The sequence below is a fragment of the Panthera tigris genome, chromosome B4 (genome assembly GCF_018350195.1).
Source record: "Panthera tigris isolate Pti1 chromosome B4, P.tigris_Pti1_mat1.1, whole genome shotgun sequence".
In the NCBI taxonomy this organism is placed as follows: domain Eukaryota; kingdom Metazoa; phylum Chordata; class Mammalia; order Carnivora; family Felidae; genus Panthera; species Panthera tigris.
Window position 1 is genome coordinate 139,988,237 of NC_056666.1, and position 68,021 is coordinate 140,056,257.

At 57.8% G+C, this 68,021-nt stretch overlaps 3 protein-coding genes across 7 annotated transcripts; 2 read left to right on the forward strand and 1 right to left on the reverse strand.

The window, feature by feature from the left end:
- Positions 1-604: 604 nt before the first annotated feature.
- On the forward strand, positions 605-30,575 carry ZBED4 (zinc finger BED-type containing 4). 2 transcript variants are annotated; one of them, XM_042993566.1, is made up of 2 exons: positions 605-626; positions 26,670-30,575. In XM_042993566.1, the coding sequence occupies exon 2, from the start codon at positions 27,017-27,019 to the stop codon at positions 30,497-30,499; it is 3,483 nt and encodes a 1,160-aa protein (XP_042849500.1). In that variant the 5' UTR covers positions 605-626; positions 26,670-27,016; the 3' UTR covers positions 30,500-30,575. The 2 variants fall into 2 exon arrangements, with proteins under 2 accessions (XP_042849500.1, XP_042849499.1); XM_042993565.1 differs by lacking the exon at positions 605-626 and adding an exon at positions 1,317-1,428.
- Positions 30,576-44,039: 13,464 nt separating this feature from the next.
- ALG12 (ALG12 alpha-1,6-mannosyltransferase) lies at positions 44,040-55,023 on the reverse strand. 2 transcript variants are annotated; one of them, XM_042993567.1, is made up of 10 exons: positions 54,862-55,023; positions 49,572-49,796; positions 49,368-49,500; positions 47,920-48,093; positions 47,117-47,311; positions 46,683-46,786; positions 46,075-46,298; positions 44,911-45,080; positions 44,733-44,808; positions 44,040-44,607 (listed from the first exon to the last, which is right to left on the reverse strand). In XM_042993567.1, exons 2-10 carry the CDS (start codon positions 49,737-49,739, stop codon positions 44,370-44,372), a joined length of 1,482 nt encoding a protein of 493 aa, XP_042849501.1. In that variant the 5' UTR covers positions 49,740-49,796; positions 54,862-55,023; the 3' UTR covers positions 44,040-44,369. The 2 variants fall into 2 exon arrangements, with proteins under 2 accessions (XP_042849501.1, XP_042849502.1); XM_042993568.1 differs by lacking the exon at positions 54,862-55,023 and adding an exon at positions 53,212-53,296.
- CRELD2 (cysteine rich with EGF like domains 2) lies at positions 53,573-63,496 on the forward strand. Of its 3 annotated transcripts, XM_042993569.1 has the most exons (10): positions 53,578-53,862; positions 54,385-54,467; positions 55,004-55,114; positions 55,614-55,705; positions 56,621-56,797; positions 57,602-57,697; positions 59,894-59,977; positions 61,285-61,380; positions 61,974-62,120; positions 63,208-63,496. In XM_042993569.1, the coding sequence occupies exons 1-10, from the start codon at positions 53,725-53,727 to the stop codon at positions 63,252-63,254; spliced, it is 1,071 nt and encodes a 356-aa protein (XP_042849503.1). In that variant the 5' UTR covers positions 53,578-53,724; the 3' UTR covers positions 63,255-63,496. The 3 variants fall into 3 exon arrangements, with proteins under 3 accessions (XP_042849505.1, XP_042849504.1, XP_042849503.1); XM_042993571.1 differs by lacking the exons at positions 61,974-62,120; positions 63,208-63,496 and adding an exon at positions 61,675-61,966 and having other exon boundaries at positions 53,573-53,862; XM_042993570.1 differs by lacking the exon at positions 57,602-57,697 and having other exon boundaries at positions 53,577-53,862.
- The last annotated feature ends 4,525 nt before the right edge of the window (positions 63,497-68,021 follow it).

Consider the following 68,021-nt stretch of genomic DNA (forward strand, 5'->3'; position numbering starts at 1 on the left):
GCCATTGGGGTTTGGTAGCAGACAAGCGCGTTACAGCGGGTCTGTGAAGGTCCTAAGGCCAGTCGGCCTCGCTCAGTCACGGAAGTCAAGCCCCCACCCGCCGAGGCTGGAGAGGAAGGAACGGCCCAAGAGGGCGCAGCCCGGGAGGAGAGGGTCGTGGAGGCGTGCCGGGCGCTGGGCGGGAGCGGGCACAGCCTACTCACCTAATCGTTCAGACTTTGTAAAGTGCACGCTTGTCTCACGTTCGCACAACACAAGGTAAATTCAGTGTGCACCATCTGTGCGGCCCGCACACAAGTCTGTATTCGGCAACTGCACATTACACGTCCAGAGGCGTACACACCCCGAAGCCCGCCCGCGTTCCCGCGCGCTCAGCACCTGCTGGCGCCGGGCCTTCCCCCGAGGGGCTGCTCAGGACGAGGTCGCCGGGGCGCCGGGCGCTGCACAGAGGGTCTTTCCCCGGCCCCCCGCAGGGCTTAAGTTTTAATCCCCGTGCTGCAGTGAGCGAGGCCGCGCATGGAAGCACCTTATCGTCTTAGAATTAAGGGCTTAGACGCACGGCGCACGAAGCCGCGGCAGCCCTCGCAGCACCATGCACGAAGGAGGACACTCGGCGCGGCTTCAGGGTAAGCCGGGCTCCCGGCGCGGCCGTCCCGCGACCGTGGGCCCCGCGGGAAGGTCGGCCCCGCGCCCGCCGCAGGTGGGGGGGGGGGGTCCCCGCCCCGAGGCTCCGCGGCTCTGCTGCAGGACGGGCCGGGCGCCGGGCCACCGCGAGCGGGCCGCCGCCAACAGGCGACCCAGGAATGCGGCGCAGGCCGCCAGACCCGCCACCGCCCGCAGACGTTCCAGCCGCCCACCCGCCAGCCGACCCGGGGGCGGGGCCGGGACGCCCAAACTGCGCCTGCGCCGTCGCCCAGTCGGGCCCGGGGACCGGGCCGGCGCGAGAGGACTGCGCCTGCGCCGTTGGCTCAGCCGGGCCCGGGCACAAGGCCGGCGTGCGGAATCGGCGCCTCAGAGGCCGGTCCGCAGCAGCCCGGGGGCGGGGCCGGCGCGCGGGGACTGCGCCTGCGTGGCAAGCCCGCTCCGGCCTGGGGGCGGGGCCGCGCCTGCGTGGTCGTTCCGGCCGGGCGCGGGGGCGGAGACCGCGCCTGCGCGCTCGGCTCGGGCTCGCCCCGACAGTCGCGCCTGGGTTCCCTGGTGCCGCCCGCCCGCCCGGCCCCGCCCCCGGCCCCGCCCCGCGCCGCGCGGGGCTCTGGGAGGGGCGCAGCGTCCGGCGGCGTCGCGGGCGGCGGGCGGGCGGCGGCGGCGGCGGCGGGAGGGGCCGGCGGGGGCAGACAAAGCCGCGGCTAATGAATGGGAGCGTCCGCCCGCGCCGGCCGTCGTCCGCAGCCGGGCGGGAGCCGCGCCGCCCCGAGCCCAGCGCCCGCGGTGAGTGCGCGGCGGGCGGCCGAAGCGGGCTGTGCCTCGGCCGCGAGCTCGCGCCCCGGGCCCGACCGTCCCGGTGCGCCGTCGGAGGTCGGGGTCCGGGACGGGGACGGGGGCAGGGGACGGGGGTCGAAGTGGGGTCGGGGTCGGGCTGCGGGGCTGGGGGGCTGGGGGCGCCGCGACATTGTCTGCGCCGGGCCGGGGGCGGCTTTGGGGGCGCGGCCTGCGGTGGCCTGGACCCCGCCCGCGCCCCCGACTCGGCCGCGGTGCCCGGAGGGCTGGGGTCGACGCCGACCCCGCCCCCCGCCCCCGGGACCCCCGGCCCCGGCCCCGCGACCCCGGCCCGCGCCCTGCGCCCCCCGGCCCCCCGGCTGACAGCTGGCGTGTGGCGGGCCGCGCCGGTTGCGCCCGAGACGCGTCTTCCGGACGGCAGGATTTTGTTGACAAAACATCTCAAGTGGTAGAAAGTTGGTGCGGCCGGGACGGGGTGCGGAGCCCCGAGGTGCGGGGCCGGGGGCCGGGGGTCCTGGGCACGCCTTCTCCCAGCGCTTGGCCCCCATCACCACAGCGAGTTGCCCTACAAATCGCATTTGGGGTTTTTTCTCGGTGTAGCTCGTCTTCAGGGGTATTTCCAGGAAGAGACGGCCGGTCGTCCTAGTGTCTTAGGAGGCACATGCTTGCGGGGCCCTCGGTCGTAGTGTCTCTGGGCACCGCCGTTCAGATTTAATCAGTAAGGTAGGAATCAAATGGCAAAGCGTAATTTCACACGGGTTTCAATTGTGGTTGTTGGTCTGGACCCGGACCCGGGCATTTGTGTCTCTGTCCCGCAGCGCCTGCAGCGCGGGGGCTCCCCCAGCCCAGCCCTGGCGACCCCCCCCCCCCCCCCGGCTCCCTCCGCGGGTGGCGGGTTTGGGGTGACATTCGGGGACCCCGCGCGCCTCTCTGGAAGAGGTCTCCGCCAGGCATCAGGACCAGCTTCTGTTGGCATTCTTCTTTTTGTAAAAAAGGGAAGTTATTTGTTTTGAAGTCAACTCTGAGTAAATCGAGTGCATGGTTTAAAAAAAAAAAATGCTTTTCAGGCTTGAACGAGGCCAGTTCGTTAGGGCAAGGGCATCCTGGTGACTTTTTATTAGAAATATTAATGTTTGTTTTGTCTGTATTGTGGTGATAAAATTGGGAGGCTTGGAAGGAGTTAGTTGGAGTTTTTAAAAAAGTGCTTTGACTAAGTCAGATTTCACTTAGGAGTTAATTTTGGTCACTCAACAAAGTTTTCTTTTGAGAGGAAAGTGCTCACAGGAGCTGAACTCGATCTCCTTGGAGGGCTTCCTGTGGGGTGTTGGCGCCCGTCCCTGTGCTCACCTCCCTGACCCTTGCTCGGGGCATATCTGCTTAATGTTTTCTCGCTGAAAGACCTAGCACGGGGTAAGAGAAGTTCTGGGCGTCCTCAGAAGTTCCATGGGACCCGGTCAGCCTCCTGTGTCAGAAGGGAGCTTGGACTCAGTCTACCTGACAGGTAGTCTCCTTGACAGCTACCCCTTCCTGATACCGTTCTGGCGCTTCCTGGTATTTTGGGTGTGAAAACACTGTTCTCTAATGTCCCTGCGTGCAAGTAAGGAGGTTGGCGCAAAACACAGGCTGCGGAAAGAACGTCCTAACAGCTCGGAGGGAGATTTAAAGTAAGTTATTGGAGCAGTTGATTGAATCCCATTCCGCTGTGGTGCAGCGGCACGCAGGGTTCACGGAGCAGAGGCAGCGCGAGGACCTGCCATCCGGACCCCGTCCCCACGGTGCAGAGTCTGGAGACTGAGCGGCAGGGGAGGCCTCTCTGCACCTCGTGTCGTGGTTTTCCTTGCCTGGCGCCAGCTCCTGTGGTCTCCAGACTTGCGGTCTGACTCCCTCGCGGCGATGATCGCGTGGTGAGGGGAGGGAAGCAGGTGCGTGACGCCGGGCGTGGCGCGGACCTGGTGCGGGGGGCCTCGGACGGGTGGCGAGCGGCCCCTTGGACTCCTCCTCACCAGCATTCTCTGCACACGACACACCGTTTTGAGGCCGGACTGCCTTTTTTCTAATTACTGTTTGGCGTTGAAGACACTACTTGAATCTCGGGGCTTGAGAACAGAAGCAGCCGGAGTCCGTGGCTCTCACTTACCTTCTGCGTTTTACTGAATTTAGCTGCGCGGAAATGTCACAGTGCGCCGCCGGCCCCGACCGTCCTGCGGCCTCGGGGTCTGGACTCCACAGGGTTCCGGTCCTCTCCCCTTCCAGGGGCTCACCCTTGGTACAGCCCTGTCTTTCCTGCCCTTCTCCCTCACCCCGCTTTCCATCGCCCGGATTTTTCTTCATTCTGAAATAGCTCACACCACTTCCTTGCCGGTTATTTGACAACGAGCTGTGGGTAGTTCAAATTCTGGAAGCGTTGCTGGGAGAAAAATAAAGCCTTTCCTTCTCGTGCTCCGTGTTTCTGAGGCAGGGGTTCCTGAGAGGGACAGGTGCTTGACTGTGAGGTGTGCCGGCCTCTCACGCGGTACCTAGCAGGGTTCTACCTGCGGGGGGCAGTAGTGGTTTTGAAAAGGAGACCTGAGCGGTGACGCTGGGCATAGACTTACACCAGAGAAGAAGGCCCGGCCAAGAAAATACAGGCAGGTGCAGGCAGAGGTGAGGGCAGTTTCTGCTTGAGAAGTACGTTCCGGGAAGACCCCTTCTTGGACGGAGTCCGAGCCCAGGGGTCTGGGGGCTACAGACGGAGACCCCGAGGAAGAAGGGGCAGCGTGGCGGAGAGGCTGACCCGTCTGCTTGAGCCCAAGTCCCGCGGGTCCCGCCCGGTGTGCGGTAGGCTGCGCCCCTCGTGGGCACCTGCCGCGTGAAGGCCCGTCCGCGGCCGCACCCGGCCCTTCCCCAGCGGTCCGAGTGCCCTGGAGACCGCTGCTCCTGGGCTGGGGAGTGGGGTGAGGGGGCTGTGCCCTGCTGGCCCACCCGAGTGCCCTCCGTGCGATGGCTCTTCCGTCTGGGTGGCCCCGCACGTGCTCTGTCCTGCTTCAGCGCCCCCACAGAGGTGAAGCGTGAGGGGCTGCGTTTTACCCACGGCCGCCGCAAACTGACCGTCCCCTCGGGGTCTGCTCGCTTGCTCTCCACTCGCGGGAGCGGCGTCGGGAGCAGGGAGCTCTTCCCGGACGCCTCCGGTCTCCCTGTCACAGAGGCCGTGTTCCACATCCTGTAGGTAAAAGGACGCTTTCAGGACTCTTAGCAGCTTCAGCCTGTGCCTCGCGGGACCGCCCTGGACCGCACGGGAAGGGGGAGGCAGCGAGCGAGGGTGCTGGTGTTGGGTAAAGGGGACCCACGAGACGAGTGAGCGGAACCGACCAAGGAGCCCTGGTCTGCCACCCAGAACGTTTCAGGGACAGCACGGGGACCGGCTGACCTTAGCACAGTCTGTTTGCTTGCTTTGGAATGTGCTTTGTTTCCAAGGTAGCCTTATCGCCGTGTCCGACCGCGTCTCACGGGAAGGGCTCTGGTTCTGGGTTTCTGAGGTTAACCCTTAGCAGCTGTCTGTGCTCTCGGATCTGTCCCCCACATCCGTGGAGCTGGTACTGGATGATCCTTTTCCTTTGTGTGAGCGCAGCGGCCCTGGTGGAACTTCCGGCTTTGAGGCGCGTGGTGCTGTGTCCAGCCCTAGAACGTGTCGGTTACGGTTACTCCCGCTCGGGGTGTGTAAAGTGACTCGCCCACGTGCACCTGGTCCCGGTTTATGACCTTGTGGGAAGACGGTCGTGTCCAGGTGTGAACCGGGCGGGCTGTCCCTGTGGCTCATTGATTCCCTGGGCGCTGGACGGCTCACGGAGGGCTGGATGCAAATACGCTTCAGTGTTTTCAAGGTTACGTGTGGAGTTTCTGACAGCGCTTGGCGGCGTGTCGCCATCACCGCCACCTTCGGCCCTTCTGGCGCTGGCCGCACTTCTGCAAAGGCAATTGCGTGTTTTCCAGCGCTTCACCCCTAAATGCCCTTTTCTCCCAAGAAAAGGCAAAAGGAGACTCTTCTGTGTGACCAGCAGCACCATCGCTGATCACGTCTAGAACGTGGAACAGTGGTCTCTTCGCACCCGTGGGCCGGCCGCTCTGAAACCAGTAGCTGATTTCTCCAAACCAGAGCCTACTGTGTGTCATTGCATTGGCTGTCATATCTCTTTAGTGTCTGTTGTTCTGGAATAATACCCCCCACACCCCAGTTGTTTTCCGCGACATTGACTCTTTGAAGAGGCTAGGACGGTCGTCTTGTGAGTGCCTCGTGTTCGGGATCTGTTTTGCACTGTGTCATTTAACTTGGCTCCCCGTGTGCTGTGATCTGGCGGGAAGAGGGTGGGAGTCGGGCTGCACGTTCTCCCAAGGGGGATGCCGCCTGCCGCGCCGTTCTCGGAGGCCGTCCTGCCACCGAGGCCGGCTTCCTTATGTTGTGTATTTTATCCGTGTCCCTCTCACCCGGGCATCCTGGGAAGAGGGGACAGACGCCGGGCCCTCTCCCTTTATCACCGCTCGTCAGGGGGGCAGACGGTCATACCTTCACCGTGGCAAACACTTTTGTTTTTCCTTTTTCTGTTTTGAGTATCAGTGCAGACTGATGGATTTTTATTTACTCATTGCATTAGAGTCTATTAATGTCTTCTGTGTTTCGGCGTTCACGCGGTGATAGCTGAGCAGCTGTGAGCCCCCGCGATGTGGCCCCTGCCCCTCACTCGGCATCTTTGTGAGAGCACCTCTCTGGCCCTTTCCTTCCCTCTCCCGACCTGCCATCAGCCACTGCTCCAAAGTGCTTTGCTCCCTGTTAGTGCAGAAAAGTGTTTAGAAGCCGAGACCTGGGTGTTGGATGTGTTCACTGTGTTTGCGCATGATTGCTGCTCTAAGCACCTGTCTCGTGGACAGAACTATGAAACATTTTTTTAAAACATTGTAAGATCATCCTGAGTTTTTCAGTACAGATTTGAAATTATTTTAAAGTTTTACTTAATTTCTTTGATTTGTATACATACATTTTTTAAATTAGAGCGTGCGTGCACAGGCTTGTGGGGTGGGGAGGGGCAGATGGAGAGAGAGAGAGAGAGAATGAGAATCCCAAGCAGACTCCATGCGCAGCCTGGGGCCCAGTGCGAGGCTCAGTCCCACAACCTGGGATCGTGACCTGAGGCGAAATTAAGAGTTGGACACTCAACCGACTGAGCTACCCAGGCGCCCCAAAAATCTTGATTCTTAATATCATTGGCATAATTACTTGTTTTATGGACAAGTATACATGAAATAGGGTGTGATGTTACAATACTGGGTTACGGGGCGCCTGGGTGGCGCAGTCGGTTAAGCGCCCGACTTCAGCCAGGTCACGATCTCGCGGTCCGTGGGTTCGGGCCCCGCGTCAGGCTCTGGGCTGATGGCTCGGAACCTGGAGCCTGTTTCCGATTCTGTGTCTCCTTCTCTCTCTGCCCCTCCCCCGTTCATGCTCTGTCTCTCTCTGTCCCAAAAATAAATTAAAAAAAAAAAAAAAAAAACGTTGAAAAAAAAAATTAAAAAAAACAAAACAAAACAAAAAAAACCAATACTGGGTTACTACTAACGACACTACTTAGCCGAGTTTAAGGTGCTTTCGCGTTTGTTTGTTTTTAAGATTTTATTTTTAAGTAATCTCTATACCCAATGTGGGGCTCGAACTCACAACCCTGAGATCAAGAGTCCCGTGTTCTTCCAGCTGAGCCAGCCAGGCCCCCATAAGGTGCTTTTGTTTTTGAGGGTTTTCCTTTTGTTCTTAGTACGTATTAGTAATAAAACAGTGCGTTTTAAAACAAGCCTCTTGATGGATATTCTTTTGTCTGTCATTATGTTGCTCGTTTGATACAAAAAATTCGGTTTGTTTGTTTCAGATGAGGAAGTTTTAGATTTTATTTTTACGTTCAAAATAATTACCCGGCTCAAAAGTCAAAATCCTATGGAAGACGTCAGAAATTCCACCCCGTCCCTGTTTCCTCTACTGTTTACAGGCGGTCATCTTTGTGTCTGCTTTGTCCCGCAAAGCCAAGTATTTACACGTCTGTGTGTAGCTCCCGGCTGGTCTTTCATAAAAGGTAGCAGGTACTCTTACGCTGCGTGTGTGCCTCGCTGTTCTCTTCGGCACCTATGAATGTGTCCGTCCTTCCCGACGGGTGTTGGAGTGGTGGTCCGGCCTCGGTAGGACGCTGCAGTCACCAGCCTTGGCAGGTGTTATTTTATATTGCATGAGGGCTGTCTTTGGGGTCTGGTCCTCGCGGTGGGATTGCTGCGTCCAAGGATGTCACTGTAGCAGGGGTTCCCAGATTCCCCTCCAAGCGTGTGGTCCCCTGAAGGCTTGTCACAGCCTCGCAGACGGAGGGTGTGTCCGGCACCCAGTCTTTGCCGGCCCGACCCAGTGAGACCTGGTATCTCGGAGTGGTGTTCGTTTCATATGTTTCGATGTGGCTGTGAGAAATGAAAAATACTAAAATGGCTGTTTGGCGCCCAGAGTGTCTGAGATCAGTAAACAGATGGCTGTGTTAGCAAGCGGCCCGGGGTGACAGCCGGGCAGCTCTGCCCCCCGGACGCTGACTCTGCTCTGGACTTCAGCGCCGTGGAGTTGGAAGGTGGTTTCTTTCGTCCCGTTGGTAAAAGAACAGCAACTTCTCTGAGTCCGAGCACGTCCATACGTCTTACTTTGTCTAGCCTATGGAAAGGAACCTCTGAAGCTACCGTTTACTTTTTGGTATTTTTGTCTTTGAAGCTAAGAAACGTACCGTAAGTTGAAGGAACTTTGGTTTTGGGGTGCCTTCTTTCTGTCTCCCCCCACCCTTCCATCGCTCTGGAAGTTGAGATTGCTGTCGCACCTTCCGAGGGGGCCATCGCTTCCTTAATCGCTCAATGTTCAGTCAGCATCAGGGAGCCCCAGGGGCTGCAGAGACCTGGGACGGCCTCCTATCTCGGGGGCCCGGGGGCCCTGGGCTGCAAGCAGCGGCAGCCAGCCGTGGACAGGGTGATGAAGTTTGTTCTAGAAGGATTCTGGGTTTGACACGTTGTCATTGGTCACCCTGTTTCTGTTTGCTGGAGAGTAGGGTCAGAACCATCCAGAGAAATCCTCTCCAGGGGTAGGTGGCAAAAACCTACTGGTCCTTTTTATCTATGCAGACTGATCAAAACTGCCACAGTAGCATAATCCTTTTGTGGTTTGAAAACCAAAGATAACACGCTTCTTTTTTTCCCCTTTAATTTGTACCAAAATAGTAGGACAAGCTGATTTTCTTTAGTAGTAAGCTGCTAGATCAGATGACAGTGGTTTTCTTAAATTAGCAATATCATTGCTACTTATGATTATGAAATAATATGCACAAAATTAGTCAAGCAACAGAGGACTGTATAAAATAGAAAGTGAAAGCCTTTCACGATGACTGCAGTTAAGTTGCGCATCCCCTTGTAGACGTGTGTCTGTGTGGGCGGCCACCTGCACCGGGCACGGTCCTGGCCGACCTCCCGTGCGCCAGGAAGGCAGCCGTGGTGGGCACTGGGGGGCAGCTGCCGGGGCTGTGTGGGTGATTTCCAGAGTGTAAGTCTTGTGTCGTGAAGCATAAGACACGCGGACAAGTGCTCATCTCTGTGAATCGTCACCAGCTCGAGGGATGGACGCCACCCCCGTGCTCCCCAGTGCCAAAGTCCCTTGTTTTCCGGGCCTGTGCCACTGTCGTTCATAAACGGGGGTCATGCAGTGCGTGTTCTGCTCACTGTCGTGGTTGCTGGATATTATGACAGTTTCTTCGTTGTCGTGGCTCTGGGCTATCCCACGCACGGATCTATCGCAACATGTTATCTGCGGTCGGGAGCCACTCACACCTCTGTGATTACTGCCACAAACGTTTTTGGATTTGTCCTTTGTTGCAGGTCTCCAGGCATCTTGTGGGCGTGACCCTGTGACTGGTCACACGATAGCGTGGGGGGCTGCAGTGTGTTCCAGGGTGGCTGGGCTTGCGTGTCCTAGTCCGGCCCCTGGCGCTGTCGGCTCAGTGTGTGTGTGTGTGTGTGTGTGTGTGTGTGTGTGGCCGCTTTACAGGGTGTATGGTGTTCTGGATTTCATTTGTATTTCCTTGATTTTTAAGTTTCTTAATTTTAATGTGGCCTGGTTTGTCCATCTTCCCTTGGTAGTTCTGTTTTGCTCTAAGTCAAGGTCGTAAGAATGTTTTTCCATCTTCCGTTCTTTATCGTTTTGCCTTTAGCGTGACCGTCGATTTGGGGGATGGCGTGAACTAGGGTCAGGTGTCATTTTTTCCACACGGACATCTAATTGTCGTGGCCCCATGTATTTAAAAGATCCTCCTTGCTCGCTGCTCTCCAGCGTCTCCAGCGTCAAAAGTCTGCCGTGTGCAGACCTCGTGCGTGGGCCTGTCCCCGGGCTCTCCAGTCTCTGCCAGTCTGTTGGCCCCTGGAACCAACACCACAGCACCCTCGTCAACATGGTTTCATACGGTTTGGGTTTTTAAACCTTTTTAAAGTATAGCGCAGACGCAGAAACCAGGAAGTAAGCGTGTGGTTTGATGGGTTGTTATAAGGTGGACACTTTTGTGACCATCACTTGGGTCAAGAAACGGACTTCTGCTGGCTCCCCAGACCCCTCATCCGTGTCTCCCCCACCGCCCCCCGCCGTCCTGACTGAAGTAACTGCCAGCCTGGCTTTTGTGGCAAGTCCGTCCTTGCTTTTCTTCGTAGTTTTGTGACCGAATCACGTACCTCCAAGTCCTAGTTAAGTTCTGCCTGTTGACTTAGATGGCATTTCAGTATTATCTGTAGCTCGCCCCCCACCTCCCGCGGAAGTTTTTTGTGGTTGGGCTTGTGGTTCTCACAGTCTGGATTTTGCTGATGGCGGTCCTCCCGTGTAGTGTCATCTCTCCCTGGTTTCCTGGAAAGGGGTAGTTGGATATAGAGGTTTGATCGGATTCGGGTTTGACTCGGCAAGGCTCCTTCACGGGGGTGTTGTGGTCCATCAGGAGACGCCTAACGCGCAATGTCTTTCTTTTTCGATGTTGGCAGCCAACGACGCACGGACGACGTGCGTTAATTCCAGACAGGTGACAAAACGGTGATGCTCCTGCCGTTACTGCAGCTGCGTGTATGAGCTGGACTTCCAGTAAGAGAACCCTGTCATCGTCGTTTGCTTATCTAGGGCTCGGGTTCACATAGGACACCCGAGATAAATGCTTGGCTCTTCTCTCTGCCAGGTTTCAAAATAATCCATCTTCTATCTTCCTCCAAAGGTGACCAGTTGAAGATTTTATTGTTGACGTATTTATTTTTTATTTTTGAGAGAGAGAGAGACAGAGCATGCAAATTGGGTAGGTAGAGAGAGAGAGAGAGAGAGAGAGAGAGAGAATCCCAAGCAGGCTCTGTACTGTCATTACAGAGCCCGATGTGGGGCTTGAACTCATAAACCATGAGATCATGACCTGAGCTGAAGTCAGATGCTTAACTGACTGAGCCACCCAGGCGTCCCATATTAAATTTAATATTAATTTTAAGCATAATATTAAATTTAAGCATATTAAATGCGTTTTAAAGATTTTATTTTTGGGGCGCCTGGGTGGCTCAGTCGGTTAAGCGTCCGACTTCAGCTCAGGTCACGATCTCGCGGTCCGTGAGTTCGAGCCCCGCATCGGGCTCTGGGCTGATGGCTCAGAGCCTGGAGCCTCCTTCCGATTCTGTGTCTCCCTCTCTCTCTGCCCCTCCCCCGTTCATGCTGTCTCTCTCTGTCTTAAAAATAAATAAACGTTAAAAATAAATAAATAAATAAATAAATAAATAAATAAATAAATAAAAATAAAGATTTTATTTTTAAGTAATCTCTACACCCAACATGGGGCTTGAACCCAGGTGCCCCAATAACAGTTTTTACGTGTCCTTTGCAATTGAAAGTCAGTTTGACTGGGGCACCTGGGTGGCTCAGTCGGTTGAGCGTCCGACTTCGGCTCAGGTCATGATCTCACGGTTCATGAGTTTGAGCCCCACGTTGGGCTCTGTGCTGACAGCTCGGAGCCTGGAGCCTGCTTCGGATTCTGTGTCTCCCTCTCTCTCTGCCCCTCCCCCCCCCACACACATTCTCTCTCTCTCTCTCTCTCTCAAAAATAAATATAAACATTAAAAGATTTTTTTAAAAAGTCAGTTTGACTGGATATAAAGTCCTCGGCTCACATTTTCTTCCTTTGAATATCTTAAATATGTTACTCTCTTCTAGCATAAAACATTGTTGTCAAATGCATGATAATTTTACTTTCCAATATAAGTGACTCTGTTTTTGGCCAGAATGGCATTCTCTTTTAGTGTTAATTGTTGGGCATGGATTCTCATCCACACGGCTTGCTCTGTCAATATGTAGGTTCACAAGTTTTACTTCAGGAAAGGTTTTTAAGTTTTCAGCGTTCTGTTCCCTTGCTTTGTCCCCTCCGACTTTGCAGGGAGGAGAGGGGCTCTCATTACGTGTGTGTTGTTGGATCTTCTCATCAGCCTTTCAGTCCATTTCTCTAGTCTTTTTTAGTCCTTCTTTTTTTTTTCCGTTAAAAAAAAATTATTTTTCTTTGCTGTTTGTCTTAAGTGATCATTTGTGGAGTTTACTTGTTCTGATGGTGCTTCTAGCTTAGTTTTTATTCTTTTTTTCTTTTTAATGTTTGTTTGTTTATTTTTGAGAGAGAAAGTATGTAGGCAAGTGGGGAGGAGCAGAGAGAGAGAGGGAGAGGGAATCCCAAGCAGGTTCCATGCTGTCAGCATAGCTCGAACCCACGAGCCGTGGGATCGTGGCCTGAGCTGGAGTCAAGAGTGGGACACTCAACCGACTGAGCTACCCAGGCGCCCTGTAATATTTTCTTAGGACCCATAATCTCATCTCTGTATTCTCCTATCCTGACTTAGGTGGTTCATTGTTTTATTTTTAAATACCTTTAGTTTCTTTTGAAATACATTACAGTTTTCATATAGTTTGATTTGAGGTTATGTTTTTCTGATGGGCTTTCATGATCTGTAGAGATGCTTGCTGCCTTTTTTTTTTTTCCCCCAGAGAGGAAGAGAGAGAATGAGCAGGGAAGGGGCAGAGAGGAAGAGATTCCCAGGCAGGCTCCGTGCTGTCAGCATGGAGCTCGATCTCATGACCCTGGGATCATGACCTGAGCTGAAATCAAGAGTCAGAGGTGAACCACCTGAGCCTCCTAGGGGCTGCTTTCTGCTCTTTGTTATTTTTTCTCTCATCCTTTTGTGAGATTTGGCCATAATTCTCTCTGTCGCTTATCGTATTAGTTTTCTGGTGCTGCTTTAACAGACTATCACAAACTTGGCTGAAATCAGTTTGGAGGTCACATCTGAGACGGGTGTCACTGGGCTTGAAATCAAGGTGTTGTCGGCAAGCTGCCTTTCTTTCTGGAGGTGCTAGTGGTGAGTCTGTTTCCTCACCTTTTACGCTGTCTGGAGGACGCCCATTTTCCGCGGCCGATGGGCACCCGTCGTCAGAGGCGACGGGGCCACGTCACGCGGCCCTCCTTCTGAAGGCGTCACTCCCTGTCTCTCTCCTGCCCCTTTCGCTGTAAAGACCCTTGCGATCACACCGGGTCCATCCAAACAATCCAGGATGGTCTTACTGAACTCCACGTGCAGCCTGGTTAAGAATTCCTCCTTGCCGTGTAACTCAGCAGACCCTGTCATTCTGTCTGCCACGTTTGTTTTTATATAATACTGGCTTTTCTGAAACGTAAGGAGATACGACTCACATGACGTTTTCTAGCTTCATGGTGCCCCCTCCTCTGCAGTCCTGTTGTACTGTGGGAAAAAATGTGGGGCTTCCTTTGCGTATGTAGTGAGCTGTTCTTTCTTGCTGTTTTTGCCTGACTTTGGTATGGAGGTGGTGTGGCCTCTTCCTGCTCATTCTGCTGAAAAGTCTTCCATCCTCTTCTGTTTTCAAAGAATTCATGGAGTGTCGGTAGTGTTTTTTCTGTAAGTGTTTGATAAAATTCACCAGTAAAGCTATTAATCGGGCCTATGATTTTCTTTATGGGAAGATTAAAAAAAAATTTTTTTTTAATGTTTATTTATTTTTGAGAGAGAGAGTGTGAGCGGGAGAGGGACAGAGAGAGAGGGAGACACAGAATCCAAAGCAGGCTCCAGGCTCTGAGCTGTCCCCACAGAGCTCAACGCGAGGCTCGAACCCATGGACCGTGAGATCATGACCTGAGCTGCAGTCGGACACTTAACCGACTGAGCCACCCAGGCACCCCTCTTCTTTTCTAATACAGGTATTTAAAGCTATAAATTTCTCTCTGAGCCCTTCAACATCTAAATTTTGGTGTGTTACTTTCATTTGGATGAAAATACTTTCTAATTTCCCTTGTAATTTCTTTCTGACACTCGGATCATTTAGAAATGTGCTTTTATTTCCAAACATTTATTGATTTCTCAAATTCCCTTCTGTTATTGTTTTATAACCTAACCGCATTGTGGGTGAAGGACACTTGTATAGTTTTAGCCCTTTGAAGTGTAACCCGTGTTTTCTGGCCACGTGGGCCATGTTGGGCAGGTGTGTCGAGGGCCGTGCTCCCCTGCTGGCTTTCCACGTGGCTGTTCTCGCTGACTTGCCTTCAAGTGTGCTGGTTCCTCTAGTGAATGTGTCCATTGTCCTGCAGTTCAACATCCCGTAATTCCTGCTTAGTTCTCTTTTATGATTTTTCTCTGTATGTTGATGTTTATTTGATGAGATGTTATATGTTTTATACATCGTCTGTGTACATTGTTTCCTTTAATTCAGCTCACACATTTATAATGCCCGATTTAAGGTCTTTGTCTAGTAAGTCTAACATCTGGGTCCTCTCAGGGACAGTTTCTTTTGACTGTTTTCCTCTGTGTATGGCCCATGCTTTCCTGCTTCTTTGCATGTTTTGTAATACTTTTGATTTTGTTGAAAACGACATCAGATCCTCCTCCCTCTCGTGTTTGTTTTTGTGGCTGGAGTTTTGTTTTGTTTTAGTCTATTTCTTCCATGGCTTTCCCGAACTAATTCTAGAAAGTCTGTGTTCTTTGTAGCGTTTGGCCACTGCTGTCTCTGCTTGGTGAGCCTCATGGTCAGTTGGTCCGAGACTTCCTCCCCCCGACCCCCCACCCCTGGTCCGAGACCTCCTTAAACGCCTCGAATCGGTGTGTCTGCCGTCCCTGCCGGGGGCTGTGTGTGTGCGTCTGTCCCGGAGCACTCTGTCGTCACCTTCACCCTCTGCTTGCGGCCAGAGGGCAGGGGTTGGGGTGGCCGCTCACATCTTTCCTGGGCTCATGCGCCGTTCTGCACATGCGTGTCCTCTGCATCCCTGGGAGTTGGCCGGAGTTTTTCAAAGCTCCCTGTAGACCTCTTGTTCCCCGGATCTTCCCTTTACACCTGTGACCAGGCGCTTGCTGGCCCCAGCCGGCCCTGCGGCCTTGGCAGCTGTTTTCAACAGACTCCCCGGGGAAAGGGTTTTTGTCACAAAGCGAGCTCTGAATCGGCTCAGGTGACAGCCGTGCCCTGTGAACGGGGCTTTTCGAGGGACCCGTGACGGAGGTCAGGTAGCGGTCAAGCTGCCGAGTGGGACTCTGCAGGGCCGGTGCTTCCATGGCTCCCGCGGGGAAGGGGGATGGCAGTTCCGACACCACAAGTTGTGTCCTGAACCTCCGGTCACGCCCTGGAGCGCTGGCTGGTCTGACGCGGACGACGCGGATTCCAGAGGCCCTCGTCCTGACGCTCTGGAGCAGCGGCTGGCTTTCGGAGGCCCCTTCTCGACCCTTTGCTGCTTTTCTCCCCAAGCTGCTCCGTTTAGTCTGTTCCCAGCAGTTCCACGCAGCTCTCTGCCCCGGAAGGAAGTTTCTGGCCGCTTGTTCCGCTCCAGCCTCTTTGGACCTCACCTCGGACCGCCGACACACATCAGCTTTATCGTGGGGCGGGAAACGCCGTCCTCCGGACGTCCAGTGAATACCTGCGGCTGCTTTGCGGTTGCCATCGTGTCAGACCCCGGGCGGCTCCGTCCCGTGCAGGGCTGCTACCTCGTACACGTAGGCCTTGGACACGTTTTTGGTTTGTTCTCTGTGCTTCTGTTTTGGAATGAAGGAAATTGCTTGTTGGTTTTGCCTCGTTGGTGATGTCCTCCTCGAGATCTTGGTTTTGCTGTTCTAGTTCTGTGCTGTGTTATCGACAGAAACAAGTGAACCTAATTGTGTTTCAAAGGAATAAAATAACTACGTTTAAGAGGGAAGACCGACCCAAGAAACTCTTGGACCCAGTGCTAAACCCACAAGCCCGGACACAAACGTTTATAAATCACCGTCTCGACTTCAAACGCTTGTTTTTCCTCGGTGGTCCGCGTTAGTATTCTGAAACTACTTTCTGGATGTTGTAGGATTGAGCAAATGGGCAAATCTTTAAGGATAGCGGGAGCCAGAAAAAGAAGCCACAGATGCAGAAAGGGGGAGACTAGAAGGATCTGTGGTGTTGGGTTGAGGTGGGAGCTATCAGGGTGAACTACGGTTTTTATTCACGATGCACATGCGCGTAGGTTTGCGGGTGTCTTGATGGCTTTAGTTGATTCCACTGATCAGTTTCGAGAAGCACGGGTCCCCAGGTGTGAGGGGCGTACCGAGCACCCACCACTATTTTTATTATTCTTGTCGTCGTCTCCGCGTCACTGAGCTTCCCTGTGGGGCTGCGTTATTCCCGCCTGAAGGAACCCCGTCCGCCTTTCCTTCAGTACAGGCACATCCGGCGTTTGCCTTGCCTGACGGGGTTTCTATTTTAGATCAGTTTTTGCAGGAATATTTTTGCTGAGTGTTGAATTCTGGTTTGGCCTTTTTTCAGAACTTTGAAGGTACCATTCCTTTGTCTCCTGGTTCACATTGCTTCTCTTGAAAAGTCGGCAGTCCGTCTAATCGGGTTTTTTTTTTTTCCTTCTTAAAATACTTGTCACGGAAGTGAGAGATTAGGACGCGCCGTCACCCAGCTGCAGCAGCTGCTCGCTCGTGGCCATTCGTTTAGCTGTATCCCCCCCTCAGTTATTTTGAAGCAAACACCAGAAATCCTATTTTACCTGGACGTGTTTCAGTAAGTGTCTTGAAAAGATAGCATTCTTTCAAAAGTTGTATCTGCAATACCTTTATCACAGCTTTAAAACTAATAGTAATCTCTATATCACATACCTGGTATCCAAATTTCCCACATTGTCTAAAAAATATTTTTATATAGATTTGCTAGTTCAGGTCAGGTTTCAAGTGGAATTTGTTTGTTAAGGAAACTGGGTTGTTTCCTGAAGAATTTCCTGTAATCTGGGTTTTGCTGATTTCATCATTCTGGTATTTTTGTTTTGTTTTTTAAACTTTTTAAGTTTATTTATTTTGAGAGAGACAGAGACAGCACGAGTGGGGGAGGGTCAGAGAGAGAGGGACACACAGGGAGAGACGGAGCCGAAGCAGGCTCCAGGCTCTGAGCTGTCGGCACAGAGCCCAACGCGGGGCTCGAGCCCACGAGCCGTGAGATCTTGACCTGAGCCAAAGTCGGATGCTTAACCAACTGAGTCACCCAGGCGCCCCACAAATTTAATTTCTTAAAGGCTATTCGGGTCATCTCTCTATTGAGTTTCGGTAATGTGTCTTTCCAGGAGTTTGTCGGTTTCCTAGAAGTTGCCGATTTTGTAGTCATACAGTTGCTTGTGTATTCCCCTATCATCCTGACCATGTGCGAGGTCTAAGGTGGCACCCCTCTTTCGTTCCTGGTGGTGGTGATGTCTGTCTTTGTCTGTGTAGAAGTTTGTCAATTGTATTGATTTTCCAAAGAACCAGTGTTTGGTTTCATTGATTTCATGTCTTTTCTCTATTGTTTTCTTCTCTCTCTGCTTCCTTTGCGATTAAATTTGTTTTACTGTCCTTGTGATTTTTGTCTTTGACCCTTGGCTTAATATAGAAGGGTTGTTGATTTGAACATATTTTGGATTTTTCTAGATATCATTCTGTTGTTGGTTTCTCGTTCAGTCCCCCTCTTATCGGAGACCTTTCACATTTACGGAGGTTTGCTTTATTGTCCTGGAACAGTTGATCTTGATGAATGTTCTGTGTACCTGTAAATAACATGTGTTCTGTTTTTGTTGGTTGGACATTCAATAAATGTCACTCGGGGCATGTGATATAGTGTCCGTAAAACTCCTGTTATCTTTACTGACTGCTCGTTGAGCTAACTGTTGCATTAGACGTGTTGAAATCTCTGTAATTGTGACTCACTCTAGTCTCCCTTTAGTTCTGTCCGGTGTGCACGTCTGATGAGCTGGCCCTCTGTCACTTTACGTAGCATCCCTGTTGTCCCTGGCACGTCCCTCTCAGTCTCCATTGGAGGCTAATGTGGCCACTGCAGCTTTCTGTGGATCAGTATCAGTGTGGTATGCCTTTTCCATCTTTGGCTCTTAACCTGTTTGTGTCTTTATGTTTAAAGTGTGTTTCTTGTTGGGGTGCCTGGGTGGCTCAGTCGGTTAAGCGTCCGACTTCAGCCTAGATCACGATCTCATGGTTCGAGCCCCGCATCAGGCTCTGTGCCGACAGCTCAGAGCCTGGAGCCTGCTTTGGATTCTGTGTCTCCCTCTCTCTCTGCCCCTCCCCTGCTCATGCTCTGTCTCTCTCTCTCTCAAAAGTATAAATATTAAAAAAGAAAAAAGTGTGTTTCTTGTAGGCAGAGTTAGTCTTGCTTTTTATTCAATCTGGCAACTCCTGCCTTTTATTTTATTTTTTTTTATTTTTTTATTTTTTTATTTTTTTTAACGTTTATTTATTTTTGAGACAGAGAGAGACAGAGCATGAACGGGGGAGGGGCAGAGAGAGAGGGAGACACAGAATCCGAAACAGGCTCCAGGCTCTGAGCCGTCAGCCCAGAGCCCGACGCGGGGCTCGAACTCACGGACCGTGAGATCATGACCTGAGCCGAAGTCAGACGCTTAACCGACCGAGCCACCCAGGCGCCCCAAATCCCTGCCTTTTCGAAACCATCTTTTTATCTGTGTGTCTAGGGAGGCTCTCCGGTTTGTCCTTTACTCTTACTCTGAGCTCACAGAATACTTCGCTTCTGGCCACCAAATGTGTGGGTGCTTTTCCCCGCAGTGACCTGTTCTCCAGCCCCCACGGGGTGTCCTACAGCTGAACTCCGTTCTGACACCGTCTGCCCGGAGTCAGCGTCCCATCCCCCAGGGAGCGGCTCAGTCCCACGAGACTGCCCCCCTCTTCAGACGCCATTCCCAACTGGCAGGTTCCGGGTTGCCCACGACTTCTGTCCGACTCGGCTCCAGATGGCATTCCCGTGAGCCCCTTCTGGGGTTCGGTAACCTGCTCGAGCAGCTCACAGAACTCAGGGGAACGCTGGCGCCATTCGTCCGTCGATCGCGTAGGGAAGGGTTCGACGAAGGACACAGACGAACAGCAGACGGAGAGGTGCAGGGTGTGTGCGGGGAGGGTCCCGCGCACAGGAGCTTCTGTCCTTGTGGACTTGGGGCGCGTCACCCTCCCGGCACACGGACGTGCTCACCAACCGACAAGTTCCCCGGAGCCCACACTTCGGGGATTTTTATGGAGGTTTTATCACATCGGCGTGATCAGTTATTAACTGGATCCCCCAGCCCGTCCCCCTCTCTGGAGAATGGGGAGCAGGGGTGAAAATCCCAGCTTCTAATCATGGCGTGGTCTTTCTGGTGACCAGTGCTCACCCGGGAGCCCACCCAGAGTCGCCTCATTAGAACAGAAGACACTCGGGGCGCCTGGGTAGCTGGGTCGGTTAAGCGTCCGACTTCGGCCTAGGTCACGATCTCGCGATTCGTGAGTTTGAGCCCCGCGTCAGGCTTGGTGCTGACAGCTCGGAACCCGGAGCCTGCTTTGGATCCTGTGTCTCCCTCGCTCTCTGCCCCTCCCCCACTCATGCTCTGCCTCTCAAAAATAAACAAACATTTAAAAGAATTAAAAATAAATAGACATTTAAAAAAAAAAGAAAAAACACCCATCCTGGTAAAAGCTCAGGCAAATACTTCACAAAGACGCAAAGGGCAGAAAGGCACGTAAGAGACGCAGCCTTGTCAGGCTTTGAGGAACGTCACTTCGATTTCTGCGCATCTTCGTTAACACTTTTTCTTCATCTCTTTCTGACTATTGTGTTTTAGTGCTAGCCCTCCTGGTGGGTACAAAGTGATCTCTCCCTGTGTGTTTGGTTTGTACTTCCGTAACGATTGATGGTGCGGAGCATCTTTGTGTATCTTCCTTGGAGAAAGTCTAGTCCAGCCCTCTGCCCGTTTTTGAATTGGGTCCTTGTTGAGTTGTAGGAGTTCTTTGTTTCTCCTGGGTATTAAGTCCTTCTCAAATACATGATTTGCAAATATTTTCTCTCATTCTGCATTTGTTCACCCAATAATCTCATTTAATACACAAAGTTGTTTGATTTTTTTTTAAGTTTATTTTGTGAGGGAGAGCGTGAGCAGGGGAAGAGCAGAGAGAGAGGGAGAGACAGAGAATCCCAAGCAGGCTCTGCTCAGCATGGAGCCCGATGTGGGGCTCGATCCCATGACTTCGAGATCACGACCTGACGTGATACAAGAGTTGGATGCTCAACTGACTGAGCCACCCAGGTGCCCCTGATGCACAAATTTTAAATTTCTCAGTTGTTTTTTTTTTGTTTCATCCTGTTTTATTTTTTTTTTAATTTTTTTTAACATTTATTTATTTTTGAGACAGAGACAGAGCATGAACGGGGGGGAGGGTCGGAGAGAGAGGGAGACACAGAATCCGAAGCAGGCTCCAGGTTCTGAGCTGTCAGCACAGAGCCCGACGCGGGGCTCGAACTCACGGACCGCGAGATCATGACCCGAGCCGAAGTCGGACGCTTAACCGACTGAGCCACCCAGGCGCCCCCATCCTGTTTTATTTTTATCACTGTGTCTTCATAATTATTGATCTTTTGTTGTGTTTAAATTGCTGTTAACCCCATCTGGTATATTTTTCATTTCAAATACCGTATTTTCGTCTCCAGAAATTTCATTTATAGTTTCCCCTTATCACATTTATCGTTTTGTTTACCTCAAATGATATATTCATAATACCTGTTTTAACGTTCTTCTAATTTTATCATCTGTGTCATAGCTGGGTCTCTGTCTACTGATGGTTGTCTCCGGTTAGGGGTCATGTTCCGCTTTTTCGTGCATCTGGTAATTTTTGTTTGATGTCGGCCATTTTGAACACTCATTTCCTTTATTGGGCGCGGGACGCCATACGTTCCTTTCGGTGCCGCTGAGGCTTGTTTTGGGGTGCGACTCCGTTAGCTGCAGTGTGCCCCTCTGTGGCTTGTTGGGGCGGCCTTTCTTCTCAGCCTCCTGCTGGGTTTCTTGCTGTTTCCTCTCGGGAGCCCAGGCGGTCCTTCCATCGGCTTTTCCCACTGATCCTCCAAGAACGGTTTCCTTAAATTGATGCAGATCCATCAGCCTGGGACAAGGGAACTCTGTACGGATCTCCCGGGCTCTGTGTGCAGGTTCCAGCCAGACTACGCAGGGGGAGCACCAGGGCCGCGTCGGGTCCCGCTCCCTGCACGGTAGGCTGTGCTCAAGGCGGCGAGCTTGACCGTCGCTCTCCGCGTCCTGGATCGCCATCCGGTGCTTCCAATTTCCCTCTCGTCCCATGTCTGGAGAACAACGTTTTGGGTGTTTTATCTGGTGCGCTAGTTGTCGAATGTGAGCGGGTAAGCCCCCCTCCTTCGTGGCCAGAAGCAGAACTCCCTGTAGGTCCTCCAGTTCCATTCTTCTTCAAAGTACACATAACCTGTAAAGTGTGTGTTAATCGGCTGTTTGTGTTACATTTATCATACACCACGTTCTTACAGTAAGGTGAGCTAGAGAAAGGAAAATGTTAAGAAAATCCTAAGGAAGAGAGGAAAATGTTAAGAAAATCCTAAGGAAGAGAAAATACACTTACAGCGCTGTACTGTGGTTACTGGGAAGCAAATCTGTGTATAAGGAGTCCTCAGACCCATGTTGTTCAGGGTCACTGTGTTTTTCTGGTCAACTGTAGGCTGTTTGTAGTTGTTTTGGGGGAGTCAGAAGTTACATGCAGATTTTTGACGGGGGCTCGGCCCCCCGCACCTGCCTGTGTTACACAAGGGTAAATTATTATTTTATTTATTCCTGGTTCTTTATATTTCCATATAAATTGTCAGCTCTGCTTATCAGCTATGGCAAAAAAAGAAGAAATTGGGGGATTTTGACTGGAATTGTACTGAATGTATAGGTCAGTTCAGGAAACACTGATGTCTTACCAATATTGGATTTTCCACATTGTGAACTCCGTCGATTTAGTATTGTTTCACTGTTCAGCCTACAGTCTTACGCACATTTTCACGTTATCTGTACACATTTTATATTTTTGTATGTTAAATGTAGAATTTAAAAATTTTTTATCTTTCAATTATTTCTCTATACAAAAACAATTGTTCTGTATCTCATAATTTTCTAAATGACTTATTATTTTTAGTAGATTCCTTATGATTTTACCCACACAAACATGTTTAATATGAATGAAGACAGTCTTACATCTACGTTTTCAGTTCGTACGTCTTTTGTTTCTTCTGTTTGACTCACCACCCTGGCTCCTGCTGCCAGTGTGGTGCCAACTGGACGCAAGGAGAACAGACACCCTTGTCCTGTGCTGATCTTGGGGGGGTGGCGCTCCGCCTCTGTCAGTAGCATGCGTGATATTGGCTCTAGGCTGTTTTTGTATGTCCTTTATCAGGTTGATAAAGTTTTCTTTTGGTTTTCATTTGCTGAGAATTTTTATCATGAATGGGTGTTGAATTAAAAAAGGTTTTTTTAACATTTATTCACCTTTGAGAGACAGAGAGTGAACAGGGGAGGGGCAGAGAGAGAGAGAGAGACACACACACACACACAGAATCAGAAGTAGGCTCCAGGCTCCAAGCTGTCAGCACAGAGCCCGACGCGGGGCTTGAACCCACGAACCGTGAGACCATGACCTGAGCTGAAGTCAGACACTTGACCGAAACCGACTGAGCCACCCGGGCGCCCTTGGGTGTTGAATTATATCCAATGTTTTTTCTGCATCTACTGAAATGATGGTATGGTTTTTGTTCATTTTCCTTACTGTGGTGAATTGTATTGACTTATTTTCAAATGTTAAATGAACTCTGTAGTCCTGGATTAGCCCTGTTTAGTCCTGGTGTGTTACACGTTTTTACTACTGAATCTGATTTGTTAAAATTTTAAAAGGAATTTTCATTTACTTTTAGGAGAGTCGTTGGTCTTTGATTTTAAAGTCTTTTTCTTTAAGGGGGCGCCTGGGTGGCTTTAGTCAGTTAAACATCCAGTTCGTGATCATCCACTCAGGTCATGATCTCAGGATTTGTGGGTTCAAGCCCCATGTCAGGCTCTGCGCTGACAGCATGGAGCCTGCTTGTGATTCTCTCTCTTTCTCTCTCTCTCTCTCTCTCTCTCTCTGCCTGCCCCTCCCCTGCACTTATGCTCTCTCTCAAAAATAAACATTACAAAATATCTTTTTCATTATGGAAAATTCGAGCATACCCACAAGTAGAGAGAACCGTAAAGTGCCCCCAGTGACCGCCACCCTGCGCCTGCTCTATGATCGTCCATACGCGGTCAGTCTCGTTCCATCTGTAGCTTCTGCCTGCCCCCACCCCAGACTGGATTATTCTGAGGCAAAACCCCAGCAGCGTATCGCTTCATCTGTCAACGCTTGAACATAAAAGACCAAACACCATTTTCACTCTCCACATAAATACTTTCTTAATAGATTCAGAGGCTCACTTAGTGTTCAGGTTTCTCCAGTTGTCTTCATAATTTTTTAGATTTATGTTTTTTGGATTCCAGGTCGTCTCCCCGCTTGACGTCTCTCTCCCACCCTCTTTGTTCTTCACTTTCATTAACGTGTCAGTTTGGATCAAGATTCAGATCATTGCTCCCTCGGTCTGTGTGGTGTATTTTATGCTTGCATGTATTTCCACATCTGTCCGTCGTTCTGGACACTGTCGGGAGCCCATCAGATGCCACCTCTCCGTCCCCGCCTGCTTCTCAACCGTGTGACTAGCCGGCGCGCCGTGTCTCCCGTCTGCTCCCGTGGCAGCGCTGCCTTCTTGGGAACTTCTTTGGATCCGTCTTCAGTTGATTATTTTTTCCTTCAGCTGCTTTTAATCACCCGTTTCCCTTTATTTTCATTCTATAGTTACGCATTTATAATTTCTTTTTATTGAGATGTCATTCACACACCACAGGGTAAACCTTTCTGCGGTATATTGGTAAGGTTGCAACTGATCCCAGAATTTGTAATCGCCCCGAAGGAAGCCCCCAGCCCGTCAGCAGTATTGCCGTTGTGCTCCCGCACCCCTGGCCTCCTCTCCCCTCCTCTGTCTCTCTCTGAACATTTCGTATGAATTCGGGCACACGGTGTGCCGTCTCCTGTGTCTGGTTCCTGTAGCTCGATGACCTCGAGGTTCGTCGAGGTTCGTCTGTGTCGTGGTGAGCACGGTCTTGCCATTAGAGGAATACGTCACGTTTTTCATCTACTCATGGGTGTGTGGGGGGGGGGGGGTCGTGTCCGCTTTTTGTCTGATGCCGTCCACGTACAGGTTTTTGAGTGAACCCACATCTTCACTTCTCCGTATTTACACAGAAGCGGGATTGCTGGGTCACGGGCGGCTTTACGTTTGAGACGCTGCCGGAGTGGTTTTCGAAGAGGCCGCACCGTCTTCATCCCCGCCGGTGGTGGATGAGTGTTTTTCCACATCTGTGTCCGTGCTTGTCACTGGCTGTCTTTTTGATTTCAGCCGTCCTCGTGGGTGTCTCATTGATGTTTTGATTTTATATATACTCGTAATTCTACTTCTTAAAAAGTCTCCTCCAAATCTGGGTTTTCGTTTTTATAGCGTCATACTTTTTGCTCATTTTTCTTCGTTCTCTGTGTTCTCTGTGTAATTACACGTGTGAACCGTGTAATTACATGCAGTGTTCTGGAAATGCAGTTTGTGTAGTGATCTTGCACTCTTTGCCGACTCCCGCCCCCGGTGGCCTGCTCCTGTGTGCTTACTGATACGGATTCACAAGCTTATTTTTTATCCTGACCATGTGGCCGAACTTTGTGGAGTTCGTTCTTTGGGATGCCTTCTGAAGAACCTGTGTTTGCTTCTGGTGAGAGTAGCCGTTTTGAAAGGCGTGCACAGTGCGTCAGGGCGACCGTCCACCCTGCTCTGCCCGCCGGGCTCGCGTGAGCAGGTCTTGCGGCATCACCATCGACCGTGCTTCCTTCTCTCAGAAGCGCGCTGGTCCGGAACGCCTTCTGGGCCGGCGTCGCCGCTGTGGCTCCCGCACTCGGCGATGGCTCGCCTGCTCGGTGTGGCCGCCGGTGGGCACTGCCCGTGGACAGCCTCGGTCTGCGCGGCAGGGCCCGGCTCAGCCCCCGCTCAGGCGTCCGTGTCTGTGTGCCCGGCCACACGTTGACGGGTGAGGTCGAGGGGCCGGGCAGCTGGCCGAGGCAGGGGCACGGGCAGGGGTACAGACCGGGTGGCTCTCGGCACTCACATCCCACCAGCACCGCCGCCCGTGGCCAGAGGCCCCGGCAGGAGGGCCGTCCGCCCCTGCGGGGAGTGGCTGGCTGGCGCTGGCTCCGGCAGACCCGAGATGGCCAGCTGGCCCTGGCCGGGCCTGAGCTGGAGCCCCAGGGCCCGGGCTGTCCTGCAGCTGCTGTGACGAGGACGAAGTGTTCCTCACCATGTGTTGGGACGCAGGCCCCGCCGGCTGGCACCTCATCAGATGGTCGGCCCTGGGCACCCGGTGCCCTTTGGCGGCCTCATCGAGGCCGTGCCGGCCCCGGGTGGGCCGGGTGGGCCCGTGGTGGCCGAGGACGCTGTGTCTGCCCAGACGCTGGAGGCCACGGAGTAAGTCTGGGGCCAGACAGTAACCGCGTCCTCTCCCCGGGCCGCTCGGATGCTGAGGCAGCACCTGGGCCAGACCCCAGCCCAGCAGGCCCGGGCAGCCAGCAAGTGACCCCACGGGGCTGGCGCGCGAGCGCTGCTCTGGGCTTGGCACGGCCTCCCAGCCAGGCAGGGCCCCAGCGCCCCGGGCGGCTCGGGTTTGGCCGAGTGTCGCTGAGGGGGCCTGTCCTCCCTGACCCGGGGCCTCCGTGGCCACCCCGTGTGACACACACCCCTCTCTTCCCACAGGTGGTTCGCTTCGCGCATACTCGATTTCTCCTTGTTGGTTTTTATTTGGGGGCTGGCTGAGCCAAAGCGTCAGACATCAGCCTTTTGTCCTCCCGTGGGCCATTCTGGTTTTGATTTATGTATAGTTTTAAGTTTTTGTGCAGCTTGTATTTATAATAAACCCCTGGTTGTTGTAGCAAAAAAAGTAAGCTTCTTGTACTTTGCCGGGGTCCACTCTTCACTGGCAAGCGCGCTGGTGCTGGTATTTGTGCCCCCTTCCTGTACTTTCCCATTAGCTGCTCCTTCCCCCACGTGAGCCCCACGTGAGCCCCACGTGTCCACTTTGTCCCCGTGTGCTGACCCCACCTCCTGTTCCCACCCATCCTGCCCACGCGCCTGCCTTCGCGGTTGCAGACCGGCTCCTGACGTCTGCGCAGCGTTCGGGTTCCCAGGGGCCGATCCCACCCCCTGCCCGGTGCCCGGTGCCCAGCCCGGTGCCCGTGCGGCACCGCGGCACTCGGGGTGGATGCTGCTCGGCCCTCGTGGACTTGGCTCCCCTCTTAGATGCTGGGAGTCCCCGCTTTCTCTGTTCTGTTCGGTGTTGAGTCTGTGACCTGATGACCTGACAGGTTAGCTGGGTTCAGTCCCTGCTCTGCGTATTGGCTCTTACGGCAGGGCGGGAAGAGGGAGGGTCTCCGGCGGCTCCTTGTACCGGGGACCCAGCGGCCTCTTACGCCATGTTAGCGTGCTTTCAGTCCTGCAACCCTTTATGAATAGGCAGTTGGAATTTAAATTCATGTCTTTATTTTGTGCTTATTTTGCAGTTTTAAGTATTTTCCTCGTATAAGTGGATTGTAAAACGTCAAGGAACAAGGTTTTTAATTTTAATATACCATCATAGAACCTTTGCGCGTTGCCGATCTGTTCACAGCAATAGGATAGATTTGAAATGTACGATTCAGGTCAGAGCTAACCTTCGTTTCGTCTTCTTTGATAGATCATGCACAAGGGTCATCGTGCTGTCAGGATGACGGCGCTCCGGTCTCCGAGACAGGACGCGGGTCTGCGCTGCGTCAGCTGGTGTGTGTGCCGAGCGGCGGGCCGTGCCGGGGCCCCTGGCAGGTGGTGCTCCGCGCCCTGAGATGAGACGGCACGCTCGCCGGTCACAGGCCCTCTTCTCCAGTCAGACTGACGGTCGGCCACACTCATGCGCGTCTGGGAAGACGGCATCGTTTTGAAAAAGCTGAAGGCGACGTACGTCTGGGGGTGCGGATGAGCCTTTGGATCAGGTTTACGCCCACCTAAGGTGACGCGACGAAGCAGCCAGGATAGTTATGGTCAGTCATGGAGAATAACCAGGAGCCTCGTCCCAAGGGGGATGGCCAGTTTGTTTCCGCTAAAAGAAATTTTAAGATAGAAGGGGAAGATGTTCGACTCCCGAATCACGGTCTGGAAGGAGTGGAGTTTAAAAGCGAGGAGGACAGGAAACGGGCGGAGGCCGGGGAGGCGGGCGGGGGCCGCGAGCCCCCCGGCCAGCGCCTCCCTGCCGACCAGGAGGAGGAGTACGGGTCCCTGTTCTCCCAGTACAGCGGCACGCTGTACGACGTGGCCATGGAGGCCGTGACGCAGAGCCTGCTCTCCGGCCGGGGCGCGAGCTCCCGGAAGAAGTCTCCGGCCTGGAAGCATTTCTTCATCTCGCCCCGGGACAGCACGAAGGCCATCTGCACGTACTGCATGAAGGAGTTCAGCCGCGGGAAGAACGAGAAGGACTTGAGCACCAGCTGCCTCATGAGGCACGTGAGGAGGGCGCACCCCACGGTGCTCGTCCCGGAGAACGGCGGCGTGCCGGCCCCGCCCTCCCTCTCGCCGCCTCCGCTGCGGCTGCCGCCAGCGCCCGCCGACACCGGGGACCCGGGCGCCGTGCTCTCGCCCGCCAAGCTCGCCCCCGGACTGGCGTCCAAGGCCCCTTCCCGCGACGACGCGGCGGAGGAGTCCGCGGTCTCCCCCGAGGAAGTGCCCTCCGACGCGTCCGCCTCCGAGAAGGCGGGCAGGGAGGAGGCCCCGGGGGGGCCGCCGCCCCTCCCCACCCTCCACTGCGAGGAGACCTCGGACAACGGCCCGGAGAGAAACCCCCCGCTCCCGAGGAGCGCGTCCGGGTCCCGGCGGCGGTCTGCCGTGTGGAAGCACTTCTACCTGTCGCCGCTGGACAACTCCAAGGCCGTGTGCATCCACTGCATGAACGAGTTCAGCAGAGGCAAGAACGGGAAGGACCTGGGCACCAGCTGCCTCATCAGACACATGTGGCGGGCGCACCGCTCCATCGCCCTGCAGGAGAACGGGGGCGGCCCGGGCATCCCGCCCCCGTACGCCGCGCCCCCCACCCTGCTGCCCGCCCTGCCGCCCCCGGAGGGGGGCCCGGGCTCCGTGTCGTCCTCGCCCGGGACGCTGGCCCAGGAGTCCCCCTCCGCGTCCCCCGACCGGCCGGCCGAGGACTCGCAGGGGCGCCCGAACCCCGGGGACGCGCTCCCGGAGGACGCGTCGGCCCTGTCCTCTGACGACGCGGGCGAGGCCTTGCCGGCGCCCTCCCCCGAGGAGCCGCAGGGAGACGGGCTGAGCCCCGGCCTGTTGGAGTCCGGCGCCGTGTTCCAGCAGAACAAGAAGGTCATGAAGAGGCTGAAGTCGGAGGTTTGGCATCACTTCTCGCTGGCGCCCACGGACAGCCTCAAGGCCGTGTGCCGACACTGCGCCTGCGTCATCAGCCGGGGGAAGAGGGGCGACGTGGGCACCAGCTGTCTGATGAGGCACCTCTACCGACGCCACCCCGAGGTCGTGGGGAGCCAGAAGGGCTTGCTGGGTGCGGGTTTGGCAGATGCTCCGTACGCGACCTTGGCCTCCGCGGAGGGTTCCTCCTCCAGGTTGACGGACCTGCCGGCGACGGTTTCCAAACACAATCAAGTTATGTTTCCCATTCACAGCAAAAAGACCTCCAAGCTATGGAACCACTTCTCCGTCTGCTCCGCAGACCCCACGAAAGTCGTGTGCTTGCACTGCGGCCGCACGATAAGCAGGGGGAAGAAGCCCACCAACCTGGGCACCAGCTGCCTTCTGCGGCACCTGCAGAGGTTCCACGGCAGTGCGCTGAAGGCCGACGCGCCCAGGGCCGCGCGGCCCTCCTCGCCCGGCCTCCGCGGGCCCCCGGGCGCAGAGCTGTCGGGAGCTTCTTCCTTGGATGACACCGCCGAGAAGTTTTATGATTCCCACCCAGTTGCCAAAAAAATCACAAGTCTCATAGCCGAAATGATTGCACTTGACCTCCAGCCATATTCTTTTGTAGACAATGTTGGCTTTAACAGGCTGCTCGAATACTTGAAACCTCAGTACTCCCTGCCCTCGCCCTCCTACTTCTCCAGGACCGCCATCCCAGGCATGTACGATAATGTGAAGCAGATAGTCATGTCCCACCTGAAGGAGGCGGAGAGCGGCGTGGTCCACTTCACGTCGGGAATATGGATGAGTAACCAGACCCGCGAGTACCTGACGCTCACCGCGCACTGGGTCACCTTCGCGTCGTCGTCCCGGCCGTACCGTGAGGACCGCCACTGCTCGGCCCTGCTGGACGTGTCGCAGGTCGACTGTGACTACGGCGGCAACGGCATCAGGAAGCAGCTCGAGTGCTGGTGGGAGGCCTGGGTGACGTCCCCCGGCCTTCAGGTCGGGATCACGGTCACCGACAACCCGAGCATAGGGAAGACGCTGAGCGAAGGGGAGCGAGCGAGCGTGCAGTGCTTCAGCCACACGGTCGACCTCGTGGTCGGCGAGGCCATCAAGAGCCAGCGGATGGTCCAGAATCTGCTTAGCATCGCGCGGAAGATATGTGAGCGGGTCCACCGGTCGCCCAAAGCGAAGGAGAAGCTGGCGGAGCTGCAGAAGGAGTACGCGCTGCCCCAGCGCCACCTCATTCAGGACGTCCCGTCCAGGTGGAACACGTCTTTCCACATGCTCGAGCGGCTCATCGAGCAGAAGCGGGCGATCAACGAGATGTCCGTCGAGTGCAACTTCAGAGAGCTGATCAGCTGCGACCAGTGGGAGGTCATGCAGTCCGTGTGCCACGCGCTGAAGCCCTTCGACGCCGCGAGCCGGGAGATGAGCGCTCACGCGTCCACGCTCGGCCAGGTCATCCCCATGATCCACATCCTCAACAGGAAGATCGAGATGCTCTTCGAGGAGACCATGGGCATCGACACCATGCTCAAGTCTCTGAAGGAGGCCATGGTGAGCCGGCTGGCCGCCACGCTCCACGACCCCAGGTACGTCTTTGCCACGCTGCTGGACCCCCGCTACAAGGCCTCCCTGTTCTCGGAAGAGGAGGCCACGCAGTACAAGCAGGATCTAATCAGGGAACTGGAGGAGCTCAACTCTACCTCGGAGGACGCGCCCGTCTCCAACGGGTGCCACCCAGGCTCCCCCTCCGGAGACTCGGTTGGGGAGGAAGACCTGTGGTCGCTCGTGGCCAAGATGACCAGGAAGGGCCCCAAGGAGAAGACGAAGGTGCCCGAGGACATGGTGCTTGCGTATCTGGAGGAGGAGGTGCTCGAACACAGCTGTGACCCCCTCACCTACTGGAGCCTGAAGAGGTCGGCCTGGCCAGGCCTCTCCGCTCTGGCCGTCAGGTTTCTGGGCTGCCCCCCGAGCATCGTCCCTTCCGAAAGGCTGTTCGGCACACCCACCGAGAACGGAGGCTTTGGCCAGTCCAGGCTCACGATGGAACACTTCGAAAAACTCATCTTTTTGAAAGTGAATCTTCCCTTAATATACTTTCAGTATTGAAACTCACCGCGGAGCCACCGAACGGAAAATACTGTTGGTTATTAGGCACCAGCTGTTTGTCCCCGGGTGGTGGCGCGCTCGGGGGGGGGGGGGGGTGGGGGTGGGGGCGCGTGGGACACCGCGGCCGGCACCCTGAGGTGGCACGAGCCTCACCGTCCAGCTTCACTGTAATGTCTCCGTGTGCCTTACTCCCAGCACCGCAGGCCGGGTGTCACCGCGGGCTCTCGGCCCGCTACAGAGAGCCTGTCTTGCCGATCATGAAATACGATGACTAGGGTTTCATTCATAACTGTAAAGTTTTTTAAAAGTTGGGGGTTAGTAATTTGTTTTACTAGACTGGCAGAGAAGATGTAAACGATTTTATCCTGTAGGCTTTTTATTCAATTATGTAAAAACCACAAATCAGGTACTGTATTTTAGTTAAAAAATTGCTTTAATTCAACAAAACAGCTTTTGTGGCTGTTTAATGAAATCTGTAAATAGGAGGTGGAGTTCAAGCCATCCTGGCTGAGCAGTTTTTAACTGCAGGCTCTATAAAGTATGTCGAGGAGTACAGAGAATATTCTGGAACATACCTGTTTACTGCAACAGAGGTGTGGCATTTGAAGACAAAACTAAGTTTAGATGTGTCCCGCGATGTTGGTTGTGTAGTGATGTGGTAAAGAGAGGGTTCCGGTTCATGCTTTTCATTCAGGTTTTACACGGTCGGCTCGCTCCGAGATGCCCCGACCGCTGATCACGAGCCCCCGGACGCCTGCCGTCGGCCGCGCGCAGTGGCCAGTTCACGGCGGTCCTGTCGGGGACGCCCCGAGCCTCGGACCTGGTGTCGCGACACCACGAAGCTATCCTTTGAAATTTGTGCACTGACCCCGCTGACCCCACTTTGATCAAATTATGTATAAAATTCTTTTTAGAAGAGATGGCTTATTAACAGGGAAGAAGATTGTTATATCGCAGTTGTAAGAATAGCCTTAGGTGTTTAGATTTTTTTATATATAATAGGGAAGAGTCAGCCATCACGGGGGCGTTTCAGAATCCCAAGGACATCAGAATGAAGCGTCAGTTGTCAGATTGTTTGAACAATGATACGTCTTCAGAGTTTTTGCTGCAACGTCCAGAAAAGGGTTCATTTTCCTATGTCAAACCAATTAAATGTTCTGGATGAAGCAAGTCACTTGTTTGCCTGTGACCTTTTAGAAAAATTGTTTTGTTAAAAACCTGTACCTGTTATTAATCTGGATTTGCATTGACTATGTTTTAGTGTATTTATAAACGGCGAACTCAGTTTCTGAAATTAAACTTTTTATTTGCAATTTTCTGCTGGAGGACTCTGGCTTTTTATTCTTAGGGTGACAGAAGGGTCCTGCTCTGTGGGGAACCACACTCGTGCAGCCTTTGACACTGGTTCCATCCTGGCCCCAGACGGCGGGGGCCGGGGGGGGGGGGCGGGGTGCGGTGGAGACACAGTTCTCACAGTGGCGTTTCTGATAACGGGAACCACCTGGCGAGACCTCCGGGTCTTGTGTCCACAGCGAGCCCTGTTACGCATTTGGCGCGCGGGAGAAGAACCTGGTGGGCAGCACACGGTCGCCTCCGCCGTGTAGCCTGAGCGCGCGTGCACGCCCGTCCCACGCGTCTCTGCCGTGTGGCGGTGCACGCGTCTCCCGATGGCAGCCTCTGTGCCAATGTCCAAGGAGCGCCAACCAAGGACACAGCAGGGGATCGCGCTGCCATGGTTTCCGCAAGAATTCCCGCGGGGGTCGAGAGCGATGCCGTATGGAAGGCTTTCACCAGTCTTCCCCACCCGGGGTCTAACCAGGCTCCACCAAGTGAGTCCCGGAGGCCAGGACGGATGCTACCAAGTTCAGTTGGAGCCCCCGGCTCTCCCCGCAGGAGTTCTCGCGCCCCCCACTTGGGACACGGAGAGCAGCGCGCGGCTGCTAGTGAGTTCGGGGGGGCGGGGGGGGGCTGGGTCGGGGCCAGGGCGGGCGCCGTGTGCTCCTCTGCGTGCAGGCGAGCGTCTGGGACGGGTGTTGGCGCACTTTCCTCCTCCTCTGTTCGCGCTTCCAGGATTGACTCCGGTCTCCGCGTGTGGGAGGGTCCGCCCAAGGACCATGGACCCTGTCGTCCCCGGCCCCCGCTGGGACAGCCTCCCAGTTTGGTGAGCAGGGCTGCACCCCGGAGGCGCTTGGAGCCCAGCCGTCCTGGCTGCGGGGCTGCCCGAGCGCAGGAGGGGGCAACCCGCTGACCTGCTTTTCTTAAGGTTCTGTCCTGAGAGGGAACATCGTGAGAATCGGGGGACACTGAGCATCGTGGATTGTGCCCCCAAATCAAGGGAGCACAGCGTACCTGCAGGATGTAACCGGTCCGCTCTGGGACCGAGGGGCCCAGGCCGGCCGCTGGCGCGGGGCGGTGCTTAAAGGGGTCGTGGTCCCCGCTCCTCGGAGCCCGCCGGCGGTCTGTGCTGTTTCTCAGGGAGGTTTTCTTGGAGCGCAGCCCGGCCGTCCACCCCGCCCCTGAGCTGCGATGGCAGAGCCGCTGGCCCACAGAGCGCAGCGTCCACAGGACAGACTTGTTCTCCCGCTTCTCAGCGCGTCTGCCTTTCTGTCCAGCCCTTAACTCACGTGGGCCGGGCTGCTGTTGTCCGGTGAGGCCGAGTGACCGTGTGCACGGGGGGCGTTCAGAGGGGCTGCGGACAGCGCGGGCTCATCCCGGGGGACGGAGCTCGGCCCCCCGGGTGCCGGCCGCACGGAGGTTCACCACCTCGTGAGCACGTGCGCTCGTCCTGCGCCAGGGCCGGCAGGTGTTTATGGAACTGGGTGCCGCGGGCACTGTGGGAACAGCAGACCGTGTGTGTTCCTGAGCTGCTGACGGTCCTGCAGGAAGGAACGGCCCACGTTGACAGCAGTGAGCGAGGGGGACGTGGCGAGACTTTTCAGGAAAGTGGGTCTGTCCTCCCGTGTTCCCGCCTTTGCTCTCCACGCAAACCCAGATCGTGAGCTGCGTGTTTCAGATGCTGCTCGATTTCTCCAGTCACTCGTAAGAGAAAGCCCTTATGAAATGAGCTCGGGATCTCATTTCAGTGAATAAATGTATGTTAAACAAACACTGGGCCTTCTTTAAAGTTAAAATTCCCTTCTCCTCCACTTCTGGCTTTGAGGCAGCAGCTGGTGGCAGACCAGGGCTCCCTGAGAACCAGCCAGGCCGGAGGAAGCAGGGTTTTAAAAAGGGCTTTTTGAGAACTGCAGAGGGCAGGCACCCAGGATCTGCGGGAAGAGTCCAGCTTAAATGTGGGCCCTGCAGCCACAGCGTCCCCACGGGAGCTGGGGGGGCCAGCGGGAGGCCAGCCTGCACGTAGCGGGCTCGACCGCACCAAGGTAACCTTTCCGCCCAGAGGAACGTTTCTGTTTCTTTCAGTGAAAAGATCCAGAGCTTCTGTGACTTTACGTAATTCGTTCGGACTCTTGCTGAGAAAATATAAGAGTCACGGGTGATCCAATCCAGTTTTCAGACTCGGACTTGTGATTAATCCACTTGGGAAAGTTGACGGAAGGGTAGGGATTGTCACCAGCGAGTGACAGTCCGTCAACACAGGGACATCTTAAACTGAAACGGGACAGGTCAGGGACCCAGTGGGTGCCGGAGGAAGCGCAGCAGAGGCCGTCGAGGGTGGGGACGCCCGGGGCTGTGCCCGGTTGACCCAGACCTCAGCCGTCCGCGTCAGGTGCCTTGAGCCCCAAGCAGGATAAACTAAAACTAAACATCACAGCTGAGTGCCGGGAACCAAAGACAAAGAGGAAATCTGAAAAGCAGAGAAAAAAGACACGTTCACGTTCAGAGAGACTTTTCTAACAGAAGCCGCGGGGGCTGTCGCTGTGGAGCGCGTCTGCCAAGGGTCCTCAGGAGTAACGGCCAGCCCAGTTCATGCTCCCGGAAAGGGGCCTCAAGATGAGACAGGATTCGGGCGTTGAGACAAAACAAGCCTGAGAGAATCTGTCACCACCACCCCTTCCCTGAGATGCCCCAAAGGGAGCCCTCCAGACAGAGGGCAGAAGGGAGAACGTTTCTGGGTAAAAAGTGGGGAGATCGAAATGACTCCGAAACAGGAACATCTTTCCAGGGTTGAAATACAGCCAGACTTAAAAGCTTGTCACACAGGTAGCAGCAGAGAAGGGACCGTGTGGGGCCCTTGCGGCCCCAGAGGCGGTAAAGGTAGGAACCCGAATTCTAAAGACTCAGATGCACATACTCTCAAAGACAGACACTAAAGGCAATAAAAATGTTTAAGAAACTGACCAGGAGAAAAATGGATTAACAATACTTCAGGGGCACCTGGGAGGCTCGGTCCATTGAGTGTCCAACTCTTGGTTTTGGCTCCGGTCATGATCCCAGGGTCGTGGGATCGAGCCCCATGTTGGGCTCAGTGCAGAGCCTGCTTGGGATTCTCTTTCTCTCCCAAATAAATAAAGTTAAAAAAAAGAAATTTAACAATCACTTTAATCCAAAAGAAGGAAAGGAAGGAACACATGAGATAGCAAGAAGCAAACAGTAAACGGGGGCGGGTTCGGCCCAGAACGGGGGGGAGTTTGGCCGCTAGGGAAGAGCCCGTCAGGTCGTGCTGGGTTGTGCACAGCAGTCAGCGGGCTCCAGGCAGGAAGCGCTTCCAGAGAGCTGCACGTTCGGTGGACGACACCGTCCTCGGACCCCCAAACCCCAGAACACGGCCGGCATGGGCCGTGGGCTTCAGTGTGGAAACGGGTCCCGCCCCCTCTCCCCCCCACCTGGGCTGCCTCAGTTTCCACCCCTCACCCGGGCCGGGCACTGGCAGTGGTGCGTGGCCCCCAGGGGACGAGGACGGTGCAGGGGAGGAGCGAGGGGTCGGCCTCCACCCTGCAGAGGCACTGCTGGGCCGGGCTGGTCAAGGAGAAGCGGAGGTGGGAGAGGTGGAGGCAGAGGTGGGGTGAAGGCCGAGGGCGCCGAGGAGGGAGGCGAGCGTCCACACGCACGAGTGTCACAGCCCCGTCTTCCTGTCGCTGTCAAAGATCCGGCTCCTCCCGTGGGCCCATCTCTGGGCCGTCGCGCCCAGGCTCCGATGGCGCGGCCTCCCGGCGGCACGGCCGTCCCCCCTCCGTGCTTCGGGGCGGACACATCGCGCTGTCGTGGCGCCTCATCCTCGCTTGCATACTTTGTGACGTAGGTTGGGCTTGTACCCGGGAATTTTTCCCGTGACGTTTTCAGTTGGCGCTGGGGTTTTACAGTTCAGTAAGCACTCTGTCACGGTCACCAATTCAGAACCGTGAAAGGAGTTTCTTGTATTTATAAACCTACTGAATTTTAACCTCGGGAAGTGAGTCGCTGAGCGACAGCTGGGTGGGGGCCGGGGCGAGGTGGGTGCGGGGACACAGCCCCCTGCCGTGGGCACTACCGGGCCCCACTGCTGGCGGGCTGGCCCTGGCGCCCGTGCCGGCCCCTCCAGGAACACGCTCGTCCCGCACAGGCCACCCCACCACTGTTGGCGGGCCCGGGTCTCGAGCACAGGCTTCTGGGGCCACAGGGCCCCGGGCCTGGACCTCCAGTTGTCCTCCCTCCATTTCCAAACAGCTGCCACAGACGCAGGCATCGTGCCTTCGTGCTTGCGTCCCGAGCGGGGACACCTAGGCTGCCGCTCCCCTCGAGACTCAGACGTGGCCTCCGGGGTTGAAAGCTTCTCCAGAGACCGACTGTCCTGCGCGCCCCGGTCGGCTTCTGTCCACTCTGCCGGTCTCTTCCCATTTGTCCCCCTGCCCCCGGCACCGTGGCCTGATCTCCAGAGTGCCACGCCTCCCCCTCAGCTTTTCAATTTTCCATGGTACTTTATGCTCTAAAAGTTCTAAATTGATTGCCAAGTTCCACGAAAGATCCCAACAGTATTTTGATTGTTTAATTGAATTTACAGATCAATTTGGGGCACATAATTGTGTCATAGGTATACTTCAGACGACGTCTTTTTTGTACTGTTTACTTCTGATCTCTTTAGAAACGGAGTGGGGCCCTTTAGGAAACAAAACAGGAACAGAAGGGAAGGCAAGCAAAAGTAATATAAAAACAGGGAGGGGGACAAAACATAAGAGACTCTTAAATACAGAGAACAAACTTAGGGTTGCTGGAGAGGTTGGGAGTGGAGGGATGGGCCAGATGGGCAAGGGACGTTAAGGAGGACATGGGTTGGGATGAGCACTGGGTGTTATGTGTAGGGGATGAATCCCTGGATTCTACTCCTGAAGTCATTTTTACATAAACTACCTTGGATGTAAATGAAAACTAAACAAGTTAATTCATTAATTTTTTTAAAAAAGAAATGGCTCGGGGCCTCTCCCGGCGTTGCCAGATGGCTCGCGAGGACCGACCCCGCCGTGGGGGCGGCGCGGGCCTTGGCGGCTCCCTCGCCCCTCTGTGGCAGGCGGTCTTGCTGGGCCATCCCTAACGGCTTCTGGAGTTTTCAGAGAGGGAAGTGGAAGAGCTGCAGGTTCTGTCCCCACGGCAGCATTCGCCAATAACCATCGTAACCGTGGGGTCAAACACCCCGCCACTGGGTACCAGGGCTTGGCGTCCTCACGCGTGCCCGATGCAGCAGCAGCTAAAGTCCACGTGGGAGGTCCTCGCGCCAAAACGATCTAGCCTGAATTTATTCAAACCCTTAGACCTCATCTCCAGCCCACAAGGAGCACAGGGAGCCCGACGCCAGGAGGACGCCGTCGACAGGACGTCTGGACACCCATTTCTGAAGCTGGCGTCGGAGCGAGAGGGGCCCGCGGAGACGGCGGCGTGGGCGCCGGGACGGCAGCGGCAGGAGCCGTGTGCGGTGGCTCTTCTGGAGCCGAGGAGAGCATCGAAGGTTTGCGCTTCCCGGCGAAGACGTGCACGGTTGTGTGCGTTCTGCTCCGTGTCTGCTCTGAGCACAGGAGCAGCCCCCCGCCCCCGCCCGGCCCCCGGCAGGCAGCCGCACGCCTGTTCCCGGAGCGGCTCGCACACGGCTTGTGGGAGCCGGGCTGGGAAACGGGCCCCGGCCTCCAGGCACCAGAGGCCCGCGCTCTGAAGGCTGGTTACTCCTGATGAGGGAGGTGCAGACAGAGACGCAGAGGCAGGTGGCCATGCGGCGGGCCCCTTCTCCTGAAGCGACCTGCAGGGCGGTTAGAGGAGGCAGACACAAAAGACGTGCAGTTAAATGCAACCACACGTGCGGGAGAGTTAGAACGGGACCCTGCTGTTCCAGGTAAAGGCTCTGAAAGGCCATGAGAAGGCACTAAGTTTACCCGTCACGCTGCTCCTTGGCCCCAAGACAGCCTACGACCATCAAAACATTTAAAAATAACCAAAAACAGCAAACCCTGGGTAAGGGGAACTCTGAGTTCAGAGTTACGGCACCAGTGGGTTAAAACGTCCCTGCACGAGGCACAGAGACAGGAGAAGATCACTGCCCGAAGGGGAAAGAAGTCCACAGCGGCTGTTTGTGAAGACCTGATGGCGGACCTACTGGACAAAGACTTAATGGCCGAAGATCCTCACAGAGCCACACGTGGATGTGGAGAAAGCCAGGAAGGTGACACGGGAACAAGATGGAATAAACAATACCAGACCTAAAAAGAAAGCAAAAGGAGATTAGGGGCTGGCAAGCGCCACGACTGCAGCGCCCTGTCACCGGGACAGACTCGGGCAGAAGAAAGAACGTGTGAACTTGAAGACAGGGCAGTGGGGTTTAGCGAGTGTGAGAAACAGAAGGAAATGAGACCGGGGCAGCGAACAAAGCCTGGGGACCCATGGGACGCAGTCAAGACAGCCACCGTGCGCACCGTGGGGGTCCGGGAAAGAGAGAGACATTGGAAAACAGAATGGCGGAAAACTTCCCAAATGTGATGGAAAACACGAATATGAACATCCAAGAAGCGTGGTGAACTCCCCATGCAGTGAACTGAAGGAGATGCACGTGGAGACACATTGCACGATCGAACTGTCAAAGACACGAGTCCTGGAGCAGCGAGCATCCTCACACATGAGAGCCTCCACAGGCTCACCAGCAGACCTCCCCCAGAATCTTTGCCGGACAGAAGGCACCGGGCCGCTGCCATCAAAGCGCTACAAGAAAACACTGCCCATCGAGAATCCTGCATCTGGCAAAACTGCCCTTCCAGACCGAGGGAGAAATGAAGATGTTCTCGGCACCCAGACGCCGAGGCAGCACGTGAACAGCACACCTCCTCTGGGGGTCACGCCGGCGAAGAGAAGGACACGAGCTGGAGCTGGAAGCTGCACGAAGAAGCACAGTCACAAAAGGTAAGCACACGGGCACCTGTTGTAAAGATGCTTTGTAACTCCTCTGTTTTCTTTTTTCTGTTTTATGCCCAAAGTAAGCAGAAGAAATAAGAATCAGAGAAGAAATTCATGAAATAAAACAGGAAATCAATAGAGAAAAGCAATGAAACCAAAAGCTGGTTCTTTAAAAAGATTAATGAAATTGATAAGCCTGTAGCCAGGCTAAGAAAAGAGAGAGAAAGGACACTAATTACTAATAATACAAATGGAAGAGGAGACATCATTACGGATCCATGGACTTAAAAGGATTATAAAGGAATATTATGAACACCTATGCACACAAATCTGATAACCTAGATGAAATTAACCAATTTCTGGAAAGACACAGTCTGCCAAAAGTCACACAAGAAATAGACAATCTGAATAGGCCTATATCTATTAAATAAATTGAATCAACAATTAATAACCTGAAACAGAATGCACCAAGCCCAGATTAGTTTACTGTTGAATTCTACCAAACATTTAAGGAGAAATGATACCAATTCTCTACAATCTCTTCCAGGAGATAGAAACAGAGAGAATTCCTCCTACCTCATTTATGAAGCCAGAATTTCCCTAAAACCGAAACCAGGGAAAGACAATGTAAGAAAACTACAGACCAAAATCACTCATGAGCATAGATGCAGGAATCTTAAAAAAAAATATCAAATCCAACAATGTATTAACGGAATTATATACACCATGACCAAATGGGATTTACCCCGGTTATGCAAGGTTTGTTGAACATTTGAAAATCAAGAATGTATTCCATCAGATCAACAGGCAAAATGAGAAAAATTACATGATCACAATAGATGCAGGAAAAGCATTTGACAAATCCTACAGCCATTCATGACCAAAGCTCTCAGTAACCTAGGGATAAAGAGGAACTTCCTCAACTTGATAAAGAACATCTACAAAAAGCCTACAGCTATCATTACACGTAATGGTGAAAAACTCAGAAGTTTCCCTTATGCTCCAAGGATGTCCTCTCCAATCCTTTTCAACACTGAACTGGAAGTGCTAGCTAATGCAACAAGACAAGAAAATGAAATAAAAGGTATACAGATTGGTACGGAAGAAATAAAACGGTCTTTGTTCACAGGTGACATGATCATCTAAATAGAAAGTCTAAAAGAATTGATGAGAAGACTTCTGGAATAAAGCAGTTATAGTAAGGTTGCAGGTTGCATGGTTAATATACAAAAGTTAATAGCTTTCCTATATACTGCCAATGAACAAGTGGAATTTGAAATTAAAAACATAATACCATTTACGTTAATTAGCACTCAAAAAAGTGAAATATTTGGGCATAAATCTAACAAAATATGTACAACATTTATATGAAGAAAAGAACAAAATTCTGATGAGCAAAATCAAGTAAACAATTGGGGAGGCATTCTATGTTCATAGATAAGACTCAATATTGTCAAGATGTCAGTCTTTCCAACTTGATCTGTAGATTCAATGCAATTTCGATCAAATCTCAGCAAGTTATTTTGTGGCTATTGATAAAAATTCTGAAGTTTACATGGAGAAGCAAAAGACCCAGAATGGCCAACAGAATATTGAAGGAGAACAAAGTTGGAAGAGTGACACTACCTCACTTCAAGCCTTATATAAAGCTACAGTTAATCATAACAATGTGGTATTGACAAAATAATATACAAATTGATGAGTGGAACGAAATAGCCTAAAAATAGATCTCCATAAATCCAGTCAACTGATCTTTGATGAAGAAGCAAAGGCAATACAAGGGAGTAGAGATGGGCTCTTCAACTAATAGTGCTGAAACCACTGGACATCCACTCACACACTGATACACACACACACTCACACACACACACACGCACGCGCACACACAAGAATATAGACACAGACCTACACCCTTCGTAAACACAATGCAAAATTTATCACATACCTAAATGTAAATGCAAAACTATAAAATTCCTAGAAGGTAACGTAGGAGAAAGCCTGGGCGACCTTGAGTGTGGAGAGGAGTCTTCAGATACAACCCCAAAGGCATGATCCGTGAAAGAGAGAATTGATAGCTAGACTTTGTTAAAATTAAAATTCTCTGTTCCGTGATGGACAATGTCAAGAGGACGAGAAGACACGCAGACTGGGAGAACCCCTGTGCAAAAGACACATCTGATAAAGGGCTGTTATTCAAAATGTACAAAGAACCCTTAAAACTCAACAATAAGGAAAGAGTTCAGTTGGAAAATAGGCTTAAAGACATTAACGGACACCAGAGATGTACAGACGGCAGGTAAGCATCACATCATGTGCATCCGGCAAATGCACATTGAAACGAGGGACACCACACATGTCAGAATGGCCCAAATCCAGAGCACATACAGCACCAGTGCTGGGAGGATGTGAAGCACTCCTTGCTGGCGGGATGCAAAATGGTGCGGCCACTGTGGAAGGCAGTTTGGCGGCTTCTTGCAAAACCAAACATTCTCTTACTTTATAGTACTCCTGCTTCCTGGTACTTCCACGAAGGAGTTGGAATCATGGGTCCTCAAAGGAGCTGCACCCAGATGTTTATAGCAGCTTTATTCATAGTTGCCCAAACTTGAAATGTGCATGTTCGGTGTGTGACTTCAAATCTCTGAGGCAATGATGGGCCTTCAGTAAGTGGACAGCCGCTTGGAGAAGGATAAAATAAGGCCTACCTTCACACAAACAAAAGTGAGCTCCAGACGGACCCGAAGTCGACATGCAGAAGAGACACTAAGCAAACGTGGACAGAAAACACGGCGGAACTGACTGTGGGAAAAGCTTCCCAACCAGGACTCGGCACAAAACGAGCAATAAACCTGCAAACAGGAAACCGGAAACTTCCACACGGGAAGGTACTTCCCACTCAGAGTGGAAAGAAAAGTGACAGATGGAAAGAAAAGTGACAGCTGGAGGCTGTGCAGCATATACTGGAGATAAAGGGCAGTCACCCAAGCGCGTGCACATAATGTGAGAGGAATATGCCCCGAGTCCAATGGAAAATGGACAAAATATATGAACAGACAACTTATAAAAACAGATGGTTGGTTCTCAAACCTATGAAGATGTTCGCCTTCACTCATGAAGAAATGAAGCAAAGGGGCGTCTGGGGGGGCTCAGTCAGCTAAGCGTCTGACTCTTGATTTTGGCTCAGGTCACGATCTCACGGTTCATAGGTTCAAGCCCCGCATCAGGCTCTGTCTGCGCTAACAGTGCGGAGCCTACTCGGGAATCTCTCTCTCCCCCTCTGCCTGCCCCTCCCCCCCTTGCTCTCTCTCTGCCTCAAATAAACATTAAAAAGAAAAAAAAGGATGAAGCAAAGTCCAGAGACACCACTGCCCCACCACCAGACCGGCGAGGGGAGAAGGGCAGGGCAATGTGGCAATACCCAGCCAAATGGATCCACGTTTCCCCGTGACCCCGCATTCCCACTTGTAGGACTTCGCCATAAAGACGCACCTCGAACAGCATGAAAATACACGTGCGTGAGGTTATTCAAACAGCTCTGTTGGGAGTCATGAAGTCCTGGCAACCACGAAAATGCCAGCATGCGGGAGGCTGGCTGAGTCGGCCACGGTTCATCCACACGATGAAGCACTACGTGGCTCCAAGAGGGAGTCGTCCCCGAGTAGAAGAGTGCTTTCCAGGAGAAGAAACAACGTGCAGTCAGCACACAGGCATCTTCACAAAAAGGACAAACCAGAAAACTGACGCTAGTTGCGAAAACGTGGAGGAGGGACAGGAGGGAGCCATGTCCCTGAGCGTGCCTTTGTGAAGAGTCCAGACTTCTGGAAGCGCGATCACGTTCTACCAATAAAGAGGATGGGAAGCCAGATCCTGAGACTGAAAGCAAACGGAAAGACGAGAGCCCAATCATATTTTAAATGAAAACCACCACAGTGAAGCAGGAGGGTTCATCCGAGGACCGTGCACACACGGTATTTGACCACGAACCTGAAGTCACTGGGGACAGAATTCTCACTGTGGAGGGCAGATGTACAGATACAGACAAGGCAGGCAAACGAGCCCACGGAGGTGGAACTGGAGGTGTCGGCATGGCACCGTGGTCTCTCAAAAGTGCACATAGGTGTGTGCGTGTGGGTGTGCCCGTCCTCCCTCGCTGTCCAGACACGGCCTAAAAACAGACATCTTGAAAGCAACACGCAGGTTTTGCACCCAGGCCTCAGTCTCCACGACCATTCCCCAAGAGGAGGCAGGGCCCCTCGGACAAATGGCTGATTTCTGGGCTGGGACAGAGGGACCCGAGAGCCTTGTGCCGGAAAGTAGGGAAGCAATGACACGTCACAACATGACAGCTCCCCGTGCGACCCCGGCACAGCGTGAGGCCCGGCAGCGATCCACGGATGCGTGCTGATAACCGATGACAAATATCTGAGCCCCGACCAATTATAAATGAGTGATAAATGCCGGTAATACGTACATAATAAACACTGGGACAATGAGACAAAAGGGGAAAGGCGGGAGCTGGCTCGCATAGAGTGTTGGGCACCAGCCGGAGGCGGGGGTGCTGCAAAGGCCAGCCTCCACGGGGATCGTCGGACGACATCGAGTCGGGGAGAGGCTGGAGCAGGTGCGCCCAGCGGACATGTCTGCGCCCACACTGCCTGTCGGCTGCGGTGGAGACCCCAGGGGGGAGAGGCCGTCGCCTCCCTCCTAGGACACGCGGAGGTGCTCCGTGCCGAGAGCTACTCTCTCGAGTGGCTCGGAAAAGGTAGCCTTTCTTTGTGCACGTGAGCACGTGTGTGTGTGTGGCACGAGTGCATGTGGTAGGGTGCACGTGACGTGTGCGCGTGTGCGGCATGAGCACACGGTGCGCATGTGCGTGCAGTATGAGTACATGTGTGTGTGCGCATGGTGTGTGTACACACGTGGTACGTGTGTGGTATGAGTGACGTGGATGAAGTGTGAGCACGCGTGGTGTGATGTGTGCCTGTGCGTGGTAGGAGTGCACGTGGTGAGTGTGCACGGTACGTGTGTGCACGTGGCGTGAGCACACGCGGTGTGTGCGTGTGTGTGCAGCGCACCCGTTTCCCTGCATCGTCTTCGGCGTCTGGTGGCATCAGATGCATTTTGGGTCCTTAATAAATTCCCTGGCGATGAAGCGTAAAGATGCCGAAGTCACCACGTAAAACGCAACCTACGCGGAGGCAGCCTCTAGAAATACCACATATCGTTAAATCTCTAATAAGGAAACATTCACATTTTTATTCTCCATCCTCTTTAAATTCCCACAATTTCACGTGAGCTGCCACGCCATGGCGTGTCTGTGCCCACGAAGGATTCTCCCCGCGGCTCGGGGCGTGGGCGGGGGACGCCGTCCAGCGGTGCTGCCTCGACACCAAGTCTCACACGAGCTCCCCCGAAGGGGCGCTTTTTCAGGTGCTCCGAGAGGCCCCCGGGTGAGGCCCGCGGTCCCCGCTGGCCGTGCTCGGTCTGGGCTGGCCGTGGAGGACCCCGGCCTGTTCCCTGAGGGCTACGTCCGGGGCACGTCCCCGGTTCGGCTCTCCGCATCGTCTCATTTGCCAGGAGGCCGGCGGAGCCTCTCGAGGAGCACCAGCTTTGTCTGCAGGTTGACGTCAAATGGAGGCAGTCGGGTCAGGTTCAGACTCACCCCGGTGGTGCCCGCGATGCTGGCCAGGACCCGGTGGGTGTCCCTGTAGAGGGCCAGCTGCGCAGGGGCCGCCTCCACGAGGAGGTGCGTGTAGGCCAGCATACGCCCCGACCCAGGCTGCACATCTTCCTTTTTCTCGTACCTGCGAGGGAAGAGCGTGACCGTGCACCTGTGGTCCCACGCCAGTGCCCGGATGCCCCCAGGGCACCCCCACGTGGCCTCTGCGAGGAGCGCCACCGCCCGCAGTCACAGCTGGCGGGAACGTACCTCCAGGCGCTGTTGACTTCTAGAAACCGAGACACACCGGTCTGTGCGGCGGCCACGTCGATGTGCACGACGACGTCTGTGGACAACCACGCGTGTTCAGTCAGCATGGCGAGCTGGGGTTCCCCCTCCCCACCCCCGCCAGAGCCGCAGCTGGCCCAGCTCGGCCCCAAGCACCCACCTGTCCCGGGGGCCACCAGCTCGTGCAGCCGCTGCATCGCGACACCGCCAGGATAGTTGAAGTGGGACACGTACAGGGCCGTGGCCGAGTACATGGCATTCACCACCAGGTGTCCTACCACAAGGGCGGAACCCACTTTATACAGCCAAGACTTCCTGTAGTTGTTCAGCCTGGAAAGAGCGCGTTTCACGGAAAGGCTTGCTCTCCCCCGGCAACACCAGCCTGTGGAGTCTGCGGCCTCGTTTCAAGAACTGAACCCCCTTCCCGCACAGTCACGGACTCCTGAACAGTCTGTCCATGGTTCGCCCAGCTTCGCTAACCTGAGACGCCCGGATCTTCCATGAACGGAGTCCTCCTCCCTCCCGTCCCAGCCCTCGAGATGGAATCCGCCCGCTGCTCTGAGCAGCTCCCCCTGTGGCCTCGGGCCGGGTGCACGTCCCTCCAGCACCACGCCCGCCAGTGAACCCAGATGGAGCCCGAGGCTGAGCCCGGGCTGAGGCCCGGAGCAGAGCGGGCACAAGGCGCTTCCTGCCCTTCACGGGCGTTAGTTCTTTGACAGCACGGCCTACTCCTGGCTCCCGGCTCCTGCGGGGGCCGTGCGGCGGGGCCCCCTCTCCCGGCCACACCCTCTGCGCCCCCAGCCCGGCCGAGCGGCCGCGTCACTCCTGTTCCTACCGTGGCAGTGACCGCCTTGCTCCAGGGAAGGGCAGCCCCGCTCGACCGGCCTGCCTTATCCCGGGCGCCCTCCTCGGGGCACCTTCGTTCTGTCGCCGGGCCATCCCCCTCCCTCGGAAACCCCCACACCACCTCGTGCCCCACGCCCGTGGGTCGAGCGCTTCCCTGACCCTTCCCCTGTCATCCGCTCTGCCGCTCTCTGCTCGGTGGGGCCTGGCCCTTCAGCGAAGTCAGCCCCGGAGACCATCCGCCCGGCCGAAGCCTGCTCGGCCGCCCCGTGCGGGGGCCACTCCGGGCACGTCCTCCCCCAGGTGACCGAGCCCGGGACTGTCAGCACGGCCACGCGGAGACCAGCCCGACTGACCACAGCCCCACCGACACGGTGGGTGGGAGGCCAGCCCGTCCCAACCCCGGGCCCTCCTCCTTCAACGCCTCCCCACGTGACAGCGGGCGCGTGCGGCGCGGCTGCGGGGGCGGCGGGACGCTCACAGGCAGGCGCAGCCCCTGGCGGCCACGATGTTGAGCACAGGGAAGGAGTAGATGATGAACCGCAGCTCCTTGTGCGGCAGCAGCGAGTACAGGGCCACGAAGCCCAGCGAGGGCAGCAGCAGCGCCAGGGCCCGCCTGTCCGCGGCGCCCAGCGGCACGAACAGCAGGCTGCAGCCCAGGCCGCGGGGCAGGGCCGAGTAGAAATACCACAGCAGCGGCGAGGTCTGCGGGGGCAGGGTCAAGGAGCCACACGCCAGCGAGCCACGGCCGACAGGCGCTCCTGCCCGCGGCACCTGGGACCCCCCGCCACCCGTCCCTCCCCCTGGCTGCAGAACAGCTCGTGCCGGTGGGACGGGTGTGCCGGGGACTCGCGCGCTGTCCTTCCCGCCCGTGTGTACGCTGTCGGGTTCCGCAGCAAAACGCTACGGGCTCCCGCTAAAGACCGTCCCGAAGGCTAAAGGGGAAATGGCGCCCAACAGCAGGGCGGTGTCTCGGCAGGTGCGGCTGCCTGAGGCGGGGGGGGGGGGGGGGGAGGAGCGGGGAGGGGAGGGGGGAGGACCACCCTGCCCCACCCTGCAGGCTGCCCCGCAGACACACGGGAAGGATACTCCCCAGTTGGAACTTTTGTTCAGGATGGTGTTGTACCAAAGCACCTTTCCCTCCGGCCACACGAGACTTCGCCAAAAACAGGAGTCCACGGCGACGGTCAGTCCTGGTAAGATAAAGGAGTCCCTCAGGAAAGAACACGGCCACCTGAGCCACTCGGACGTCGCCGCCGCGGCGTGAACAGCAGCCCCAGAGCCCCAGGTCGCAGGTCAACGTCCCGTGAAGCAGCCGCGTCGGCCACGAGCCCCCTGCTCCAGAGGGGCATGGCGCGTCGGGACCTCGGCTCCCCCGACGGGGGCCAGCCGCCCCTCCCGGCCAGGACGAGGGCGGCCCGCGGATGGAGGCGCTAAGACATTTTATCTCTGCGGGACATGAAGGCCAGCTCTCCCGAGAGCCCCGCTTTGAGTCACAGCAGCCCACGGCGGCTCCCACTCACCTAAGCAGAGAGCCCCGGCCGGCAGGGCGCAGCGCAAGGCCCGCGCCACCGTCACCCTCCGCGAGCGCAGCAGCAGCAGCAGCACGAGGCCCAGGAACAGGCTCAGCTCCGCCCGGAACACCAGGATGGCGAACGCCGAGAGCCGGATGAAGCGGGCCCACTTCAGCTGCAGCCAGGCCGTGAGGGCGGGCAGGACTGCAAGACACGGGGTGACCGAAGCAGGCCGACTTGCTTCCTCCCGGCGAAAGCCACGCAGAACCCGCCAGAGGACGGCACACGCCGCTCAGACCCAGATCTGCTGACACGGGGCCGGCCACGGCTCCCGCGCCACGGCGCCACCACATAGCCCGGGGCCGCTTCTCAGGCCTGACGGCACCTGGCCCCCGTGTGCCCTGAAACCCCCCAGGCTCCACGCGCCCAGCGCCTCCCCTCCTCTCCTGCGCACCCGGGCCTGCGGCGTGTCCCGCTGGCCCCCCGCGGGGTTCATTCGGACGGGCACCCTGCCCCGATCGGCACAGACCCCCCCCCCCAAACCCACGCCATCCACGGCCCCCCCTCCTACCCACACTTGGCCTCCCCCCGTCTGCCTGGGTCACCCCCAGGACGCTCGGACAGAGCTGTCCACAGGCCGGGGAGACCCTCGCAGGCGGCCCCGGCCACGTGCGGGGAAGCGTGCCTCCATCCGGCACCAAGAAGAGGCCCCCGCGTCCCGTCGCCGGGCATTTCTGACAGACACCCCCTCGCCAGGCCGGTACGCCCCGCCCCGTGGTCCCCAGCGAGAGTGCGGCTCGGCAAGCGCCTACCCACGGACAGGGCCAGCACGTTGGGGAGCGTCCGGGTGCAGTAGAACATCAGGTGGAACTGTGTGGCCGTCACCCAGCAGAACATGGTGGCCACCGTGGCCCCAAACTGCCGCCTCACTTCTTTTTGTAAAGTCCAGAGTCCCGAGATCACGCCGAGTCCCAGGACGGCTCTGACTAAACAAAGAGGGCACCGTGAGTGACCCACAGCGTGCAGGACGCCGGCAAAGCAGGTCTCCGCCAGTGCCGCTCGCGGTGCAAGTTGACGACCAAGTAGCAGTGAGACCACCTCGAAGGAGGGGACCCTGAAGCTCTGCTGGGACCATGCGGCCTGGGGAGGGGGCTCGGGGGACACGGCCACCGGGCAGAGCAGGCGGCGTCTGCAGGACCGCGTGACAGGCGCAGCATCATCAGCACTGCCCACGCCACAGGGACAGGACGTGTCCAGGGCCACCCTTCCCCAGGCGGGGAGACTATCCGGGGCTCCCCCGACACCCCTGAACCAGCCCAGCCTGTGCAGCCGCCCCCCGTGGCGGCGGATTTCCATTTCCTAATCTGTTCTCTCAGGAAGCAGGCCTGCTTCTCCCCCGGGGATCTGTGTCTTTAACATCCTGCCCGTGAGGCCGACAAACTAGCTGGAGAGCGTATCTGACTTAGCGGGGAGATCCAAATGTCGTCTGGGTGCGGCCACGATAAAAATTCACCGAAATGGGGCGCCTGGGTGGCTCAGTCGGTGGAGCGTCCGACTTCGGCTCAGGTCATGATCTCACAGGTTGTGGGTTCGAGCCCCGCGTCGGGCTGTGTGCTGACAGCTCAGACCTGGAGCCTGCTTCTGATTCTGTGTCTCCCTCTCTCTCTGCCCCTCCCCAACTCGCACTCTTATCTCTGTCTAAAAAAAATTTTCTTAAAATAAGTTTTTAAAAATTCTCCGAAATGGAAAACTGGTGACTATCGACCAAAAATGACGTTTCAGAGAGAGATACACAGAATGTTCTGAATTTGGTTTTAAAAAATACATGGGCACACAGCCCCAGAACGCTCTGCACAAAGCCCTGTGGACGGTGGCCTCCAGGTGGGGGAAGTGAGGCCTCCAATGCAGGCGCCGTACCGCCTGGGTGGACGGCTCTCCAGGTGTGGCCGCCGGCCCCTCTGCGGCCACCCCCGGAGGTGCATCTCGCCCGCTTCCCCTCCGGCCGCCGCGGCCGGGGCAGGGCCGGCTGGCACCCTCACCTCATGGTCTCGGGAACAGGTGGACAGGTGCCCAGTTACCTGTCCCGGGTCACGGCCCAAAAAGGGCTGACTTCGGGCCTCCACCCGAGCTTGGACCACCGCACGAAGCAGCCTGGGTTCTGACGGAAGGACGGCCCAGAAGGAGGGGGGCCTCAGCCCGGCCGACCGAAGCCCCGACTTCGCACGGCTCCTCACCTGTCCTCGTCCGGACTCCCCCTTACCTACTAGCTGAGAATAGAACTTGGGCGCTTGCAGCAGGGACAGCACACAGACCGCAGGGCTGGACAGCACCGCCACGGCCAGCGGCCCGAGGAACGTCCTGGGGACCACGCCGGGGAACTCGAGGTGGTCATACTGCAGGGAGAAGGGGGGCGTCAGCGGACGTCTCGCAGGGGTGCCGCACGGCCCGGGACGCGGGCGCTCACCTTGTCCACGTCCAGTCGGTGGTAGAGCAGGTCGTGCACGGCCTGCAGACTAAAGCTCTCCTCCACTTTGGAGTAGGGGCAGGTGAAGAGGTGGACGGCGCCCACGGCCGCCAGCAGCCCCAGCAGCCAGCGCTGCCGGCCTGGGCCCGACGGCCTCTTCCCCGCCATGGCGATGTCCCGCTTCACGTGCCTTCAGTGACCATCAACGCTGCTGCCCTGTGAGCACTGGGGCAAAACGAAAATGCAGATGGCTGAGTTTCCACAGTCACACGTGAGTTAACACCCGGGGATCCAGGTGAAGGGGGAGTGTGAACTCTTTGAACTACTGCTGTCACTTCTGTAGATCAGAAGGCCTCCAACTAGAGGATTCAAGGAAAAATCACGCCCGAGCGCCTTTCACGTTTTTTTAAAAGCAAGCTTCACACCGAGCGCGGAGCCCCACGCGGGGCTTGAACTCGTGACCCTGACTGAGATCAAGACCTGAGCTGAGATCAAGAGTTGGACACAGCCTGAGCCACCCAGGCGCCCCTTCCACACTTTAACCGGCTGGCTCAGGCTTCAAGCTGTGTATTTTTCCAGGAAGACTTTATTTGCAGAACTGAGTCAGTCCTCCACGTGGCCGGGCCCCGGGCGGACCCAGCCTCTGGAGGGCAGCGGGACGGCCCCTGCAGTTGAGAGGCTCAACCCCGGCGGGACAGCAGGGCCCCACGGTACGGGCTGAGAGACCCCGGGACAGGCAGCTGTAGGGTGGGAGGGATGCGTCTGGGGGATGACAGAGGGGCAGCCACAGGAGGGCAGGAGGTGGCACACAGGGTCAGGACAGCCCACGAAGCCCCGCAGTCCAGGTACAACCGGACAGGAGCTGTGGACGCCTGCCCGCCGGAAGCCGTGTGGAGCCCCTGAGAGGCACCACGCCGGTCACCAAGGTGAACATGCAGGTGACAAAGAGCATGAGCGTGTCCCTGAGGTGTTCAGACAGGTGTGTCTGCAGTGGATCCCCGAATCACCCAAATACAGCAGGACGATGTGGGGAAGAGCCTACAGCACAAAGCTTCCCGGGAGACACCGAGATTGTCCCGCTTGTGCGGGGGGAAGACGGCACATTCTTCTTCGTGTTTCTGGCTACTCTTAAAACAGGTTTGGTTTTATTTGATCAGAACCAGAAAGGCCAGAAGAGAAAGGACAGAGTGCTTACTGTTTGCTGAAACTACTTTTTTTCTTATTTATTTTTTCATTTGAGAGAGAGAAAGAGGGAGAACACGTGTGCACACACGCATGCAGGGTAGGGGCAGAGGGAGGGGGAGGGAGAGAATCCCAAGCAGGCTCCACACCAAACGTGGAGCCCAGCACGGGGCTCGATCTCAGGAACCGTGAGCAGAAACTGTCAACGCTTAACCGACTGAGCTACCCAGGTCCCCCTAAAACTACCTTGTGATTAGAGAGAGATTTCGGAAGTCTGCAGCCTCCAGGAGCGCCTGGGTGGCTCAGTCGATGAAGGGTCTGACTTCAGCTCGGCTCGTGATCTCACGATTCGTGGGTTTGAGGTCTGAGCTGTCAGCACAGAGCCCGGACCCTGCTTCGGATTCTGTCTCTCTCTCTGCCCTTCCCCTGCTCACTCTCTGTCTCTGTCTCTCAAAATAAAGAAACAATTTTTAAAAATTAAAAAAAAAAAAAAAGAAGTCTGTAGTCTCCAAAGATGGCAACTGGGGGGAATCAACAAGGGAAGGACAATCCATGGAATGGAAGGAGCAGGAATCCTGCCTGATGTGGCAATGCTGGCGGTGGTGAGGTGGGGCCAGGAAGGGGGGAAAGGGGCTTTAATAATTAAGAACGACCAAAGTAGCAGTTCCCTCAAAAGTAACCTAACTTTTTCTCTTTCCAGATATAAAAACCATGGATGAACAAGGGTGTTATAATTTGTCTCCTTCTTTCTTTAAACCTTTTTTAAACGTTTAATTAATTTTAACAGAGAGAGACAGAGCATGAGCAGGGGAGGAGACAGAGAGAGAGAGAGGGAGACACAGAATCCAGAGAAGACTCCAGGCTCTGAGCTGTCAGCACAGCGAGGCTCAAACCCACGAACCGAGAGATCATGACCTACGTTGAAGCCAGATGCTCAACCGACTGAGCCACCCAGGCGCCCCAATTTGTCTCCCTCTTTCTAACGTGTAAGCTCCTTGATGGGATTTCTCTGGTCCACCCCCCCCCCCCCCGCCCCCAGTACCCTCAGCAAGGATGGACTCTGGTCATCACAGGAGCCCACATGTGAATGAAACGTGGCTGACTGTCTCCCTGCTGGGCTCATGTCCTGGGGGCAGGGCCTGCGTGGCTGATTCACGGTTCTAGCAGCAGAGCCTGGCGCACAGTAGATGCTCAACAAACTACTTGGAGAAGAAATTCGGTAAAACTCTTCAACGTGGGTCTCATCACGCCAGCTTACGTTTTCATTAAAAGTACATTAGCGCTGGGGCACCTGGGTGGCTCAGCCGGTTAAGCATCTGACTCTTGATTTCGGCTCAGGTCATGATCTCACGGCTCCTGAGTTCGAGCCCCGAGCGGGGCTCTGTCTGTGCTGACAGTGTGAGCCCGCTTGGGATTCTCTCTCTCCCTCTCTGCCCCTCCCCTGCTCATGCGCGCGCTCTCTCCACATTTAAAAAAAAAAACAAAAACTAGCATTAACGTTTTAATTTCCAGTAAAGCCAAGGAGACCACAGGATATTCACACACTATTCTCTGTTCCTCTTACTGGTATGGAAAAAAAAAAAAAAAAAAAAAAAAGGTTAAAGAAATAGAAAGCATTTACACACCAAGCTGTGCAAACGGCTGCAGGAGAAATGCTGCTTGGCGGGAACCTGACTCCGGCTCACAGCGGTCCCAGGTCAGCTAAGAACCCGCCTGCCCACAGACCCCCTGTGTGTGGGGCCCAGAGCACGCTCCCCTGCAGGGAACCCCATACTGTCCTCTCACAAGCTGTGAGGGGCACACGTGTGTGCGGGACTCCGGGCTCCCTCGCCACAGGGGCTTCTCAGCCCCAGGACTGTGTGTTCTCGGCTGAGGACCGACCACGGGCACAAGCAGCAGGTGCGCCCCTGATCCCGGAGGACGCCAGCACTGCCGACGCTGGGCCGGGACGCTGGCCGGGCCAGGACGGGCACAGAACCCGGGCGGAGGGCGTGAGCGCATGTCCGGCCGCGCGGGTCAGCCCGGGCGCGCACAGGTGGACAGGCCCGGTTCGTCTCCGCTGAGGAGGCGACCCGTGAAGGCCGTCCGGCCCCTGCCACTGCGGGTGCTGAGGGCTCCGCTCACACCGGGCACACAAGCGGCCCGGTGCACCGCAGAGCAGTAGCCACCCTGTGGAGCGTCCTCCTTCGGCGCTTCGTCGCTGGAACCCAGATCGCGCCCGTCTCAGTTCTATTTCCACCTCGGTTCCCGAGCCAGCGGCCTCGGGCAGGCAGGGAGACGCGGGACCTGGGCCCCAGGACACTGTCTCCAGGCTCCCGGCGAGGAGCACCGGCGCTGAGGACGGAGGAGCGCGACGCGAGCGCCGGTTCGGGGTCCCCGCCGCCCGCACCGAGAGCCCGCGTCCCGCCCCCGCCCTCCGCCCGTCCCGAGAGCCCCGGCCGCGGTACCGCGCGCTGACCTCGCCTGCCGCCGGCGGCGTCCCTCGATGCGCGGCGCCCTAGGCAGCCCGCGGCCGGAAGCGGGGTGGCGGAAGCGGAGAACGGACGCGAAGCCCTTGCCCAAACCTAACATGGCCACCAAAACCTCGCTACCACCGCAGCGGGACGCCCTCCCTGCCCGGAGTAAAGATGGCCGCCGCGGCCCGTGCGCGCGAGGGGCAGGCTCCGATTTCCACGCCCCCGTCCCCACCCCCTCCCCGCTGGACGCTGACCCGGGGTCTTCTTATTGGTCGCTTCTCGTGGCGAGCCCGGATTGGGCCACATGAGGACGGGGTGGGTCCCTCCGACCAATAGCGGCGCGAGGGCTGGCGCGGGGCGGGATCCCGCCCGGCACCATCAAGTAGCCCCGGGAACTGCCGGCACCGCGGAGCGGTGGGCGGCCGCAGAGGCCGAGCGCTGCGCCGGTTCCCGCCGGACCTCGGCCAGTGCCCGCGCGGCCGCGTCCTGCGCAACGCTGCCCGCCTCGGCCCACCATGCGCCCCCCTACCCCGGCCGCGCTGGGGCTGCTGCTGCTGCTGCTGCTGCTGCTGCTGCCGCCGCCGCCTGGTGAGACCGCCAAGAAGGCGACGCCCTGCAAGCGCTGCCGGGAGCTGGTGGACAAGTTCAACCAGGTGGGCCGGTCACCCCACGCAGACGCGGGGTCGGGGTCGGGGTCGGGACCGGCCTTGGGGGGCGGCGGGGCCGGGGTCGTCCCGCGATGGATCGGGGTCCTGGACCCAGGGTAAGCCTGCGGTGGATCCGGGTCGGCCCACAACGGTCGAGGGTCACCCCGAGATGGGCCGGAGTCACTCCACCGTGGACCTGAGGTCAACCCACAACGGACGAGGATCAAGGATCCAGGGTAACCCCTCCGTGGGCCGGGGTCACCCTGAGTGGGCCGGAGTCACTCCATCACGGACCTGAGGTCAGCCCACAAGGGACCAGGGTCAGGGACCCAGGGTAGCCCAGAGATGGGCCAGAGTCAGTCCTGACACGGACATCACCCTCGTGATGGACCCAGGATCACCCACGCAATGAATGGCGGCGACCTGTCAGTGGGCTTGGGGAGTCACCATGATGGACTAGGGTTGCTCTCACAACGGACGTGGGTGGGGGCCGCGGCACTGAGCCCCGTCTCCACCGTGTCCCCGCAGGGAATGGTGGACACGGCAAAGAAGAACTTTGGCGGCGGGAACACGGCTTGGGAGGAAAAGGCGCTATCCAAGTATGAATTCAGGTGGGTGCCACCACCCCTGCTCTGGGCAGCCCAGCTTTGGTACTTGACGTGTTCCTGTGAACGTTGTCACCGCGTTGATGACAAATACACGGAAGGGTCCCTCCCATAGCGTCACCTGTCTGCTGGGCCCTACATGGCCTTTTGGCTTCCACACTTATCCCCGTATCCAGTCCGCACACAGTGGACTGGGTGGTCTCTTAATGATGCATCCTGGACGGTGAGTCCCCCCACGTGAAATGTCACTGGCTTCCCCTGCTGGTGGGCTTAGCCCTCTCTCCTCCACCCAGGACTCCAGCCCCTGCCCCCAACTTCAGGGGCTCCCCTGGTGGGCCCCACACCTGCCGCACGACCACCTGTTCTCTGAGTTTCATTCATCACAGGGCACCCAGCCCACCTGATGTGTCTGCTGAGGGTCTTTTCCTACTGAAGTGCCACCGTCCTTCCCGCCTTGCGCCAAGGGGGGATGTCCTGTGGGAGGCACACCGACGCCTCGACTCGCCTTCTCACTCTGTGGTGCTGATGGGCTTGTGTTTCAGCGAGGTCCGGCTGCTGGAGATCATGGAGAGCCTGTGTGGCAGCAGCGACTTCGACTGTCACAGCATGCTAGAGGAGCATGAGGAACGCCTGGAGGCCTGGTGGCTGAGGCTGTGAGTGTCCCACACCCCCTGCGCCCCCCACACCCCTGCACCCCCCACCCTGTTCCCCAGCCCCGGACCCCAGGGCCCCCCCGTCCCCCCAGCCCTGCACCCCTACACCCAGTGCATCTCCCGCACCCCCCGCCCCGCTACCTGGGCCCCCCTCGCGTGCCCCAGCCTGGCTCTCCGGCCCCCCCGCCCCAACCCTGCTCTCCCCGGTGTTCGTTGAAACACACGAGTGGCTTCTTATTTTTTAACTCATAATTTTGAAATAATTTCAGACCTCCGAGAGTTTCCACACGCGCGTCTTCTCTCTTGTCCGCACGTTAGCATCTCTTATTACCTTAACACGATGATCCCGGTGAGGTCCGTAACTGGAGAAGTCCGTCCCGCCTGCACTGGTGTTTCCCTGACGTTACGATACCCTGGAGCACACGTCGTCACAAACTATGATTTTGTGTTGAAGAAATCTGTCACGTGAGCTTTAACGAACGCGTTTTCGATTCCTCAGGAAGAAGGAGTATCCTGACTTATTTGAATGGTTTTGTGTGAAAACCCTGGAAGTTTGCTGTTCGCCAGGAACGTACGGGCCGGACTGCCTTGGTATGTTTTTCTCGGGGAGTCTCAAGTGCCCCGGGTCATTGCCGGTGCCCGAGTGGTGATTCCCGGGCGGGTGGGAGCAGGGTCGGCAAAGGGACAGTCCATGCCACCTCCACCTGGCCCTGGGGCTGCTGTGTCGCTGCTGCCCTCACCCCAGGGACCTTCTCCTTTGGGCCGCACCGCTCTGAGCATCTGATCCCAACTGGGCTTCTAATTCAGGGTCTACAGACCTCCCGTAGTCCACCTGTGGGCCAGTTTTAACCTGCCCGCGTGGGCGCTGCCCCCTGAGTGCAAGGAGGTGGCTCTGTGGCTTGCGTGGCCCCCGGCCCAGCTCTGCCCACGGAGGAGCAGAGACAAGTCTGGGGGGGGGGTGGGGGTGGGAGGGGCAGTCACATCTGTCGGGATGGATGCATCGTGCCAGCCTTAAGTAGGGAAGCCACGCTCTTACGTCAAGACGTGGACTTCGAAACCGAAGCCACCAAAGTCACTCACCTTGATCAGCTGGATCAAGTGGCACATTTTCCAAGTTCAGACTCTCTCCCTGGCCGCGGCCCCCTCCTGCCTACCTTTCCTCCCGTCCCGCTGCCACGGGGCTGCAGCGGGCCGATGTCATGGTCCCAAGCAGTCCTACTCGCTCCACGTGTGAGCATCCTTGTCCCCGGGTTTCAGGTGAGGCTGCCCAGAGCCCCCGGCTGGCTCCCGGGCAGTGACCCACATGCCCACAGGCCCCCCGGGTCGCATGCAGGCTCCTGTAAATCCCAACCCCAGGCGCTTGTTCTGGGGCGAAGCGTGGCTTGGATTTTAGCGGGACTTCCAGAAAGCTACTTTGTGAGCGGGGGTGGGTGGGCGTCCTCTGGATGTGAGCCCAGCCCCCGCCCCGGGGCTGAGCTCTGAGCGGTGGGTCTGTGTCGCCCCCAGCGTGCCAGGGTGGGTCCCAGAGGCCCTGCAGCGGGAACGGGCACTGCAGCGGGGACGGCAGCAGGCAGGGGGACGGGTCCTGCCAGTGCCACCCTGGGTACCAGGGGGCCACGTGCACCGACTGCGTGGACGGCTACTTCAGCTCGCTGAGGAATGAGACGCACAGCATCTGCACAGGTACCGCAGCAGCGCGGGTGGCCAGGGCTTCAGCCCACGGTCCTCGGCGCGACAGACGCATCCCTTGGCTCTTACCCACATCCCGGGAGCCCGGGGGGCACGCAGGAGCCACGGGAAGGGAAGCAGGAGGATGGGCCGCGGTGCTCTTGCCTCCCAGCCCTAAACAGCCCCCGGGAGGGAAGTGAGTCCCGTTCTCCCGACGTCCTCCGGAGAAGGAGGGGAGGGTGGACGGTGTGTCACAGCCATGCTCATCGGGCTCCTGGTGACCTGCTGCCTTTAGTGTCCCCTCGCGGGCTCGCCCTCCCTCTGCAGCTGTCGTCAGCGCGCGGTCACCGAGGCGGAGCGTCTGGAGTGAGCCAAGGCCACTCTGGGCCCCGGCCCGCGTCGCTGCAGGAGGTGGGGTGGGGGGGGGCACGTGCGGGAACGGGGGGCTGAGGTCACGTGGCGGGACCTCCCGGCCCCAGGTCCCCTTGAGAGGACACAGCGTCTCGGCATCGAGTACGGGGGGCTCTCCTACCTGGGTCTTCGGAGGTGTCCTGGGCGCTCTGGGTGAGCGCTCAGGCCCTCAACTATTTCCCTGGAGTCGAGGAGAGAGCCCCCCCGTCCGGATCACGAGTCGCAAGAGTGGTTTTTTCTCTCGTTGACTGAGGGCCGCTTTCGGGGGTTTCTTCCTCATTTGTTTCTGGGTTTTGTTTTCGTTCCACTGAAGGTAAATCCCTACTTTCTGAGATGATCTCTGCGTCGCGCTCGTTACTCAGAGCGGGATTTACGCTTACTGGCGGCCGTCCCGCCTCTGCTTTCCAGCCTGTGACGAGTCGTGTAAGATGTGCACGGGCCCCACCAACAGAGACTGCGGCCAGTGCCAAGAGGGCTGGGCGCGGGAGGACGGCGCCTGCGTGGGTGAGGCTGAGGCTGCGCGGGCTCCTGGGGCCTGGCCTTCCCTCCTCCCTCCCCCCTCCCCCCTCCCTCCTCCCCCTCCCCTCCCTCCTCCCCCTCCCCTCCCCCCTCCCTCCTCCCCCTCCCCTCCCCCCTCCCTCCTCCCCCTCCTCCTCTCCCTCCTCCCCCTCCTCCTCTCCCTCCTCCCCCTCCTCCTCTCCCTCCTCCCCCTCCTCCTTCCCCTCCTCCTTCCCCCCTCCTCCCTCCCCCCCTCCTCCCTCCCCCTCCCCCCTCCTCCCTCCCCCTCCCCCCCTCCTCCCTCCCCCTCCCCCTCCCCCCTCCCCCTCCCCCCTCCCTCCCCCTCCCTCCCTCCCTCCTCCCTCCCTCCTCCTCCCTCCCTCCTCCCTCCCCCTCCTCCCTCCCTCCCTCCTCCCTCCTCCTCCCTCCCTCCTCCCTCCTCCCTCCCCCTCCCCCTTCCTCCCTCCCCCTCCCCCCTCCTCCCTCCCCCCCCCCCCCTCCTCCCCTCCCCCTCCTCCCTCCCCCTCCCCCCCCTCCCCCTCCCCCTCCTCCCTCCCCCCTCCTCCCTCCCCCTCCTCCCTCCCCCTCCCCCCTCCCTCCCCCTCCCCCCCTCCCTCCCCCTCCCCCTCCCTCCCTCCTCCCTCCCTCCTCCCTCCCTCCCCCTCCCTCCTCCTCCCCCTCCCTCCCTCCCCCTCCCTCCTCCCCCCTCCCTCCCCCTCCCTCCTCCCCCCTCCCTCCCCCTCCCTCCCTCCCTCCCTCCTCCCTCCCTCCTCCTCCCTCCCTCCCTCCTCCCTCCTCCTCCCTCCCTCCTCCCTCCCCCTCCCTCCTCCCCCTCCTCCCCCCTCCCCCTCTTCCTCCCCCCCTCCTCCCCCCTCCCCCTCCTCCTCCCTCCCCCTCCTCCTCCCCCTCCCCCTCCTCCTCCTTCCCCCCTTCCTCCTCCTCTTCTCCCTCCTCCCCCCTTCCTCCTCCTCCCCCCCCTTCCTCCTCCTCCCCCTCCTCCCCCCCTCCTCCCCCCCTCCCCCCTTCCCCCCCTTCCTCCTCCTCCCCCTCTTCCTTCCCTCCTCCCCCTCCTCCCCCTTCTCCCTCCTCCTCCCCCTCCTCCTCCCCCTCCTCCTCCCCCTCCTCCCCCCTCCTCATCCTCCTCCTCCTCCCCCCTCCTCATCCTCCTCCCCCCTCCTCATCCTCCTCCCCCCTCCTCATCCTCCTCCCCCCTCCTCATCCTCCTCCCCCCTCCTCATCCTCCTCCCCCTCCTCTTTCCCTCCACCCCCTCCTCCTGTGTTCCTCCTCTCTTTCTCCCCTTTTTTCTCTCTTCTTCTTCCATCCTTTCCATCCTCTCTTCTCTCTCTTCTTCCTCCTCCTCCCCCTCCTACCCCCCGACTCCTCCCCTCTTCTTCTTCCCTCTTCTCTTCTCTTCTCTTCTCTTCTCTTCTCTTCTCTCTTCCTCTTCTCTCTCCCCCCCTTCTCTTCTCCTCCAGCCCTCGTCCCCTTCCTCCCACTTCTCTCCTCCCTCCCTCCCTCTCCTTTCTCCAGGACCTGCTGGTGTGCGGCCACTGGCAGGGAAACTGAGGCACAGACCTCCCTTGGGCCTGGAGAGCCACACACAGGTGCTTCACAGCCACAGAGAGGAGGCATGCCTTCTGACACACACGCTCCAGAGCTGAGGCCCCGGGCCTTGGCTCTCCCCACCCATCGCCTCCCCACCCAGCCTGGTAGCCACTGCCCGCTTCAGCTGTGTCCTTTTTCTGAGCTGCAGCGGGCCCCGGAGCACTGGCTCCAAACCCAGCCCTGCAGAAGGCCCCGGGAGGGTCTGGCAGTGGCCGAGGGGCTCTTCCCCAGGTCCGGATGTCGGCAGGCAGGCGGGAGGAGGGGCGGGGTCGAGGCCGGGGTGCCCTCCTCCCCTCGTATGTCAGCTTTGGTTTCGCCCCTCAGTTAGGGGCGTCAGGCTTGTACCTGATGCCTCCAGTGGGGAGGGAGGGGCCCCGACACCGACCTGGAGCTCATCCGAGTCCACGCGGAGGCACAGAGTGCTCACGTGGTAGCCGTTGGTCCCTCGCAGCGGCCCCTCCCCTGGGACCGCTTAATGTCCCTGGTTGTCACCCCTGCACGTGGGAGGCCACCTCCCTGTCCGGCCCCAGCCCCGGGTTGCATCATCGCGAAGGTGGTCCGGGCCGGCCCCTCACGGCTGTGCCGCTGCCTTCCAGACGTGGACGAGTGCGCGGCCGAGACGCCTCCGTGCGGCGACCAGCAGTACTGCGAGAACGTCAACGGCTCGTTCGTGTGCGAAGGTGCCTGGGCATGGGCTCCTCCCGGGCGGGCACGCACCTCCTGGGCCCTGGGCCCTGCCGATTCTCCCTTTTCAAACGTTCACGTGACTTTCTTATGTTCTACCTACTTTAAGTTCTTTTTAATGTTTATTTATTTTGAGAGAGAAAGAGCACGAGTAGGGGAGGGGCAGAGAGAAGATGACACAGAATCCGCAGCAGGCTCCAGGCTCTGAGCCGTCCGCACAGAGCCCGACGTGGGGCTCGAACCCACGAACCGTGAGATCACGACCTGAGCCGAAGTCGGACGCTCAACGCTCAACCGACTGAGCCACCCAGGCGCCTCTCTACCTACTTTAGAAAGTTGAAGGTGATGGGCGCCTGGGTGGCTCAGTCGGTTAAGCGTCCAACTCTTGATTTCGGCTCAGGTTATGATCTCAGGGTGGTGAGACTGAGCCCCGCATCGGGCTCTGCACCGAGCGTGGAGCCTGCTTGGGATTTGTTCTCCCTCTCTCTCTGCCCCTCCCCCACATGCACGTCCCTATGCACGGGCTCCCCTGCCCCCTCTCTCTCTCAAAAAAAAGTTTAAGGTGACAACCCAAGTGATAGGTACTTGTTACAGAAAATTCAAATGAGTTGAAAGTAATATTTAAAAGCCATCAATTCCACGGAGAGGGAGCCTCTGTTACTAGTCCTGATACGCTCCCCAGTGTCCCCTTGCCTTTTTCACTCAACAACGCCGTGACCGTCTTCGTCCGTCCTGTCACGTCGTGTACGTCACGTACACGTGTGTGTGCGATTGCAGGGCACGTCCTGACTCCGCCAGTTTCTTCGACGACCTGTGTCGCTGGCTGTTTGAGTCAGACCAGTTCTCCCGCAGTTACGCACTTTGAATTCCTTGGTAGATTAAAGCTTTTCGTGTTGGTCACTGTTTTCTCGCACTGGTTCCAAACTGCTCTGGGGGTGTGCGTTGTAGGGCCACGCCGTCCCCGGGAGGCTGGGGGCCTCCCCACGTGCCGCGTGTGCCCCTCTCTGTGACGCGTGGGCCTCACCCGGGAAGGGTATTCGTACTGAGCTCCCAGCCGCCTGTCATGAGGCAGGCGGCCACCCCCCGATACCGGCTCCAACAAGAGGGTGCAGAGCGTGCCTGTCCGTGGGCTTCCCGTGCACGGTCGCTGAGTCTCCGCCCTGCCGCCTGAAGCCCGTGCTTGGCGGCGGGGGTGGGGTGGGAGAGGCCGGAGCACCCAGGTTCCCACGTGGCGTGGCGCCAGACCCCGTGTGCCCACGGGACAGTGTCCGATGTTGTCATTGCCTTTCCCCCTCGTTTCTAGAATGTGATTCTACCTGTGTGGGCTGCACGGGGAAGGGTCCAGAACAGTGTAAAGAGTGCGTCCCGGGCTACACCAAGGAGAGCGGCCAGTGTGCAGGTCAGTGCGGTTGTGTCTGTGCTGGACTGGGATGGAGCGCTGCAGGGAGGCCACCATGTGACCGGTCCCGTGACGGGGCGGGGGCGGGGGGCGCCGGCTCCGGCTCTTCTCCACAGACCCCGTTCATCCAGCTTCAAGAGCGTGTGACACGGGAGCAGCAGACGCCTCCCCCCCCCCCCCCCCCCCCCCGCCATGTGCGTGGTGCTGGTGATCCTGTGGCCTGGGGCTCCCGCACCCCACCCCCGTTTCCCCCGTCAGCCAGGGGTGACCCGGCCCCCGTGGTCCCCTCCACAGTTGGGGCCGGCTGGAACCCACTTGGAAAAGGGCAGCGAATCCACCGACCTCGCTGGGCGAGCTGACGCCGGGCCTCCCGCCTCCTCGCCTGCGCCGTGCTTCTCTGCTTTCCGGCCGCGCGTGGCCTGACCCCCGACGCCTCTGTTAAACTCCGCCCTCTCCCTCTCTTCTCCGACGAGATGTTTCCGATCTTCGGCTTTCTGTGCGCGAGCGAGTTATGAGAATCTCGTGATCACGACGTGTGTCTGCCGAACAGAGGAATCCGTTACAGTGGTTACAGTGGGATGTCTTTACCGCAGACGTAGACGAGTGCTCGCTGGCGGAAAAAGTGTGCACGAGAGAAAGCGAGAACTGTTACAACACCCCTGGGAGCTACGTGTGCGTGTGCCCCGAGGGCTTCGAGGAGACAGAAACAGCCTGTGTGCGGACGCAGACCGCCGCGGACGGTGAGTGGCCTGGCTGCGGAGCACGGGCAGGGACACCGGCCACCGGGCCACAGCTGCCGGCTCGGAAACACACGAAAAGTGGCCCCGGGAGGGTGATGGCTGGGCTTCCTGGAAGACGAGAGGGTGACGGTCCCCGTGGGGAGTCCCAGAGGTCATGCACAGACTGAGGTGTGGGCGGGAAGCAGAGTCAGTGACACCGGAATCAGCAGGCGGGCTGACGGCAGAGGAGCCACCGGGCGGTCCCCACGTGGTCCCTGCGCCAGCTTCCCGGAGGCCTGAGGCCAGGACCCCGCTCTGAGCCCGTGGGCAGGGACCCTGGCCTCCTCCGGCTTCCGGTGGCTGTGCGTCTTGGATCCCCGGGGCTTACAGCCCCATCCCTCCAGTCTCTGCCCCTGTCCACGTGGCCTTCCCGTGGCCTGTGCGTGTCCACGCTTCTCTCTCCCCGTATGGACACCGGTGACTGGAGAAGGACCCGCCCCAGTGACCTCACCTTACCCTGATCATCTGTAAAGAGCCCGTTTGCACACTAGGCCCAGTTGACAGCTCCTGGGGTTAGGAGGTCACCACGGCTCCCGGGGGATGTGGCTCTTCCCACGAGGCTCCTAGAAGTGCTGTGACAGCACGGAGTGGAAGGGACGGCGTCTTCCCCAACGAGTAGGTTGTGCCGCCGACTCCAGGAGCCCCCGGCCCCGAGCGGGGTAAAGCCCAGCGAGCGCACAGCCTCGTAGGACACCCCGAACACCAAGGACAGGAGCACACCAGACGCCAAAGGGAGCGAGGACACAGCAGAGGACGGGACAGCAGCCACACGCCACCTCTGCTTTGGCGTGGCCTCCCCACCCACGCCCCTCACCATCATCCGGGCTCCCGTCCCGCCCAGCTGATTCCGGAGCGCCTGGCCGCCCCCCCCCCCCCCCCCCCCCCCCCGCTGTGTTGCCAGCGGGCCGCCACGTCCGGGAGGAGCCAGCGCCACCCCGTCAGGACATTTGTGCCCGCGCTCCGCCCCAGCCCCATGAAAACCTGGCGGCCTCAGCCTCGGGGCCCTCGTGCGGGGATTTTACCAACCGATCTGTTTGTTTCCTGGCAGAAGTCCCAGAAGACCCAACGCAGCCGCCCGCGCGGGAAGATCTGTGACGTGGGTCCGGAGCCGGAAGCCGGACCTGCCCTTTAAGTTATTGAGACTGACGCCCGGGAAAGGCGGCCCCCACACCCGCGCTCCTCCACGGACGGTCCAGGGCGAGCTGCTCCCCCTCAAACACTTGTGCCCATCTGGCATCTGGAAAAACCACAGTTCCTGCTTGTTCTTGAGCAGATTTGTATATTTTGCTACCGTTCTTTATAATAAAATTGACCATTGGAGGTAGTCAGGCACAGAACACGTGTGAGTTTGTCTCACTGAAAAGCACGAACGACTTGGGACGGAGTGAGCTCCGTCCGCCGTCGCTGTCCCCCCCGCTGGGGCTGGAAGGCGCCCCTGACCGCCCCGCACGGAGAGGACACAGCCCTGCCCACCCTGAGGCGGCCTGCCTTGGGCTTTCAGCACAAGGGATCAGGACAGCTGTGCCACCGACGGGCCCTCGGGCAGGGTACAGCCGGAGAGAAGCGTCCATCACAAGCCCCAGGGCCAGTTTCTCATCCTTGAATGAAGCAGCTGAGAATGATACAGGCTGTGGCTCCACGGGGAGGCCTCCCAGGGCCCCCTCCCCCGCCACCAGTCGGCGCGGCCGCCCCAGGAACCCCCCACCCACGTGAACGCCCGGTTCCCCGAGCACCCTGCCTGCCCCACTGCCGTTACCCCCGCCCCACTGCCGTCCACATGGGGGTCACCCCGGGAGGCGGCCTCCTGTCTCCCGCTGTCCTGGCACCGAGGACCTCGGCATCCTCGCGACATCTTGTGGTACCTGCTCTGCGGGCCCAAGGTGGGCACCCCAGTGGCCGCAGGGGACACCCCTGCCCCAAGTCTTGTCCCAGGTTCTCCCCGGATCCCCGTGCCCCTCGGCTGGCCTCCCTTGCTCTGTTGCCATGTCTGTGCTGGGGGACAGGGAGCGTTCCCTCCCGGGCCAAGCGCCCCTGAAGTCCTAGAAGACAGGGCCGAGTTGACCGGGCAAGGCCAGCCTGCGGCTCTTGTCTAGGCCAGACCTGTTGGGGAGTTCACACGGGAGACAGCCCTTTCATCACGCTCTGGGGACCGGGCTGGAGGTCCAGGCAGTGGGAGCACGGTGGTGGGAGAGGTCACCACCAGACAGCTGACGGCCACATGAACTGGGAAGGGAGGACGCAGCCCTGTACTTGGGCGGCTTCCAGGGCACCCTGTGGGCTGGGGGCTTCGTGGAGGGAGGGAGGGCAAACCTGAGAGCCAGGGGCTGGCAGAGCCCCGCACGGGTGGGGGCAAGGACACGGAGGCCCAGAAGGGAGGCCCCCGGTGGGTGAGGGGCTCCCTCCACAGCCCGAGCCCCAGCAGAGGGCCAGGCCAGAGCAGGTCGGCATGTGGGACCCAGGCCAGGCCCGAGTAGTCAAAGCCACAGGCCACGTGGCTGGCATGGAATCGACCCCAGTTTCCAGTTGGAACCCAGAGGGTCCTGAGTCTGCCTGGTGGGTCACCTGGGCGGCAGCCCACCCCTCCCAGGGCTCTGTGGACAGTGGCGCCCCCTCCCCCCCGCTGCACGGGTGACCTTGGTAGGTGTCTGAGGGGCTGTCTCCCGGCAGTGGGAAGGGCCAGGCCCTGCCGTTGTGGATGCTAAGACATCCCTGCAGCTGGCTCCCCACGTTGGCCCCCCGAGGTCTGTGGGGTCCTCTGTGGGGTCTGAACCCTGCCGTTTGCCCCACCGAGGCCCCGCCCTGGACCCCCACCATGGCACTCGGCCCGGGCCGCTGGGGAGGGATAGGGCCAGCGTAGGCATCTCCGTGCCGACAGCAGCTGTGGCCACAGGCCCGGGGTGTGTGCCCCATTGACCCCCCTCTCGTTCCGCTCAGGGCCCCCAGCCCCTTCGCTGCCTCTCTCCCAGGGGGAGACTGGAAACGCCAGGCTGACCTGGCTTCTGGAATCGCCGAGCAGGGTCCAGGTCAGGGCCTTCGTCCTGCTGGGGACACTGGGTCTGGCTCCTCTCTGCTCGGCTGTCACCCCTCAGAGTGGCCCCTTCCCCAAGTCACTTCTCTTCCCTGGCGGGGGGCGGGGGTTGTCTGCTCTGAGGCTGAGGTCTGGAGCCACTGGTCAAGCACCCCAGCCTCAGTCTCCTTGCCTGTGAACAGGAGCACGTCCCCAGACAAGGGACCTGGAGATGGAGGCGGAGGGCCCCACGCAGCCCCTGGTGTGTGTAGGGGGTGGACTGGGGTGAGGCGTGGCGGGCAGGGCGGGCTTGACCCCAGCAGCACCTTGCCAGGCCCAGCGTGGGGCTCAGGTGCAGGCAGGAGCCAGGTGCCAAGGTGCAGGGACGCAGGGGCTGCGAGCCTGAACGTCAGGGTCCCAACCGGGTCTCCGGGTGACTGTGGAACCCCCCCATCCCTGGTGGCGACCCCTGCCGAGGCCCTGCGGACCCCCCTCCGGCCCCAGGTCGGCCGCCAGAAAGGATAGCAAATGGACAGCGGGGACCCCTCCCTCAGGCGGAGGCACCGCCGGGCTCGGCTGGTGGGGACGCGGCCAGCAGGTGGCGCTGCAGGACCACCCCGGGCTCCCCTGCCGCGACTGGAGCCTGGGCCGGAGGTGGGTGGCCCTGAGGAGGGCTGAGGTCCCAGGGCAGGACACTCTGTGGGCGGTACCCCCCCCCCCCAAGTCCCCTTCGCCGACGGAGATCAAACCTGTGGAAGAAACAGGGAGAAAGGAAGCCAAGCAGGACGCAGCCACCGTGACCCCGCGCTGTGGCCTCAGCGCCCGGCAGGGAGCCCAAACCGGATGACCCTCTGCTCCCTCTTCCCACCCTGGACACCCCCTGCGGAGGGGCCTGCAGGGCAGCGACCCGGCCCACCCTTTGCCTCTGGGACACCTCCTCCGGCCTCAGGACCACCGTCAGGCAGCCTGCCTCCCCTGCTGGCCCTGGGCACGAGGGGCCTGGAGGACAGGTGTCCTCCTCTGGGGACACAGCACCGCATGTGGGTCCTGGCGTGGCTTCCAGCCCCGCAGGGCGTGGCCTGTATGTACCCTGTCAGGCCAGGAGCTTCCAGAAGTGTGGTGTGTGAGAGCCCCGTGGTCACGGCCCACCCTGCCCCGGGTCCCCCGGTCTGCTGTGTCGTTCCGTGGGGTCCTGCACCACAGGGGCAAACGTTTGGTAAGCCGGTGTTCTCCACTGGGGGCCCCGGGGACATCGGTCACAACTGGGTGAGGGGGTGCTACTGGCTCAAGATGGGGGGGCAGGAAGCCGTTCAGCACCCTCAGTGCCCGGGATGCCCCCACGGAGAACGCCCCTGCCCCACCGCCCACCTCGCTGGGGGGATGCTGACCTCAGGCCCGGGTCTCCGTCCCCGTGACGCTGACTAGGGGTAGCCGTGCCGGGCTCAGCCGCAGGACAGACACGTGAGGAGCCATCACCTCCACTGTCCTGGCCGTTCTGTCTGTACGCGGCCGTGCCACCCGATGAACACGGCTTGCCACCCAAGCTGATGACAGGCTGGCCGCTGTCACGCGGCCAAGGGGCTCTGTCCACCTGCCGCACGGTGGGTATGTTCCGGCAGGTGTGGACGCGGGATTTAAAATGTTCACCCCCGTGCCCGCCCCAGAGTCCCCTGTGTGCGTCTCCCCAGACCCCCGCGCCTGAGAGCACCGTTTTTCTCCTCCACGCCCCTGACTGGTCAGCTGGGCCGCTTGCCCACGGGCCCCCTCCGCCACTGTCATCGTCCATTTGTGCCCACATACTGTGCCGGCCGTCCCTGGACCGTGACGGAGCTTCTCCTCCTCCTCCGCTGGTCACAGGAGTTCCTGGGAGGCCGCACGTGGGAGCGGTGGGACTGACAAAGGGGCAGCGGCCGCCCGTGGGCGTCACACGGGTGGAGCCCACGCAGGTCCGGACCACCCGTGCCTGCAGCGTGCCACTGACCTGTGGCCTTGCCACGTCTCACCCCACGTGCCCGACCTCTTGACAGGGCAGGTCTGAGAAAGCCAGTGCCGGGCAGCCCGCCGTGGTCCTGTGACAGACGGGCTACTTTTCTCAGGCCCGGAGCCAGGCCCCTTCTCCCGGAGACACCAGCCGCCCTGGAGCCCCTTAGCTCAACGCAGCGGGCCCTGCGCAGCGCTGGCCTTCCGTGGCACTGGCACTGGAGCACAATTCAGGGGTGCACACCGCTCCAGCACCCCGAAGCCCCTAGGCCTGCGCTCCCCGTCCTCTGCCCGAGGGGGCCCCGTGCGCCTCAGGCCCCTGACCTCTCCCTGGAGAGCGCGTGTCCTGCGAAGGCCTCGCTGTGCTGATTCACAGGGCCGTCGATCCGGGGGACAGGCGTGCTGGGCCGGGGACCCTGGGCAGGAGAGTCACGGTGGCGGGGGGGACCACACGTTCTCTCCGAAAACGGTTTTGGATTCTCTTCCTCATCGGGACGGAGGGCGGTGCGGCCCAGTGTTTCCAGCTGTCCTCCCGGAGCCGTCACCACCGGCCTCTGGCCGCGGTCAGACTGGCGGGTGTAGAGATGTGGCAGCACCAGCCTGCACCCGACAGTCTTTAAACGCGTCACTGCCCGGGAAGTCCCGCTGTTTCTGACTATCTGGGTCGGGGGCAGTTGTGGACGCTTCCGTGGCTTGTCCCTCACGGTGGCCAAGGGAACGAGGTCGGCCACCAAGTATGTCCACTCCACCTGTCCATTCTGGGCGTGGGGAAACGGCCATCGGGTGCCCGTGTAGACAAAGTCAGGGACTAGACCCTGGCCACAATCACATTTGTGAGCCCCTGACTCACTCTAACAGGGGAGTCACGGTGACGC

Bases quoted from the DNA above. Each gene is read 5' to 3' on its own strand.
- ZBED4 (XM_042993566.1), top strand. From the start codon at position 27,017: ATGGAGAATAACCAGGAGCCTCGTCCCAAGGGGGATGGCCAGTTTGTT.
- ALG12 (XM_042993567.1), bottom strand. From the start codon at position 49,739: ATGGCGGGGAAGAGGCCGTCGGGCCCAGGCCGGCAGCGCTGGCTGCTG. The intron at 48,094-49,367 runs GTAAGGGGGAGT...CTCTTTGTTTAG, and splicing joins GTTCTATTCTCAGCTAGTAG to TCAGAGCCGTCCTGGGACTC. The intron at 46,787-47,116 runs GTGAGTGGGAGC...TTATCTTACCAG, and splicing joins GGCCGGGGCTCTCTGCTTAG to GACTGACCGTCGCCGTGGAC.
- CRELD2 (XM_042993569.1), top strand. From the start codon at position 53,725: ATGCGCCCCCCTACCCCGGCCGCGCTGGGGCTGCTGCTGCTGCTGCTG. The intron at 55,115-55,613 runs GTGAGTGTCCCA...TCGATTCCTCAG, and splicing joins GAGGCCTGGTGGCTGAGGCT to GAAGAAGGAGTATCCTGACT. The intron at 57,698-59,893 runs GTGAGGCTGAGG...GCTGCCTTCCAG, and splicing joins GGAGGACGGCGCCTGCGTGG to ACGTGGACGAGTGCGCGGCC.